This window comes from Sander vitreus, chromosome 4 (assembly GCF_031162955.1).
Source record: "Sander vitreus isolate 19-12246 chromosome 4, sanVit1, whole genome shotgun sequence".
Lineage (NCBI taxonomy): Eukaryota > Metazoa > Chordata > Actinopteri > Perciformes > Percidae > Sander > Sander vitreus.
Genome location: NC_135858.1, coordinates 32,137,546 through 32,209,634, shown reverse-complemented (window position 1 = coordinate 32,209,634; position 72,089 = coordinate 32,137,546). Strand labels below are relative to the sequence as shown.

Sequence of the window (72,089 nt, the reverse complement as noted above, 5' to 3'; positions counted from 1 at the left end):
TAAATACGCAGACGCGTAAGCTTTGTGGGGTTTTAATACCTGATCGATGAGACGCTGGAAGGTGGCAGGGGCTCCACATTATCCAAATGGCATCGCTTCGTAGTGCCACAACCCTCCAGAGGTGGCGAACGCGGTCTTCTCCTTCGATGTCTCGGTCAACGGCACTTGCCAATATCCTTTAGTGAGATCTAGAGTGGTGAAAAAAAAGCATTTCCCAGGCCTTCAATAAGCTCATGTAACGGGCGTGCATTGTCTTTAACAGTTTCATATTAGGCTGGATGCACTTCCATTAACCCTTGTATGTTCTGCGTTGTGTTCTATGTTGTGCTGAGTGAAGGAAGGACCCAGGCCACAACCAGCTGCTGGTTGCTCTTTTAATGAAGGCAGAACGGTGGATTTGTCTGTACAAATCAACAGAAAAACACATAAGGCTCTGTAACATGCAGTCTCCTCCACACAGCACACAGGTCTCAAGCTCCTCCTCTCAGCTAGTCTGGCGCGCACTGCACATACATATATGACTGATAAAACTTTTAGTATTAACAGCAAAAATACTTTTAAATGAAAATGTAAAAATGAATTAAATAAATGATAGAATGCTCAATGTATTTGACAACATGAATTTCTTTTACATGCTTAATACATCCAGTGTAAACACATGTAAACACTATGCCAGATGAAATATAATGAACATTAGGGACATATCTGTACAAATCAACAGAAAAACACATAAGGCTCTGTAACATGCAGTCTCCTCCATACAACACACAGGTCTCAAGCTCCTGTTAGCAGATAAACATACAGAAAACCCTGTAGACTAGCACGTGGAAACATGTCTACTTTAAAGCTTGCTAAAAGTCTGTTTACAAGTTTTATATTCAATTGACACAATAACCGCATGTTCACAACCTAAAAACTAACATTTATACATGCATAAAACAAGGTTTGCATCGTCCAAAAACCGAAATAAATGTTTAAAAATGACGAGCAAAGTAATACATTACCTCCTCTCAGCTAGTCTGGCGCGGACTGAGAGAAGCACCTGAATGAAGGCACAAGGCCTGCGACCTCTTAAAGTGACAGTACAGGTATTAACACCTTGGTCTAAATACAACATTCAGGCATAAATATAGGCAATAAAACACATCTTAAACATATAAAAAATAATATTCATCAGGATTTGGTGACATTTCAACTGTAAAAGTCCATCCATCCATCCATCTTCATCCGCTTATCCGGGGTCGGGTCGCGGGGGTAGCAGCTCCAGCAGGGGACCCCAAACTTCCCTTTCCCAGGCCACATTAACCAGCTCCGACTGGGGGATCCCGAGGCGTTCCCAGGCCAGGTTAGAGATATGATCCCTCCACCTAGTCCTGGGTCTCCCCTGAGGCCTCCTCCCAGCTGGACGTGCCTGGAACACCTCCCTAGGGAGGCGCCCAGGGGGCATCCTTACCAGATGCCCGAACCACCTCAACTGGCTCCTTTCGACGCAAAGGAGCAGCGGCTCTACTCCGAGCTCCTCACGGATAACTGAGCTTCTCACCCTATCTCTAAGGGAGACGCCAGCTACCCTCCTGAGGAAACCCATTTCGGCCGCTTGTACCCTGGATCTTGTTCTTTCGGTCATGACCCAGCCTTCATGACCATAGGTGAGGGTAGGAACAAAAACTGACCGGTAGATTGAGAGCTTTGCCTTCTGGCTCAGCTCTCTTTTCGTCACAACGGTAAAAGTAAAGATATAATTTCAACCCGGTTACACTCATCAACTCTTGGCATGGGGTAAGCATCAAATTCCGAGACTTCATTTACTTTTCTGAAATCATTACAGAAGCGCACTGTTTTATCTGCCTTACTGACCAGAACAATGGGGCTGGACCACGCACTTCCTTACCTCCTCATCGATTATTTTCTTGTGGGTCTATGGCCTTTGGTGTATTACCTTGCCAGGCTGTGTACGGATCTCAGGCTCCAGGCAGGACTGAAAACACATCTCTGTTTCCCTCCACCAGCTCTTTGGCCTGCTGCAGTTGGTGGGGAGCGAGATCAGGGCCGAACTGTACTTCGTCTTGAGGCAATCCTGTGGACACTTTGCGGGGTAAGTGAGCAAACACTTCTCGGTCATTCCACTTTTTCAACAAATTGACATGGTGAATCTGCTCACCTTTTCTTTTTCCTGGTTGCCGGACCTTGTTTGTTGACCTCTCCCACTCGTTCAATCACCGCAAATGAGCCTTGCCAAGTGGCCAGAAATTTGCATTCCATTGTGGGGACGAGGATTAGTACCCGGTATTGAATTCTCGAGGCTGCGTTGTAGGTGACACTCTGCTCTCTTTGGGCTTTTTCCATATGCTCCCTTACCATAGGAAGCACTGCTGCCATCCGGTCCCGCATGGCTCTCACATGTTCAATCACTGTCCTGTGAGGGCAGGGTTGTTCCTCCCAGGTCTCCTTAGCAATATCTAGGAGACCCCTAGGTCTGTGGGAGTAAAGCAGTTTGAACAGGGAAAACCCTGTAGAAGATTGAGGGACTTCTCTTATGGCAAACAACAGATAAGGGATCAATTGGTTTCAGTTCCGTCCGTCCTGATCAATGGCCTTCCTAAGCATGGACTTCAGAGTTTTATTGAATCTCTCCACCAAGCCATCTGTCTGCGGGCAGTACACTGAGGTCCTCACCTGCTTTAACTTCAACAGTGTACACAGGTCCTGCATGACTCTCGACATGAATGGGCTTCCCTTGTCGGTCAGGATTTCCTTCGGCAGGCCCACCCTGCTACTGAAGAGTAGCTCTTTTGCGATCTGCCATGCATTGGCCTTCCATAGAGGAATGGTTTCAGGATATCGTGTGGCATAATCTAAAGACCAGAATATACTGATGTCCACAGGCACTCTTAGGAAGAGGCCCCACAATGTCCATTCCGATTCTCTCAAAGGGGCTCTCAATGATGGGTAGTAGTAGTAGAGGGTTTCTATAACTCTGCTTCGGAGCATGTACCTGACACTCTGGACAACTATGGCAGTAGTTCTCTATATCCTTATATACCCCAGGCCAGAAAAATCTCTCCAAAACTCTCTTTAGTTTTCTCTACTCCAGGTGAGCCCCAAACAAATGTGTGTGTGCCAAATGTAACACAGTGGAGCGATGGAGTTGTGGTACTAGCAGCTGTTCTATCACCTTTTCCCTACGTTTGTTAACCTGATACAACAGCCCCCCCTTCACAGCAATATGGGGATAGGAAGGTGCTACTCTTGACCCTACCAAAGTTCCCTCTACACTCTGTACATTTCTTACAGCATTTAAAAGAGTGGGATCTTGTAACTGTGCAGTTCCGTACTGACCTTTAAGTGGTGGTACGTCGTGGGGCCTCTCCTCTGCCTCCTCTGGCGAGATAGGGAGTGGCTCCAGGTCGTCTGATTCTCCAGCTCCCGAGGGGTCATCACTGGTGTCCCCTGCCAAGGCTTGGATTTCAGCATATGGATACCAGCTCAGGATCTCACTCTTTAACTTATCATAGTCATTGTTAATGCTACCTTCTACATCCTGGAAAGTTTGAAGTGCATCACCTGATAGAAATGGAGCTAGCAGCCCTACCCACTGTGGTTTTGGCCACGCTTCTCGAGTGGCCGTTACTTCAAACGCCTGTAGGTAGGCTTCAACATCATCATTTGTTCCTAGTTCAGGAATGAAATCACCCACCTTGGGTTTGTATTTGGCTGCTTGCACGAGTTCCCGTTCCTTTAATTGGTTTGCCTTGACTTGTTCCTTCAACAACTGAGCATTGGTTTCCTGAGCTGCCGTCTGCGTTTCCACCAACACTTTAAGCAGTTGCTCCATCTTGTAGAGTGCGGTCCCACTTTCAAAATCCAAAAGACGTTCAAAAAGTCAAAAAGAAAAATTCAATCCTTACCCCCTTTGCCTCGGGGTGCCTGCATTCTCCACCATATGTAGTGTCGGGAGGGGCTTTCTCCAAAACACATGGAGTTCTGAGGCTGTGTGGGGGAAAAATCAGCACAAGCACGTGTGTGATCACAGAAGATTGGTCTTTTATTTTCTACAATCCACTGTTCAAGTAACTCAAAAAAAGGTCAGAAAAACATTCAACCCAAACTTTTTCAGCTCCGTCTTAGCCAGGATTGTCTTCCACTAAAATCGTCCATATAAATTCAAAACTCAAAAGTCCAAAGTCCAAAGTACAAAGTCCAGCTTTACAGTCCACAACCTTAACTTTCTTTTGAGCAGAGCTTCCAAGGCTTCCTCCGCGTGTTCCTTTGTTCTCCACACCAAACCACACACTCCTCTCTTCGGTCTCCCTCTGCCTTGATGATTAATCCCAAATACCTGCACTCCTCCCGCTGCATTGTGGGAGATGTAGTGGCTACGAAGGCGGCCATTTTGGGACTTCCATGACCTCCTTCTATGGGAATGTATCGTCCGTCCACGACATGTCCCCTCGGGATGCCACAACATGTTCCACCAAAACAAGTTCCGTCGCGAGGCTATTTTGCAGAGGCACTCTTATTGCGTCCAGTGCTCAGCGCCACCCAAGATGATGTGTGTGTTTGGTTTCAAGAAATGCCGATAAACCAGAGCATGTTTTTCTCTCATCCAGGAATGATGTATGGACTAGCCAGACCCTCCTCCGCAGCGCTGTGGGGGAATGTCTGGCAATGCGAGACTAAAGCAACATCAACTGGACAACCTTGTCTGACTGCCTACTCAAGACACACAGTGTAGCTGTATGAGACCACTGGGAAAAAATAAAGAGAGGTGTAAGACAGTTTCCCTGACCACCGATGAATGGGCCAATCATTGGCCACAGGGGCTTATGTGACAGTGACTGTACCTCAGACTCATGCAGTAGCCTACACTATATGTATGGGTTGAATTATGTTAGTTCGAATTCATTCAAAGTTGGCATTTTGAAAGAGTGACAGGCCTAGTCTCCACACATAACTTCTCAGATGATTTTGTATTATGATGCAGAGAGAACAGCAAAAGCCTAGTTTACTGCAACGGAGCTGCAATGAATCAGACATACTTTATATTTTGAATTCAAGCATATCATTACAGATCCAATATTTAATGTCCCCCCATGTTAGAATTTTGAATTAAAAATGACAGCTAGCACAAATGACTTTTTTTTAGCTCTTTGCTGCTCCCCAGTCAAGAAATATAATCACTACTAATCCTTTGGGGTATGTTATATAAGCTGTTTCTGTGAGTAAGGTGGTTCTTTTTTCAATGTGCATTAGTTCTTAAGGTGTTTCCCCCCCAGAGTTTTACCCACCCATTTGTATTAACTCTGACCCGGTTATGTGTGTTCCTTCCACCCAGTGCATACCAGGACAGACTTCAGCCTGTTATTCTAAAAAGAAAAAATGTGTGTCCCAGCTCAGGGGCTGGATCCTCCAAAGTCCACATTTCTAGACCTAATAGTACAGCCATCCTTTTCCATGATCAATTTTATTTGACCTTTTATGATCAATTATTTAAAGTGTGTTCAGGCTAATTTCATGAACTAGTTACAAAACATAACATGACCACACATTTATCAGGTATTTACATTTGGGTGATCATCAGTCACTAAGAAACAACATGAAATAGACCAGTGAATAACACTACAGGATGTAAATAATGGAAGCTATAAAGTTTGTTATGCTGGCTTTCTGGATATGTTGTTAATCACAGAAAATTATGCGGCTACCAATAACATGGTACACTGCTATTTGTGCTTCACAACTCTGTAAACTTAGCATGTTGTGGTACTATGACTGTCTGAGGGCAATGTCTGCAGTGCTTCCCCTGACCAGCAGAGGGGGCAACCATACAAACAGTATGCCAGTGCTGGAGTAGTCAGGACTACACATAAAGGAGGATTAATGTGTTCGTCAAAACAGCCACATTCAAAAGCTGAAAATCCACAGCAGGTGTGTCAACAGTGCCCATCCTATAGGCTGCCCTCCTCCCACCCTGCCATGTTAGGAGATTCCTTATGAGCAGATCCTGGCCCTTCATAGCACTGCACTGCAGCCTGACCACAGGATGTGCTCTGGGTCAGGTGTCATGAGAACTGGGCTGCTAGTCCAGACCAGACAGGCCTGAGCCCTCGGTGGCCCCCAGCCACCAACCCCTCATGAGAAATGCAAGTATGGGTCTCAGTAGACCACTGACTGAAGATGGATATTTTTAGACACAATGGCCACCGTTCAAAACACATATTCATGTCAGTACACACACACACACACACACACCAGTATTTAGCCTGATGGGAAGATAGAAATATACCTTGTGAACCAAAAGATCAACTCTATTCCACGTGTTGCAACTGGTTGCAAATAGTAAAACTGTAGTGGTGCTAAAGAAGGAGAGAAAGAGTTTCATTAAAAGGGTATCAAACATCCTCAAAGCTGCACTAATCAATATGTCTATCAACAATGGATAAAATGATGTGTGTAATGTGAAAGCGATTGGTCATAGGCCTTGTTGAGACTGCCAGCCCAAATCTGATTCAAACCACATTTGGAGGTGGTTTGAAATGCGATTCCAATTGAATTTCTACAGATCTGTCTCATAGTGCGTTCCATTAAACCTTGTAACTCGGAAGCCGGAGCTGTGTATGACGTCACACAGGTCTGAGTTGAATGCGTTCCATTTACAAGTCGGATTTTTCATTGTGGGGTTAGCTCTAGCCAAGTTAGCCATTGTTAGTGTAGCAGTATGAGTTCGGCTCATAACTACCGGCGCCTTTTGGCCAATCATTACAGCGGGGCCCCGTATCAAAACAGCTAGTAGTCCTCCCGCTGCCTTTCTCGCTCGTTGGTGACGGAAGCGCACTACACTTCCGGGTCGCTCACTCTGTGAGTTGTCTGCTGGACTACAGGTAAGGTGGCGGCTTGGCTGCCTCTGCGCTCATTTTTTACCGTCATTCGCTGCAGTTATTTTACAATGTATCGAACGTTTGTAGATCTTCGGCTGGTGGGTTCATTCCTCCACTCGCCGAGGGAACGCAGTTAATGCGAAACGAGTAACACTATTGCTGTCTGTGTGGTTTGCATGTCCGCAGCTTCCTCCTTCTGGGACAACTCAAACTCTGCTTGAACGGTATGTGGTATGTTCTTCGTTAGTTATTTGGTGCTAATTCAGATTTTCTGTAAACACTAGGAACCGGGCTGGTGCCGCCGAAAATTCATGTTAGCCGCCTAGCATTTCAACCACCGACTGTTGTTTTGCCTACCTGCTGGTCATCTACAGACTCGGTTGTTGCCTGTACTGCGGTTTGCCCTTAAAGTGCACGACCTGAACATTTGTTATCGCAACTGTGGGAGCGTGCTTTTTTTTCTTATGGGCCATTGTTTTAGGTGTACGAATATAGCAGAAGGGGTTACCTCCCCCCCCTCCATTATAATTTAGTTGTTTCTTTTCATTTGCTGTTTTGTTTCCAGTTCTGTTAAAAGTTGCATTTACATTTTGTTTTTCTTTTTATTATTGAGTTTAGTTTTTCTATTATGAGATTTCAGTTTTTGTTTCGTTTTATTTATTTTTGTTCTAATTATAATTTGTATTTTTGATTCGATAAGTGTTTTCTTTCCTTTTTTTTTTTAAATTGATATCGTGTGTTAAGTTTCTGAGTTGGCTCTTTTCATGGTTATCTCTCATATTGAGTTTTCTTTTGGTTGAGTGAACCCCCTCTAATTGTGCGTGTGTTTCCCGTTTTTGCCCCTTTAGTTGCTGAGAGCCGAAGGTGTTGGTGTCCGGGTGGTGGTATCCCCTTCCTGTGTGCTGTGTCTCCCCGTTTTCATTTGCTGTGTTCACTGTTTTTGTTTGCGTGTTCACGGGTGACTTTCCCTCGGATCCCTTACCATCCTCGTTCCCTTCTCCCCTGGTAAGCCTCAGCCCAATTATAATTTCCCCCTGTTTTTGGTATGACTGTTTGTTATAAATTTAATGTTTTTAAATTCATTGATTATATTTAAAATAAATTGTCGTTCTTTTTAAAAGTTGAACCTCGTCTCTGGTACTTCTTTTGAAACTGACCTGTGTCCTTAAATTATACTGATAGCATCAAGTAGTGAGTAAACTAATTCTCTGGGCGAAATTCCCAGGGTGTTTGGTTCTGTCCGCTCTTGTGTCGCCACATTAGCAATACCAGTAGTTAACAATGCATTACATTGTTTTTGTGCATACAGAGTAGCCACAGATAGAAGTTGGACAGGACTGTGTTTGACTGATTTAGTGATACACAAATTTGCCTGAAGTGCTAATAACTGTATGTTACTACAGCTTTTTCACAACAGTTGATGCATGAGGAATCCGTGTTGGATTTTGAACTTGGGGTACTACAAGGTTGTCCGAGTTCCGAGATTGGAATTCCGAGGTCAGGGGGTGGGTTTCTGACTTTGACCTCAGAAAATGAATGTTTTTATTTTTTTATTGCTTCCACCTATATTTTTTGAAAGTGCAGTTAGTAAAGCTAGGGGGGGGTTTATATAGCCGTGTATGTAACTTCAGACATCTTACCTGGACATATTGGTATCTTTGCTCTTTCACCTGTTCACTGTTTCTCTCGACCGGTACAGTGAATAACAGTCATTCTTACTTGGTGTTTCTTTATTTAAAAAAGTGGTGTTCCCAGCAGGAGTTGCGCAAGCCAGAAAATGACATCACCACGTCTCTGTGTCCAGCATAAAAGACTCGGGGCAAATTGTCGCAGCACACGTTCTTCTGAATTTTTGTAACTGCAAAATGCTGCACATACCATTTCAGCATGGTCAGCTAGGAAGAATGGCCGAGCAGGTTTGCTTGTAGAAACCTCTGTATGATTCTTCCTGTGGAGACCACAGGGACAGTCAAATTGCCTTAAATTCGTGGTCAGAGAGCAACACACTGGGAAGGCACTTTGTGAGTGTGGGAAAACATGAGAGACGCTAAAAGAAGCTAAACAGTCTCATGCAAAGGGTGTTCATAAAATCAAGAGGCGGACAGTAACGTTAATAATTACACAAGTACACAAATGCAATGTTTAGCGGTATCTAACACTTGTGAAAGAAAATAAGACATTGTGCAGCATGGTGGCCCAATGGTTAGCACTGTGGTCACAGCAAGAAGGTTCTGGGTTCGAATCCAGGTCGTTCTGGGAATTCATTCATTTCAATTCAGTTCATGTCATTCACAGATACAAAACTGATATCAACCGTCTCATCTAACTCAGGGTAAGACAGCACAACCCAGTCTCACGTCAATTCGTGATAGCATCACGAAAAGAAATCTATTAGATCGTGATACCATCACGATATTGTGAAGATTTACGTGATGGGGTCACGTTTTTTTAAACTAATGTATTTCAATGGGAAGCATCTTTCGTAATCACAGCACAAATCTTTCTGCCAGTCCGGCTGCAGCAGAGAAGCTGGATACAGCTTTGCTTTTGGTATTTTTAGACCAATAACCACTGTTTTAATCAACATTTATTCACCAGATCTTTATTGTTTATATGGATTTCTTTTAATGTTATTTTGGCCAGGAAAGCTGGATTGCTTTATTTTTAAAACTGTAACACTACATCTATCAACACTTATTTAGATGTCATGGTATGCATTTCTTTATTTTAATATTATTTTGGTCTTATTACCGGTGAAATATTACAGTAAAAAGACAACACTACGATATGGGCCGAGCTGGGCGCATTCTAAGCCGATATCCCACAAGGCAATGCAGGCATTCATTTCAGAGAATCGGACAGCGATCAGCGGGTCTTTAACGCCAGTATCGCTTCAATGTACATATATTTAATCAGTGATTCAGCAAAGTTATTCAGCTTTGTTCCAGTAAGTTATGCACCATAATAACGTTTTAAAAAATCAGCTGAAGACTCCGGAAGTGACGTAGTAATTACCGCTCCGCGTCTGTGAAAGATTGCTGCACGTTGTAGCCTACGTTAGAATTTATACAACACAAATATTTTATGCTAAGCACTTTGATTTGCCTTGTCGCAGAAAAATACGAGGCCTATATAAAAAAAAAACTACAGTTCAGTGTTTAGAAATACAGCCTAATGGCTTGTTTGACTAATGTAGTGGGTTTTGACTTGTAGGCTACTGTTGTGAAAAACAAAAAATAAACTATTTAGGCCTACAAAGTTTTGCAGTTGGTGAATGTTAATAGCAAAGACTAAAGGGAAAAAAAACATGAGCATATTTATGTGTGGGACTTAGTTTGATTTAACATCACACTGCATTATTGTTTTAAATAAATGACTTTTTTGAAACAATTTATGTTAGGCCTAACATATTAATAATTATAATCAGAAGATGATCCTCATATCAATAACTGTAATTACAGCCTGTAGCCATCCTAACCTTTGTAGCCTTTGCTGAGACTACCTTTTCAAAATTAAGAAGGGACTAGTTTTAGGAAGCATTTTCAGGAAATTAAAAAGATAAGCAGATTGTTGCCGAGGTTTTTGTTAACAGAGTAAGATAGCTTTGTTTGGGTATGTGCATACACAACATGTGTTTTGGCATTTTTGGCACACTTCTACCTCAGCCTATATACTACACACAGACACAAGTACTTTTGCATATTCTGCTAAAATAGAGACCTGTGGTGCCATGCCAACAATCTCATTAAACCATTTTATAAACTGAGGAAAGGGTCGTGACATGGGTCAGAGGGTATCAGAGGTCATAAATGATGAACCAATTAATTGGCTCTGCTCCTATAGGCACCTTGGTGTTTATATGAACAACACCTGGCTGGAAGGCCCATGTTCAAAGTGTGTTATCATTTAGAGCAGACACGGTGAATCAGAGGGTTTAATGTTATACAAGGCTGCATTACAGAGCATTTTAATATGTCAGCATGGAAATATCTAAACACATCTCATTCAAAGCTTGCTTGTCAGGTGGCTGTCTCTCCAGGCAAGCACAGAGAATATGGTCTGATCCATCTTTATTCTCCATGCCAAGTAGCTTTTATCCTCTGGCAGAAGAAATAGGGTACCACAATGTAAAATGAGCAATAGATTGTGGCTGTGTAATGTGATTCAGTCTGGCTACATATCACTTTATGTTTTTTTATTGTAAGTATATGTCAGCTGTATGATAAAACAATATGTCAAGTGTTATGTGTGAGGCATTTGAATTCAAGGCAGATATCCCTCTGGGGACAATAAAGTATTGCTTGCAAATTGGTCTCCATGATATGTGACAATTAAATTGTTGTCGTAGGATTATATCAAACACATCGTTGGAAAGGTCTCAACCTCAACAGTAACATATGTCAGTCTGAAGAGGATACATTACTCCTGCTTTGAAATATTGACCTCTGAACCTTGAACCCAGTACATGTTTGAAGGCTTGTCATTTAGCAACAGAAGGTGCTACACACATAAGACCAGCTGTTATAGAAACCTCTGGACCTCAGCTGTCGTGTAGATATGGTCACCAAAGTTAACCCACTGTAAGCATTGTCAAAAAATATGGTAATAAACTATTTTCACCTTTTTAACAATTAGATTTTTAAAATCTGATGACACCAGTGTGTTCCCCATCCCAAAAACCAAGGTGTATCCAAAATTCTACACTACCAACTTCTACTTATGAGAAATATACCAATATATTTAAAAACTACAACTCCCACTATAGATGCGGCCCAGAACCTGTTACTAAGCTAGTTTACTTGCAGTTCTTCCAGGTTGGGTGGGTGGACATGTTCGGCTCCTGTGTTTCTGCTGTCTGCCGTGAATGGGCTTCATTCCATGACGGCCGACCAAGAAAACAGTACATGAGACAAATACATGAAACTGTATTTTATTATTTAATTTAAATCCTCAAATACAACGCTATATAATATTTTTAAATGTTATTATGGTGCATAACTCACTGGAACAAAACTGAGCAACGTGTTGTTGCTGGTGACAAAACCACTGATTATATATGTGTACATTGAAGCAATACTGGCGTTAAGACCCGCTGATCGCTGTCTGATTCTCTGAAATTAATGCCAGCATTGCATTGTGGGATATCGGCTTTGAATGCGCCCAGCTTGGTAGCCTACTGTTCTGTCTTTTTTACTGTAATATTTCACCGGTAATAAGACCGAAATAATATTATTAAAATAAAGAAATGCATAACATGATAACATCTAAATAAATGTTGATAGATGTAGTGTTATAGTTTTAAAAATATCAATAAACGTGGGATCACGTGACCAGCCACCGCTATGGTTGCAAGAGACTGAGGCTCCCACACTCACCTCCGTATTTCATTAAATAACCAGGTCTATTACTTTTTCTTCGACGCCAAACCGTTTTGTCGGTTATCACGGTGACTCAGTAAAAAGCCTGCCGGCACAAAAAAGTGTGTCTCGCTGTCACCTAAACTATTTACTCGTTCAGAGAAATTTGTTAGCATGTATGAGCCGGAGCGGTCTGACTGTGTCACATTTGCGGTCCAGCGGCTTCGGGTGCCTGAAGGGTCTCAACGCGAACTACACACTGAACGCAACTCGGACTCGTTAGCCGCCTGCCCGCCCTGGGAGCAATCCACGGAGGGAGAGAGTTTGCCTTCGCTGCAGCCGCGGCGCCGGTTATTTTCTGGCTGGAATTAGGAAGACGCGCCACATGCACGGGTTGCCCCACGCCGTTACCGACAGAGGAACCGGACTTTGCGTTCAGTGCCGGGGCCGTGACTGGACTAACGGTATTTAGGCTACTGTACCGAGTTTGACTGGAGGACGCTGTGTGTAGGTTTTGGAACCAACCTTTGAAGAGACATCTAACCAGACTGTAAGAAATGATGAATGCTGGCTACAGTCTATGCTTTTGTGGACATTTAATCGGGCCTAAAAAAACATGATAAATCCTGAGGACACGGTATGTAAGTTTCGGAGCCAGGCTTTAAATGGACACTTAACCAGACTGAAAATATATGATAATTACTGGCTGGTCAGTTTACAGTCTATGTTTGTTAACATTTAGCTGAATTGAAAGATCACTAGGGATGCCGTCTGTTCAGCTCATAGTCTGCTTATTGCTCCAACTAGATTGGTGTGTTTTACACACAGCTTATTCCAGAAATTTCAGAAAGTTTCTCACATAGCCTACTTCAGAACTTAACAGTTGGTTGAGACCTAGTTCTAAGGTGTTTATAATATTGTTCATGTTTAACATAAGAATTCACTAGACCTGTTTCAATTAACCTGTGACTTAAGACAGGAGGTGCAGTTTTGAGCTGGAGTTTTGCGCAAACTGCGTTTGATATGGTCACTAGGGGTGGGAATCGATTGGCACCTCACGATTTGATTCAATCCGGATTCAGAGGCCAACAATTCGATTCTAAACCGATTATCGATGCATCTCGAAGCAACAATTTTTTATGTACATTTCCATGCATGATTTTTTAAAATATACATATAAATCTGAGTTTGCTATTTAAAGTTTGCTAACCACTTCCTAGACAAAGCAGCTAGACAAAGCTTAGATTTTGACATATACAGTATTTCTCACACACAAGTTTTAATGAAATGTTTTGTCTAGTGAGGTTTTTGTTTTGTAACCATGCTATGCTTAAGCCTTAAACATGCTTGTGAAAGTCACCTTCTCTCACAGTAATCTTCCATGTCAGTCATGTTTAAAGGTGGATATTTGGCTTTTTAGAACATGAAACATGATGTGGTCAGATGTAATGTGATAAAGTAGATGAACAGCCTATATGTGTTTTGCCTAATTATTTTATGTATGTCTTATTAGATCATGTGTATATATATATAAAATAATTATTTTTTCTTCCTTTTGGCCATTTTTGTGTTTTTCTTGCCTAAACTCTAAGTTGTTGTCCATTATCCCATCCTCTTTCAGTCACTCTGTTTTCTGATTTGTGCTTGTCTGGAGACAGTAACTTTTAAATAAAAATCAACACTAAATAAATAAAATAAAAAAAATTATTAACTTATCAGAATCGATAATCAAATTGTTCTAGAGAGAATCGATTATTTTTCCCACCCCTAGTGGTCACGCATCTTACAGATAGGGGAGGGGGTCTGCAGTCTCAGAGGGTTAGGGGATTTATTTTACTTTTTATGTTTTCGCCACACCTTGCTCAGAGCTAACAGTTCACTCTTTGCTACAGATTTGGCAAAATCCGGTAGGGTACTTGAGACACGTATGCATGTAAATTTATGTAAAATTTGTTTTTTAATGTAAAGATGGCTGAACGATGATCAGGGGGCCAATCAGAAGTGCTAAATTCCTGGACTGTTTAAGAAGGAAAAACATAGACGTGGCGCTTATACAGGTGTCATATTTACGTAAAAGAGATGTAAATTGTCTACAAAATAAATACTTTAAGGTTGCTGCCTCATCTAGTGACGACACCAAAACCAAGGACGTCAATGTCACGGAAATGCGCACTCATCGTAGACAAAAGCAGTAAAGACTTATCAGGCAGGATATCTTATACGTACCACGATAAGGAGTAGGAAAATAGCTCCTTAGGCAATAGACAGTTTGGGACAACATTTTCCATTGTTCCAAGAACCCAAATCACCAGCAGATCCACTTCAACATATGTCATAGGACATACTGGACTCCTCAGAAGTGATACGTCTCTAAAGTGATTCCCACTCCCTATTGCACGTTCTGTCAACCTGAACAAACTGGAACTTTCCTGCACATGGTCTGGGAGTGTGTACAGGTGCATGAGTTCTGGAATAAAACAACATCAATAATATCTGATGTGATAGGATGTCAAATTCCTATTGACCCGGTTGTTTTGTTACTTAATGATAACTCTAAATTACACCTGCTTGGGCAGAATAAAGTGTGGCTACCAACCGCAACCAAGAAAATGATAGCTCAACGCTGGCTCCCCCCCCCCCCAACTCACTTTGTATAAAACAGTGGTTGGTGTCTTTTCTAGACATAGTTATGCTTGAGCTCTCTACAGCAAAGATTAACAAAGCCAAATCATCAACTATAGATCTATGGAAAAACGCAGCAGCACAAGTATCAGACCTAATGACCTCAGCATCACAAGAATTAGAGGAGAGTGACTAGGCAAGGTGTGATTTCTGTTTTTGCTTATTTGTTTGTTTTTGTTTTTTGTTTTGAGGGTGGGGGGTGGTAGAGGGTTTTTGTTCTTGTTCAATTGTGTTTATCTGTTTTGTATGTTCAAAAATATAAAAAATAATAAAAAATTGATCTTTAAAAAAAATCAAAAAATATCAATAAACAATAAAGCAATCCAGCTTCCCTGGCCGAAATAGACCGAAATAATAACATTAAAAGAAATAGATATAAACCATGATAAGATCTGGTGAATAAATGTTGATTAAAACAGCGGTTACTGGTCTAAAAATACCAATAACAGCAAAGCTGTATCCAGCTTCTCTGCTGCAGCCGGACTGGCAGAAAGATTTGTGCTGTGATCACGAAAGATGCTTCCCATTGAAATACATTAGTTTAAAAAACGTGACCCCATCACGTAAATCTTCACAATATCGTGATGGTATCACAATCTAATAGATTTCTTTTTGTGATGCTATCACGAACTGACGTGAGACTGGGTTGTGCTGTCTTACCCTGAGTTAGATGAGACGGTTGATATCAGTTTTGTATAGCAGCAAGAAAACAAACCACAAAGCATTACTAGTCTATATCCATGACATTCCACATGGCCGGGATTGCTCTGGTGCCGCCAGAAATTCCGCCGGATGTCCCTCATTTCCATCACCTTCCGCTTTCTTTGTGTTGGAATTTTAAACTCTGATCGATTTATGAGGACTACGGTTAACTGCTCCTCAGATCTCTGCAGGGTAAATCCAGACAGCTAGCTAGACTATCTGTCCAATCTGAGTTTTCTGTTGCACGACTAAAACAACTTTTGAACGTACACATGTTCCACCAAAACAAGTTCCTTCCAGAGGCTATTTTGCAGCGGCAACGTGAATCCGTCTGGAGCTTAGTGACGATTGTGATTGGTTTAAAGAAATACCAATAAACCAGAACACGTTTTTCTTCCATCCCTGAATGCTGTGGAGAAAGGACTGGCAATGCGAGACTACTAGATTAGTAACCGTAATGTAATAACTGAATTTGAATTCATAGTTCCTGTTATCCAATCTGTCTGGCCACACCGGGCGCAGAATAAAACACCTAGGTTCATGGTGGTTTTGGCTGTCTTGACTTCTCACAGCGATACACGCAATTAGGCACACGGAGAGAGAGACAGACGGACGGACAGAGAGAGTGACACACACCCACACACACACACACACACACAGAGCTTTCACTGTAAGATGTAACAACTTTGTCAGTGTTGTGTTTACAGCATAGACTGTATATTATTAATGGACAGAACATGTGTGACGTCACCCATTGGTTTGTGGAGATCTGCTATGAGTCGTTGAGTTTGCCGTTATGGGCGCAGCCATCCTGTTTGCAGATGTGACAATTTTAGACGAGAGGGAAGAGTGAGGGAGGAGCCATAGACGGTTGGGCGGTATCTGACTGTGACGTTAGCTGAGAGTCTTTTTATTTTTTTATTTTTTTAGAGTTGGCAAGCAGCTTACACGCTTCCTTACGTTACACACGTTCACTGGCAAATCTGGATGCGACTGCTGCTGAAAGCTAACATACATAATTCGAGGTAAGATTTAGCTTCGCTAGGTTTTAAATATATCTTTGTTCCATAGTTATATTACATATAAGAGGAGTCACATTGTAAAGTAAATCTGAAGTTACCATGTAAATTGTCTGTAACGTTAGCTAGTCACTTATGGTAAAACATAACAACGTTAAGTTTCTGCAAATCGAAGTTTATGTTTTCCTAATTTAAACGTAGTGTCAGCGAAATGCAAAACGGGTATTGTCAATGCTTATCATTATCTAACGTTAACTATTAGCAAATGTATAACCAAGTTTCTTAGAACGTTTGATTAACTGTTACATTATGCACCGATAATGTCTTGCTACGGTTTGCGCCATCAGTCTATGGTTGGCGCATTTAGCCTTTACATGCTTTTAACAGCTAATGTTAGCAGAAATAAGCTCATTTAACTAAGTTAAAGTTACACTAAAGAACAATAGACTGTTGTTGATTCATCTGTATTCTCCTAGATAATTGATGAAGTACAGTTACATGCTAGTGTGCATATATATTTAACTATGAGGGGCTCAAATTTAAATTGATGATTCTTTCTCTTTCTTTCAGAAATAGGAGTGCGGAGAGCCACGATGGCATGTGCACCCACCCAATGCCTCAGAAGTAAGTAATAGAAGTTCATCTTCTCTGGCATCACCCAGAGATGCAGGTGGAGGGCTGTTGCCAATCCGGGGAAGATCGACAAGGCTCGCAGGTTTTGTTTTCTTTTTCCACTGTGCATTACAGACAACCAACAGACTGTCACACAATGCTCACTTTAATGGTTAAGGCAGCTTTTATTTCTTTACCCGGGCATTTGGACTTGACTGAACAGAGTGCTGCACAAGTGCTTTAAGCTTTATATGTTAAGCTATATTTTGATATTGTGGTTTGCAATGTCAACCATTTCTACTGTAACAATGTGGCACTAGTGATTCAACTACCTCTTTTTATTATGCAGACATGTCTTGTGACAGTTAAGTTTGCCTTTACCTTGACCCACAGCAGTGTTTTATGTGTGGAATTTACACTGGATTGTAAAAGGTGAACTACATTATTTAATTCATCAATTTAACATAATCTTAAAAATATTGCCAGTGTTGTTTGTGGTTTATGTAGTTTTTGAAGTTAATGCCCATTTCAATGTGAAATAAAGGTATTTCTAAAGCTACATTTGTTGTTTTTCTGAAGTAAGGGACTGTTTATTTATTTCAGGGGCCACCGGAGGAGTTTTGGGACCTTTAGTCAAAATAAACTTGACCCTCCCTTCACCAGCAATACATTTTGGATGACCCTCCAAAATAATATGGAAAAAAGGGATGACCCTCCCCAACAACTTATTGATGCCTTCTGTACTGGTTTGTGCTTGGCAAAGACATACAGATAGCCGTTGTTTTTTTTAGAGCCATGACATATGTGACTAAACCCCTGCATTCTCATCTTACGCATCACAGTCCTCTGTTATGATGTGGTGGCCATTTCAGTAGATTTACTCACTAACTTTGTTGTGGAAACACAATAAGCATGGAAACTAAATGCTTCCTGCATTACTGCATTACTTAAAATACAAAGTTACTCATCTAGTAAACTAGTATTGACATGAAATAAAACAATGAAACATTGAGACCATTTAGTAAAGCACTAGGTAATTCAACACTGGTTGCTATGGACTCGTCACTAGGCTTCCTCAGTCATTAGGCTCATTCGAGATGAACTGCGCCTCGCCTGTAAAGTGGACGAGAGCAGGCGGCAGCAGCCGGGCGGTGACAAAAATCAAGGGTCAATGTCAAGGGTCAGGGTACTAAAGTATAATCCGTTTTTCTTTTTAAACCAAAAACGAAAAAACGGGTCGATGTTTTGTTTTTGGTTTCAAACCAAAAACGGAAAAACAAAACTATGAGCTCCATTTTCTCGTTTTTCCAATGTCCATAGAAATTAAAAATTAACTGGAAAACTGCTCGTTTTTCAAATGTTGTTTTTTTGTTATTCATGTTTCCGTTTTAAACCCAAGAGCGAGAATACGGGCTCATTTTTATAATGTGCATAATCATTGAAAATCTGATGGAACACAGGTCTCGTTTATAATGTTATTTTGGTCACTTCAGTAAAGTTAGACAGAAATTGGCAGATTCACAAGATTCACGGGTTTGCGGTTCAATAAATCTTAGATGAAACGTGTTACTTACACAAAGGCAGCTCTATCTATCCGTAGTAAGGTAGACAACAAGCTACAACGGTCAGGGTACTAAAGTATAATCCGTTTTTCGTTTTAAACCAAAAACGAAAAAACGGGTCGATGTTTCATTTTTTGTTTCAAACCAAAAACGGAAAAACAAAATTATGAGCTCCGTTTTCTCGTTTTTCCAATGTCCATACAAATTAAAAATTAACTGGAAAACTGCTCGTTTTTCAAATGTTGTTTTTTTGTTTATTCATGTTTACGTTTTAACCCAAGAGCGAGAATACGGGCTCATTTTTATAATGTGCATAATCATTGAAAATCTGATGGAACACAGGTCTCGTTTATAATGTTATTTTGGTCTTACGTGTTAAGTCAAAAGTTGACTAAAACCAATGCACTCTGGACAGGAAGTAACATTGATGTGTCAAAATAAAAGTATGAGAGCTGTAATAACTGCCAGAAGAACAATGTACTTTAGCTTTTGCCTGTAGCTTGTCAGAATAAGCTACAGTTAATTATTTAGGGTTATATAAAGTATTTAATTGAGCAACATTCATTAATAGCCACAAAGGGAGTAAGAATGGATATTGTTTTAAAATAGAAAAAGGATTATAATAATTTTTAAATCACATTTTAAATAAAATCTGCATTCCCCTAGCATTATGTGTGGCATTATTGATTACTTTTACTCTAATCTACACCAGCCAGTAAAAAAAGGCAAAAAATATAAGGGCTAAATTGCTCTGCAGAATATTGTATGTGACATGGTTGACCACATTAGCTGCCAATGAAAATGTCAATGTGATGAAGAACATACATTAACAAGTTAAAGTGTACTGGAGCCTCTCTCATTCTGATCTGGTCTCCTCAGGCCCTGCAGACTGGACCAGAGTTCATGGTGAGCATGGTAGACCTCCTCACTGCTGGGCCTGTGCCTGGATCACCCAGCTCGTTAGATGTTCACTGCTCACACTAAGCCCTCGAAATAGTAGTTGGCCAATATTGGATAATAAAATATAATACATGATATGGTATGGTGTGGTTGAATTACAATAAGGAATGGTCAATGATAAGCACTGTGGCCTCACAGCAAGAAGCTACTGGGTTGGAACCCTGGTAAGCAATATAAATATTTACTGCCATTGTATTGTTGGAGTAGCAGCAGATGGCACAGAATCATGCAAATGTTTGAAGGTCCCATGACATGGTGCTCTTTGGATGCTTTTATATAGACCTTAGTGGTCCCCTAATACTGTATCTGAAGTCTCTTTTATATAGGTCTTAGTGGTCCCCTAATACTGTATCTGAAGTCTCTTTTATATAGGTCTTAGTGGTCCCCTAATACTGTATCTGAAGTCTCTTTCCCAAAATTCAGCCTTGGTACAGAATTACAGCCACTAGAGCCAGTCCCACAATGAGCTTTCCTTAGTATGTGCCATTTCTGTAGCTATTGAGGAGGAGAGGGGGGGGGGGGGCAAGGTGGAGGGTGGGCGTGTGGCCTTGACCAACTGCTACTTTGCTCGTTTGAAAGCCATGATGTCTCTCTCTCATGGGTGGGCCAAATTCTCTGGGCGGGCAAAGCAGAGAAAGGGGAGGTAATCTTGCTCCTTATGAGCTCATAAGGAGCAAGATTCCAGATCGGCCCATCTGAGCTTTCATTTTCTAAAAGGCAGAGCAGGATACCCAGGGCTCGGTTTACACCTATCGCAATTTCTAGCCACTGGGGGACCATAGGCAGGCTGGGGGAACATATATTAATGTTAAAAAACCTCATAAAGTGAAATTTTCATGCCATGGGACCTTTAATGTTACAAGCAAGATTCTCTCTCTCTCTCTCTCTCTCTCTCTCTCTCTCTCTCTCTCTCTCTCTCTCTCTCAGAACATATACTTTCACAAAGGCTGGTGCATGTTTATCATATATTGTATGGTGCTGTGAACTCAAGTGGCAAATCTGAATCAGCAAAGTGGCCTACTGTAATATTCTAGCAGTAAACCACAAGTGTGGTCCAGTCTGCAGGGCCTGAGGAGACCAGGATGAGAGAAGCAACATGGCAGCTTCCTCGCTAATATGATGAGAGGTTTGCAATGTGGCCCAGTTGTATCTGCAAGAGTTCTTCATCACACTCAAAATTAATGGCATTTAAGTTGGTCAACCATGTCACATGAATATTCTGCAGAGTTGCAATAAAAAGAAGCCTTTTCATTTAAGTGGTCAAGTGGTTTAGCCCTTGTGTTGTCTTATAAATTGGGTCATTATAAATGTTATTGGCATAACAAAATTGACCATTTCATAAAGCATGAAGTAATTTATCACTCAATTCTTGGTTACCCCTTTTATCCAACTTCATTCCACTCATTAGTTTTACACTTATTTTTTGCATTCATGGTCAACATACCTCAATTACATGAATTATACCTAATTTCTAAGTAAAATGAGGTTATATACGATTAGTTGTTTTGGATTATAACAGACTGGTATATTCAATTCAATTTTATTTATAGTATCAAATCATAACAGGAGTTATCTCAGGACACTTTACAGATAGAGTAGGTCTAGACCACATTATAATTTACAAAGACCCAACAATTCCAATGATTCCCCCCAAGAGCATGCATAAATGCGACAGTGGTGAGGAAAAACTCCCTTTTAGGAAGAAACCTCGGACAGAGGTGTGTGTGTCTTACTTCTGTCTTTCTTGTCTGTATGTGTGTGTTTATGTGTGTGTGTGTGTGTGTGTGTGTGTGTGTGTGTGTGTGTGTGTGTGCATGCACATACTTGTAAATATGCATGTGCATCCTGTGTGTTTATCTTCTGTGAAGCTCAATAGTGCCCTATTGCACTACCGGGTCAAAATTCGGGAAGACCATAACTGCTATAAAATTGAATAAAACACCCAAAATTTTATGAAAGTTGTGAATATTAATTTACTTGCGAAGAGCATGGAAGGGAACAATGCATGTTATTTTTGGTTAATTTGGTTGAAAGAGTGTTAGATGCCTTTTTACTGGCTGGTGTAAGATTAGAGTAACTAGTCAATAACTGCCACACAGGCTAATAATAGATGAATGTAGATTTCATGTGATTTTAAAAATTATTATTAAATAATTAAATACTTTATATAACCCTAAATAGCTAACTTTAGCCTAATTTGACAAGCTACAGGCAAACAATGTTTTCATAAAGTGCTTCGTTCTTCTGGCAGTTATTACAGCTCTCATACTTTTATTTTGACACGTTAATGTTACTTCCTGTCCAGAGCGCATTGGTTTTAGTCAACTTTTGACTTAACACGTAAGACCAAAATAACATTATAAACGAGACCTGTGTTCCATCAGATTTTCAATGATTATGCACATTATAAAAATGAGCCCGTATTCTCGCTCCTGGGTTCAAACGGAAACATGAATAACAAAAAAACAACAGTAAAAAAACGAGTTTTCCAGTTAATTTTTAATTTGTATGGACATTGGAAAAACGAGAAAACGGAGCTCAGTTTTGTTTTTCCGTTTTTGGTTTCAAACCAAAAAACTAAACATCGACCAGTTTTTTCATTTTTGGTTTAAAACGAAAAACGGATTATACTTTACTACCCTGACCGTCAAGTCGGACAGTTTCCAGCCGATTCCAGCAGCCTTCAGGCTGAACAGGAAGTGACAAACACTGTGGTCCGATTAGCTTGTACACAGTCTCCAGTTGTTTTTATGACAGAGTAGCTCTCAAAATGCTCTACATGTGATCTGTTGATTGTAATTAACAACACACTGTAGATGATCCATAATCTGAACAGATTTAGTCTCTCAGACTTCTAAATGTAACTATCAGCCACACAACATGTGTTCTGTACAGAATAAGCCTTTAAATCAGACAAATAGCGGTTAAAATCCCTCCAAATCAAAATCAATAAAAAGTTTATATAAAACGTCATGTTGAGTCGATTCTGAACCAATCAGCTGTTAGATCAGCTGAGAGGCCGGCGTTTTCCAGCATGCTCCGAGTCTGCCTGGGTCTTGCAGTCGGTGGAGAGCAACTGCGGCGCCTGGCTCTTAAAACTGCGGCCGCCTCGAGCTTGTGAGGTTATCGTTGCCCACGTGTGCATGACGTCAGAGGAATTCGGGATCAATCCCACGGTCTCTAAAGCTACAGTTCAAATTGTCTGACTGACTACATAGGGAGGGACCCATCTGCTAGCGATAGGGGCCGAGACTGAGAGAACTACATGGAGCTACATGGATAAATATGCACCAAACAAGCCACTTTGAAATGTTGCTGTTCTCATGAATACAAAAGTTGGGTGACCCTCCCCTAGACTAAAAAGAAATTTGATGACCCTCCCCTCAACAAAGAATAAAAAGACATGACCCTCCCCTATTTTCCTCCGGTGGTCCATTCCATAAATACCAAACAGTCCCTAACTATTGGAACATACAGTATTGTAGTCATACAAGAAGACATTGTCGTAATTTGATTTGTAACTGATTAAAGTCTATTTTGGCTTTAATCAAATGATTTCTTAAATGTTTTCATACTTGAATGTTGACAAAGAAGGATCAGCAAAATGTAGTTTGTGCTTTTCTTGTCTCTTTATGTACTTGTCAATTTTAAATCACCATGAAAACACTTTATTAATTTATAGGCATTTTGAAAGTGTAGGTAACAACTTATTCAATGTAATGATTAAATCAAATGTACCTGATGTTTACTGCACTGACATTTTTAAAGTAAGAAAACTAAAAACCATACAAGGACCTGCAATGTCAATATCTAATTCTAACAGTTTAATCCTAAATACATAAAATATATAAATTATATGCCTAATACATACTTCTAAAGTGGTAACTGTTAGGTTTGAATGGTGAACAGAACCCAAATGCAGACAGAACGCAGAGCCAGGAGTTAACAGTTATTATTAACAGGGTTTATTTAAAGTACTCAAGTATCGAGTCCAGGTTTCCGAGGGGGAAAAGCACGTCCAGGTTTCCAGGATGGAGAACGGGTCTGGTGGTTTCTGGGAAGGAGCGGGTCCGTCAGAGGAACACAGTAGGCCGGCTAGTGGTGGGGCCCAGGGAAGGTGGTTGTCTGGTCCGGTGGTGGGCAGGAGTGAAGCAGAAGCAGGAGTCAGGTTCCAATGACAGCTGAGCCCCAAGAGAAAGGGTAAGGACAGGCAAATACACAAATGACTCAACAGATAGCAAGGTTGATCACGAGCAAGACTAACTGTGGTCGTCTTGACTATGATCTGATGCAGAGTGGAGGAATGACCTGGTATATGAAGCAGAGGTTGACTGTGGTAGATGAGATGCAGTTGGAACCCTGACTCCTGCACACCAGACTCCACTCCTGTAATTAGGACAGACAGAGAGAGGAGAGACAGAGAAGCTACCTAGGAGCAGCAGGCTTACAGTAACACAAGAGGACACATATATTACAGGACTCACATTTTGCGTGTGGGTGCACTTCTGGTGGACCAGTTCTAGCTATTAAAGACCCTTTTTATGTGAAATTACAAAACAATACTTTCACCTGTGAAGATGGTGACTGCTAGAGTAGAGCCAGCATTTTATTCCAGTTTAATATTTATAAAATTGTTTTAATCCACACAACTACTTAATGTTACTACTATCACCTATCAAACTACAGCAGAAACTAAGTCAAACACAATAAATTGAACCTCTAAATACCAAGGACTGCTAAAGTGCTAAAAGTTGGTTTGTCCTATCAGCAGAAGAAGCTGAAACAAAAATGATTTTCTGGCATCGTTATAATCCAAAACACATTTGAGAACTTTGGATGTGGTCAGTGCAATCTGTTTTCCACAACCAGATGAATGGCACCAAATACGCTGCTCTATACACCAGGCTCTGGTCATTCAGGCTCTGGTCTTTCAGTTTTCAGTGTGGATACCTTTGTAATTACAGTAAAAGACAAACATGTAGTTAAGGCATGGTAGATCACAATGAATTATATTAATATATGAGCTTGTACATGAATGTATGCTTCAATTGAGGACATGCAGTATTAAATAAACATACTCCTACATGTCAAATGTATCTTAGACAATGTGTATTGTACGCAACACTTTCTTAGTGATATGTACATTTTGGTAATAAACAGCATTTGTAAATATAGATAGTAAAATGTATGTGACTCATCTTAAAACAGACTAATGTGCTGACAGAAGATCTTCAAATAGATTAGCAGACACAACTACAGTAAGTGGAAGAAAGTCATCAGTGTAACAGCATCAACAACAGTGGTTAATAACTCCTGCAACAGCATGCTTGTTAGGTACATTAACAGTCTGAAATAATGTATTTAGAATGTTTTGACATAGTGACGCTCCAATATTTAACCTGGTGCTTTATACAATACATTTGGCTGCAGAACTGAAGATTTTTCAAGATGTAACTTTACAATAATCTATATTTTTTTTTCATGTGCGACAATTTATTGCAAAAAATTGATATTCTGGCCCACTGCCCCGCCCGGAGACCTACGTCTCCGAGTCGACGCGCTCCCCCCGCGGCTTTGTCCGAGGGTGAGGGTGACGGTGATGCTGTGTGGGTGCCGCCGCGGCAGGGATGATAGGGTATGTGCCTGTCCTTCGGACGCCTGCGGGTAACGCTGCCCAACTCTCGGGCGGGGTACATATATTTCAGTATATTCAAGTAAAAGCAGTCTCCGCTTGTTCTTTTCTATTTCTATTATTATTATTCTATTATTTCTATTTTCTATTTCTAAATCAGACGTGGTCCCAAAATGATTCTAATCCCGTGCGAATAGGGTTTATATGAATTTGCACTATAACGTTAGCTATATCAGGCTTTGATTTTAAGCTAACATTATCATTACATGCGCATCGATTAGCAATAACACCACAAAAACAGATCACTGGCGAGACCATTGTGCATACCCACTGTATACGACTGTAACGTTAAATATACAGTATATTTTAATCTGTTTATACGGTCTGCATAACGTTATTAGTTAGCCCGCTAGCTTGGTTAGCAATGTGCAATCTAGATAGCTAATTTATATTAATTGGGATGCTAACGTTGGCTAACGAAAAACAGTATTAAAACAAAATGTAACGTTACTTACCGGAAAAACTGAACTGCCAACTCCTTTGAGTGTCTTGTCGTACAACCTAACGCTGAACAAGACATTATTAGGTGACCAAAGTGTCACAGTCACTACGACGAAAGCGTAGTCAACCCCCAAAATGAAGTTTACGTGCCCATGGATAAACTTTGCTAAACCTCTGTCATGATTGACAGGCCGCGAACTGTCAATCACATCATAGCCACGCCCTAAAACACCCCCTGCTTTATCGCCGATTTTAAAATCAACGAGACCATAATTAAAAAATTCTGTTCATTCTGTATTTTAGAAGACTTAAAACTAGCGATTGAGACTATAAACTCTTCATGAAACCGTTTACTGAGGTAACAAATCAAGTGAGAAGTGGGTCATTTCGCCATAGACTTCTATAGAAACCGACCTCCTTTTTGCAACCGCACGTGTCGCCCCCTGCTGGAATTCAGATAGAATGCAGGTTTAAGGCACTTCCGCATTTGCAGCACTTTGCCGAACCAAGCCCCCAGGAAGAGCGCCATGTCTAAAAGCCACCATGGGCTTAGCGGGTAACGGTGGTACTGCACTCCATGGCCCAGAAAGACTTTTCACATAGACTTTGCATGGCGAAAGAAACGTCTATAGTTCAGCGGATAATTTGTTTCGGGGTATATCAACTTATCAGCCCGAACAAGTAAAGGGTCCTTGTTTAAAACGTCACGTTTTTAACATTTTTAACATTCACTAGAAGCGAATCCAGAATTATTAAATTAGGCATGATGAACGCGCATAATGGGCGCGAGCAGAGCCGCGGGACTGCGCCCTCCCGCGTCGCCTGCACTGCGCATGCTTATATGACTGTTTTGGGTCCTGTAGCTGTAATAATCTAATGGATGTAACTCCAGCAGCTAATGGCTGTAATTCACCATGTGTTCTATTAATACATCCATGGTATTATCTTATGATATATCCGAGGGATGTATGGATGTATGTATGAATGCTGTAAAGCCTGTGACGTGGATGTAACGTCATTAGCGTTTCCCAAAACTGCCAGGGCTATCGGCTAGTAGCTAACATCAGCGGTAGCTAGCATGGAAGAACGGTAACATTGTACATAGAGAACATTACAGACATAGTGATTACATCGCCTTGGTTTTCTCAAAACATACATTGTTTATTGTGATAAGCATTACTAATTAATACATGGCAAAGTGAAATATTGTAATGAACATTGTCGTTGATGTCAATGACTGGCTATATACAATATGTATTTGAATTTTTATGAGACGGAGTTCATTTCACAAATTTGGGAAATTATTATTTTTTTAAATAGCATCGTACAGTCCCTTGAGGCTACAATCCATACTAGATTGTAGCCTCAACGGGATTGCATTTTACGATAAAAACTTGTAAATATCCAGGGCAGCCCTCTTTGTGTAAGGATATGTCTCCACCTATTTATGTAAATGTTTTAATTTTTATATATATATATATATATATATATATATATATACTATATATATATATATATATATAATATTTATATATTTATTTGTTAATCATTCTGTTCACTCACATTCTGTGTTCTTCCTCTTCCTCTTGCCTTTATTTCTCCCTGCCTTTTCCTCTCTTCCCTCCACTCATCAAATTGTTGCTAGTGCGCATATCCATTGTGAGCCAACCAGCGTTATGGGCCAACAATGCGGAAGAGCTGAGCTCCATGTTTGCTTTATGCGCTTTTGAGCACTCTCATTGGAATGTACGGGGCTTCCCGCTGAACACTGTATCCAGTTCTCTTAATACATCCATGTGCCGAACCGCATGCTCTGTCCACTAATAATATACAGTCTATGGTTTACAGCTGTTTCTGCTGCCCACAAGAGACCAAAAAGAAAAAAAATATATAAATGCAGCTCTAAAAAGCAATTTCTGTTTAATATAATAATTAGTGCTGTCAATTAATCGCGAGATTAACGTTCTTTTTGGCCTAGCAAACTTTGTAGTTTTTTTCACATGCTGTTGCAACAACTAGTAACGTTAGAAAAACTACAACACCACACCGGATCTAGCTAGACCGGAAACAAAACAACAGACACACTTGTTTGGGCTTGCGACTCAGCCTCACCTCACCAGCCTCGTGGTGCATTCAAAGTTATTGTAAAATACCCCTTTCCCATCCAGTGGTTGTTTTCGCCATTGTTTTATATTTTGGAACATACAGAACAAACAAATACAATTTAAACAAGGTGCTCGTTTTTTAAATAATGTTTATATATATATATATATATATATATATATATATATCAATATATACATCTTTCGGTTCAGGCACCATTTTAAAAGTATCGTTGTATCATGTTGATAAGAGCATTAAAATGAGAAAAAATAATGGGACAAAAAGAAATCAAGGGACATTTACAATAGAGAAAAATATGCGATTAATTGCGAGTTAACTACGACATTAATTTCATTAATCGCAATTAAATATTTTAATCGTTTGACAGCACTAATAATAATTTAATGTAGATACATACATACATTACATTACTTACATTACAAACAATTAGTCAATTAGCCTATTGGATTAGTCTATTGCCAGAAATGTATTCCACAACTCGTCATTATTTAAGTCATTTAGCATTTAGCCTTCACTTTTGTCAGATACACTGTTTTTCTTTGATTTATGTTGCTGCAGATTGAATATCTTTGGACTGTTGTTCAGGCAAAACACCCAATTTGAAAACTTCACCATGGGCTCTGGGAAGTGAGCTTTCTTTGCTATATTCAGACATTGTAAAGACTAAACAATATAAAAGATAATGGACAGATTAATCAACAATGAAAAAAATGTCTGCCCCTAGGGGTCTTCATAGGGGTCTCTCAATCAAAACACAGACGACGTTGGAAAGTTGCTTGGGAATATGGGAGTTGTTTTCTTCATTGTTAAAATACAATCATTGCTGATGAAAATGTGTCTGTACAAGCTTTCTGTTATTGCTGTTAGCGCTGGGTTTGTGCTGGCTGGGTTTGGGTTGCTGTAGTCACTAGCTGGAGCCTAGCTATGGCTGTGTCCCCAGGGCTGCTGTCTGCTCTCATCCCAAATAAAGTCTCTGTTAACTGTCTGTTAACCGTGTTCAAAACAATCATACTAAAAATAATTTGCTAGTGTGTTGAATGTTGTACTAACCTTATAACATTACCATACAGTTTAGCGGCCAAGTATTAGCAGTCACCTAACGTAGCACACTCTAGTAAGCTGGATCGATATTGAAATATCATATCAATAAATTAGGTCTCAAATCTATAACTGTGTTGCAAAGTAGCATGTATAAATGAAAAAATGATGCTATGTGGCAGAAAAATGCTGTATTACTGTTACTGAGTATATTTCTTTGACATTGTATGATTTACAATAACCCGCTAATGTATCATCTGGTGTTTCTGGGTGTTTCCCGTGTTTTTGCCGGAAGTCAGAGCAACTAGAGGAGTAATGGTATGATGCCATAGACAGACGACCAAATGACACACTCCGTAACTTTGATGAAAATTACTGATTTCTCTTGGTGAAACATTGAGGAAAACATTTGGGTACACATCTAAACAAAATATATAACATAGGTATAGTCATTTTTTAGACATTTCAATGCAGAAATATTTCATAATATATCTTTAAATAAACACAGAGCATTCCTTCTGTAGGAGGACAGAATGACAAATGTGGCTCATTTGACCCCTTAATGCCCTATGGCCAGACTCTAAAAAGGATATAGCCATAAAAACAAGCAATCATGTTCTACTGTACATGTCGGCAAACATAAAACCTCCACCACAGACAAAGGAGCAGAGCACCACTGCAGGTCAACACTGCTTGCCAATCAACACAGAGGATATGACTGTCGTGTCCAGAGCAGGGAGAATGACCTCAAGGCCAAAATGAATGAGTCTTTTTATAGCCTCCTTTATCAGACTTCAAGCCACGTCTGTTACATCATGTCAGACAAGCTTTTATAGCCAACTTGTAGATTTCTCTGGTGCGATAAACTCTGTTGACCTGTGGAGGCCTTGGTTTAGAAGTCCCAGGTGACTCTGGAGGAAGGCTACAGACGTGAGCCGGAGGAACACCAAGCCCAGCCTGGTGGACATTAAAGGCAGCGGTGGGCTTCTCCAAAAGAATCATTGCGTGTGAGTCAACTTCCTGTATCGCAGGGGTTGACTTAATGTTCTGCCTGTTTAGGGCCCTTCGGGGATCCCATGGGAGATGATGACACACTAGTACATCAGCCCCGGGATCAAGAAACACCTGTGTCTTTTAGATATCAGCCCCATAAAGTAGCCTCAGGGTGTTTATTTTAACTCTGGTGTTACCTATAGCAGCTCAAAGTGTAATACAAGAAACATCAACCCATAAAACATTTCACAGTTAGAACTCGGGACCAATGTCTCGCAGTGATGTCATTTCATATGAAAAGACAACTTGGCATCTTCAAGTGAAGAATTTGTCAAGTTGAGTCTTCAAAATGAGGCGTGAGTGGCGGATGTGGCTGAGAACATTTGTTGAACTTTGAATGAAACACCGCCCCACCTGTCTTGGTGGCTCAGACTGTTCAGAGCTGTGAAAGACAATCAGCGTCTTCAGGAGGTGAAGGAGCAGGGGAGAAGGTGGAGAACGGTGATGGGATGGGAGGAGGATGGCAGATGAGGGCAGAGTCTTATCTTGAGGTCACAAGGGTAAAATGAAAGCAGATACTGTTGCTACCATACTGGGGGTTACAGTAGCTTTGCTCCCCATGAGAAGCACCAACTCACTTACCACAGAAGACGTAGCACTGATGAATGTATCATTAATCATCCTCTGGGTTAACTGAGAGTCTAAACGGCTACAACACTTGGCCCTTTCTTCTGTAAAGGTATAGTTCAACATTTTGGAAAACAGTTTTTTGCTTTCTGTCTGAGAGTTAGATGAGAAGATGGATAGGGCAAGCAGCTGTATAGCTTAGCTTAGCATAAAAAATGGCAGCAATTGGAAACCGCTAGCCTGGCTCTGTCCAAAGTTAAAAATGTCACCTCTCAATTTTATGAACTAACATGTTACATCTTCATTTCATCAGTACACAAACATGCTAGAACTACTTCTTGGAGAACAGCGGTTTGGGAAGCAATTTTTCTCTCTGGGGCTTATGCTCACAGTGAGGTGTACAATGCTATAACATGTGCTCGCTGTCTGGGACTATAGCCAGAAATGCTGCACTGCAAACATGTCCTGGGTTTATGGATAAACAATTGTTTGTCAGAAAATAGTAACAGCACGTAACTACGATCAGACACGTCTGCCTGATTTCTTGTTTTTTGTCTCATCTGACATATTTTTAGAAGTTTTTAACAGTTTAAGCCACACACAATGCATGAAGGGAACTAATGTAATAAAAGGAGTTTACTGCACCATATTTCAACTTATTATTTCAGGTCATAATTTCAATTTAGAGGAACTCATGATCACAAGTTCTGAAATTAATATGGTCTGAACAAATATGAATGACTGAAGTTTTTATTATTGTGTCATGCATACAAGTATACCTAACCCACATGGACTTATTCATATCAGCCAGATCTAGAATGCTGCATACACATCTTCAAAGAATGCTAAAGAAAGTTCAAAACAAAGAAAAACATTTTGAATAATCTTTGAGAATTTCAAACCTAAAAGCTAAAAGGAGGAAGCATTTGAAGTAGAGTGAGACCTCCTTCTGCACCTCTCCGTCTGCCCTCTCCATCCAGCCCCTCCCATCAGCTGAATACAGGCATGCAGCGACTTCATACAATAACCTGTAAAATACTATATGTAATACTAATGAATACTATAAGATACTAATCATTAATTTCTTTCAGATGCTGTTATATAGCGGCAATTCTATGCAATGACTGTCCTGTTTTCTTTGTAAAGCCTTTTGAGATGACATACTGTGAATCAAGGCTCACGTTAGCTACAGAACTACATGAACTTGAATTAGCCGTAGCTGTGGTTAGCAGGGTTAGCAGGAGGAACTACTTAATTTGGCTCATTGGGATGGCAGCAGTAGGTGGTGCCTCGGCTTCGGCCTCTGGTCCTAGGCTAATGCTGCCATCCGAACGAGAAGACATCGGAGGCTCTGTTAGAGGAAACCTAAACATGACAACCAAGCCGGTGTTTGTGCTAGCTAACCCCAGTTGGTCTATATCAACGACGTTCCACTTCCGGGATTGTTCAGGTGCCGCCGGAAATTCAGCTGAATGTCCCTCTTTTTACCTTCCGCTTTCTTTGTGTTGGCATTTCTAAACTCCGGTGGATTTATGAGGACTATGGTTAACTGCTCCTCAGATCTCTGCAGGGTAAATCCAGACAGCTAGCTAGACTATCTGTCCAATCTGAGTTTTATGTTGCACGGCTAAAACAATTTTTGAACGTACACATGTTCCACCAAAACAAGTTCCTTCCCGAGGCTATTTTGCAGCGACACAGTGGCTCTGTCCGGGGCTTAGTGCCGCCCAAGACGATTGTTATTGTTTTAAAGAAATGCCAATAAACCAGAGCCGATTTTTCTCCCATCCCAGAATGCTGTGTGGACTAGCCAGACCTGCCTCCGCAGTGCTGTGGAGGAATGTCTGGCAATATGAGACTAAACCCCAGCAGACCAGCTCTCCCAACTGTTTTCACAGCAAATGTCCACTGCCTAGGCAATAAATTGGACTACTTTTTTACAGTTTTGTTCACCTATGTAACTTTCCAGTACTGCACTGTGTATGGATGACTATAAAGTCTCTCTTATAGTTTAGCACTGAATTAGAAGCAGCCCTATGCCTTTGGCCAAGGTTAGCAGAAATTTCACTGAAGGGACGTTGACATGCATCTGCATTTGCATAACAGCCAATAGGAACGCTTTCTCTCTCTGAAAAGACCTGTGATTGGCCAAAGTCTCCCGTCACGGGCTAGATTTTCTAAAGTCTGAAAACAGTGCCAAGAGGAAGTGCAGAAGTCTAGTTTTATCTCAGACCATTACAATATGCTGAAATGTTATGAAATTTTGACCAACAATGCCAAAATTAACATTAATTATGCATGCACTGTACAATACTGGAGAAATCAGAATGATTGCTATATTACATCTTGCCCTCGTTTCCAGGCTTTTGAGACAAACTGAAACTGGAACACAAAATTGAACAGTTATCCCCTTTTTCATTCTCAGTACACCAGAATACTTTTTTTGCGATTATACAGTATATACATGTCGAGTATAGTGTTAACTAGTGTCACATGCAGCAGGGTTTGTGTTTCCTGTAACGTCTGTTTCTGAGCATCAGAGAGAAGCGCAGACATATCAGTGGCACCAGATTTTCGTCTGTATGCAAACGTCAATATGGAATGGATTAATCTGCGTTAATTTTTTTAACGCGTTATTTTTTCTCAGATTAATTAATCAAAATTAACGCGTTATTTTGACAGCCCTAGTATAAACTATTAAAAGTGTCTCTTCTCTCCTGTCAGTCTCTGCTATGCTCCATGTAATAAAGCACCAACACACACACAAACACACACACACACACACACACACACACACACACATCACAGATAAATCATAAAAGCAGCAGGCTGCAGCTGGCTGGCTGTTAGGAGGAGGCTCTTTTCTCTTCAGTGCAGCTGTCGATGAGTCAAGTTATCTGACCACAATGTTTCCCAGCAGACAGCTAACACTGACGGGCCAAAAGCTCATCGTCTCCTCACTCCATACTGTGCAGTGGGGATATTGCAGAGGGGAGTAGGCTATACTGCCTGATGTCGGAAAACCTGCACTTTGGGTCTTTACTTTGTCTGGTATCTGAATTTTTTTAGGAAACTTTTGTTTTTCTCTTGTACTTTTCTATATGTAGTAGTGAAAATTAAATACCACTTTGCTTGTATTGGTCTTTTATTAAAATGTAGATCAACTTGTGTGTGACATGATGGTTGACAAGGTGTAAAACCTGCAAATTAATAATGCCAAAATGTGCTTGCTTTTCTTTTTTAAGGAACTAGTTGTGAAATGGCCGTTCTGTTGGTACTTAGTGCACAAAAATGGCAGCAAATAGTGCATGGTGATTTTTAAAAAACATGTTGAGGGTCTTGAAGATATTACATTACACCAACACTGCTCCATTAGTTTCACTATTGATTTATTGGTATCATGGCAGAGTCCAACACATTTACAGTGGAGAAAAGAAAGACTCAATGGACCTAAAAAACACTGCACATCATCAGTGCAAAGAATGTAAACACTGAACTGTTTCGCCTGTTCCTTTAAGGGAGATTAAAACCAATTTCAAAATCTACAAGCTATTTTGGTTATTTGGTAATGGCTATTTGGTTCTTTCCAAGTGGACTGCGAGGCAGTAATTTGGTGGGCGATTTTAAAGGATTACAGCATCCACAGATGTGGGAAGTTATTTATTGCTGTTGGGGTGTAAATACCATTTCAAACAATATATAAAAAAGTGTAGATTGGAAATAGTTACCAACTTTATTTGATAGGACAGCTTAGACATGAAAGGAGGGGGAATTAAATTCTGCAAGGGCTGCTGATTGGAATCAAACCCACGACCACTGTGGCGAGGACTGAGCTTCTGTACATGGGCACACGCTCTACCAGGTGAGCTACCCAGGAAGCTAGTTACTCTCTTTGTCTGGTTGCTGTAAAACTAAACACTGAGCTAAAAGTGGTTAAATATCTTCATAGAGCTGGGCTGGGTGTTAATTATAGGTCACTACATCTGTCACTTTTCACATTATCATTGTTGACATAAAAAATTGTGATTACTGCAGCTTTAAACCATCACTGTCTAAACAATTTGATGACATGGGGAATAATAACTGTTAATTCCTAAAACAGGTGGTCTTCCCATGTAACCAGCCTAAAGTAATGACACTACTGGGGCTTTTAGACTCTTTCTTTGGACATGTTGAGATTGCCACAATACTCTTATTGCTAGGACTTTTCCGCCCTGGCGAGAACGATATTCCTTTTATTAGAAAGATTATGACTAACAGCACAAATATTATTTGTTGACAGGTTCATCACATAATATTGGTATTAGCTTAAAAAAACAATCAGTGAAACCTTATACTATGGTAAGAAGTTCTCATTGAGTACCATTCTCACATTTTCCCTGACACACATCCCACCCAACACACACTTCATTAGTACTTTAATCACCTCAACAGGCATTTAATGGCATTCCTTTAAGTTGATGCAGGGGGTTGGGGGGGTTAAAGTATTTACGGTTCTAAACTTTGAAGCGTGGTGGTGTTGGGGGAGAGAAAGTGCAATGGGGTCGTGTTGTTGGCTGGCCACGTGTGGTAAAACACCATGGTGTCCTGCTTTATGAGTGGAACCAGGTTCCACACAGGTCGCCGTTGTTGGTGCAGCTGAGCTGGGGGCTGAGAGGTTTTGTTTTTAAAAACAGACCCTTTCATGACACTCTGTCCCTTTTTCAGCAGTCGGTCCCTCCCGCCCTCCAACAGCACCAGTCAATCTGGAAGCCATTTGCTTGGTTTCCACAGAGAAAGTTCAAGCTTGATCACCTCTAGCATCTGCTGAGTGTTTATTTACCCACAGCAATTAACCCATTAGACAAACTGAAACACGGCAACTGTAGAGCCACGGATCACTGTGGCACTCTGAGGACAGGAGCCAGCACTGGGGCCAACTGTGTTCCATTGTCTTGAAATACACATTGTTGATGTGCATGCATCTTTTTAAATGCTTAGTATTTTAACGTGTCCTTTTCAAGATAATGCAGTACTTGTAGTCTAAAAACTTGTTTTCTCATTTGATAAATGATGTATCTTCAATAAAAAAAATTAGGGCTGTCAAACGATTAATTTTTTAAAATTGCGATTAATCACTGAATTTCTATAGTTAATCGCGATTAATCACATATTTTATCACATGATTAAAATGCTATTATTTTGCATTTCAGAACAGTTTTTAAGTACATATTAACAATCGAAAGCAATTTTTACCAGTGTATCTTGATTGGGAATCAAATGAATGCAAAGAAAGTTACTTTATGAACTTGATTTTAAGATTTGTAATTATTTGTTTACTGTAAACAAAAGAAAAATGTGTGAATCTGTCATTATTGCACAATTCCTCCAAGTACCTAACTAAAAAACTAAAAATCCCTATCCTTAGAGTCAATATAGTGTTTAGTAACTCCTAAATAATGTTGATTACTCACTGACGTCCAGTGATCACCAGTTAATGAAACAGCGTTTGCAGCACTTTGCAGCTGTTCCAGTTGGGCTGCTTTCTCCGTGTTGTACAGGCTGTGTATCCGTGAAAACTACTGTCCCCCTCGAAGACAGGTCAGAACATGCCAACCGTAGTACGTCTTTAAGACCCGAGTCCTCTACGATGCTGACAGGTCTGCAGTTAGTTGCCACCCGTTTCGTAAGAGCTGTAGTAATTTTTTGGGATTTGGTTTCATCCATAGGTCGGCAAGTAGCACTCTCCAAAATAATGCTTTGCCTGAGTGGGTAGCATGCTAGCGGGTAGCATCACGTTAACTGTACTACTATGCTTAGCTCCGTAGGTGGTAGCTCAAGCTTGACGTGCTTCAGTGATATTTTAATTCGGCTTTACACAATGTGCATATGGTTTTCGACTTGTCTACGAGCCGTCCGGGAGTTTTGGAAAATAAAAAGCGCCATTCAGGATTTCATTGCTGCTGTCTTTCTCCATCATGCCTGCAGCAGCAGGATGTGTTACGAGGAAGTGGCAGCTTGATAATAAGTAACGGTGCTGCAAAGGTCAAAATAGTAGCCTGTTAGGCACGACGCAAAGCCGAGTGAAGTGTAAAATAAATGAATAAATGCCGGCATGCGATTAAAAAAAATGAATGAGTCGGCCCTTAATCGCATTGCGATTAACGCGTTAACGCTGACAGCCCTAAAAAAAATCCATGAAAGGTTTTGAAATATATTGCCATGTGAACCCCCTATTATACTCCTGAAATCAGACTGCAAAAGCATGCCACATTCAAATTCACATTCTCAACTTCACAACTCTCTAACTGTTGCCTGAAAATGGATAAAAAAAGGGTGGAGAGACTGGTGTATCTGAAACAGATTTTGAAAGGAAATTTTAAGAGGAAATTCTGACCTGCATAAAATGTCTGCAAGGTACAAGGCCATAAGTCACAAAAGCCTTATGACATCTCAAGCCATATGCCCATTAACACTTCCAGGTCTATTTGTTTATTTCAGGAAACTTCTGGGGACACAGAGGAGCGATGAAAAGCATCTTACAAAAGATATTCCCTCAGTGGGTGTTTGGATGATGGTAATGGAGAGCCCTACGGACATCTCTCAGTGTGCAGACTCTAGCATACGATTTACAGCTATTGGTGGAAGACGTATTCAATTTCAAATTCATTTTAGTTATATGTCAAATCATAACAGGAGTTATCGCAGGACACTTTACAGATAAAGTAAGTCTAGAACACACTATAATTTACAAAGACCCAACAATTCCCCCCAAGAGCAAGCATTTTGTGCGGCCGTGACGAGGAACAACTTCCTTTAAACAGGCAGAAACCTTGGACAGACCCAGACTCTTGGTAGGCGGCCATCTGCCGCTGCCAGTTGGGACACAGAGACACTGATACAGATATACAGATATGAAGAAATATGATTCATAATAATTATAGCAGAATTATATAAGATCCTTTACTTCAGTAAAAGCAGCAATAATCCTGCATTCAAAGTGTTTCTATGTAAAAGTACAAAAAGTTAACTAAAACTTACCTACTACCAATACTTACTAACCACAACTAGTACTTACTACTACTATTAACTACTTAACTATTTTATTTGCTGTTGGGCAGTTTAATCTAGAAAATAGCATTAGTGAATCAGATGCCTCTAGCTAAATCTAACGCAGTGACTGTCTACATTGTTTCTATTTGCTGTAGGGAGAGTAGTATGCCTCTTTATGATACAAACATTTACATACCCACAAGCGCATGACACACACACACACACACACACTGATGGCAGAGCTGCCATCCAATGTGCCACCTGCTCATAAAGAGATAAACATTCACACATACAGCAATTCGGGGTTTAGTGTCTTGCCCAAGGGCACTTCGATATGTAGACTCCAGGGGCCAGGGATCGAACCACTGACCTTCTGATTAGTGGATGATGGAAGGTCTACTTCCTGAGCCACAGTACATGTTCTCAGTTATGTTGCACTATTTTTCCACAGCATTTTTATTGTCATCAAACCATTCAGTGAACCATTGAGCTTTGTGTGCATGTGAAGGTCACCAAACTATGGTTCCAAAGTGAATGTGTGTCATTTTGTCCCTGAAGTTCCAGTTTTTACAAATGGATCTCCACTCATAAAAACGAATGGCTCATTTTGTTGAAGCTGTTCACATCTCGCCATACTCAACAGATGCCTGTGACTTTTAGGACCAAAACATTTGGGAGGATGGTAGCCCCGCATGTGCCCCACCCCTCCTCATGCAGCTGAGGGGCTACTTTAGTTGCTATAAAGACCCTCCCTGACACGATGACTATCACACTGGACCATCCTATGGGCAAGTGTCAAAACTAACTGGGGACTCCTGCTGTCTAAACCTCCGAGTTACAGCTAAGTTTACGCACGGCTCTTGTCTGCATGCTGCTGTTTTCTACTTGAAAATAAGGGATTGGCTTTCCCCTGGGAAACACTTGCCTACATATGATGGCTTTCACTATGCTAAGGCCGGTGTCGACGCATCCCTTCTCTTACCCCGCTGACCTGACCTTGATGTCGGACGACGAAGAGGGGAACCGCAGCGAGAGCGACGGCAGTACCGACCAGGGCTACGGCTGCTGCGGGATTCCGCGGGACAGTTATAGGCGGGAGTCCGGCGTCGTGGTGCCGCATCGGAACACCGCTAACGCCAGGGAGAGACACCGGACCCAGAACGTCAACACGGCCTTCACGGCGCTGCGGACACTCATCCCTACGGAACCGGTGGACAGAAAACTCTCCAAAATCGAGACGCTGCGCCTGGCGTCCAGCTATATCTCTCACTTAGCCAACGTTCTTGTGGTCGGGGACGGGAGGGAGGACGGACAGCCTTGCCTCAGTGCTGTCTACAAGGAGGTGAAGGGGGGTAGAGAATGCAAACAGCCTCGGAATATCTGCACATTCTGCCTCAGCAACCAACGGAAAGGGGTAAAATATTCAGTAAATATGCCCTTTGCTCTCAGAAAAACACTAGGCTATTTTTAAATGTCTTTCTCATTGGCAAGCGTAACACACAGCCCCGTTTATACTTTTATTATACGTCCGCCCGCCTGTTATTCCTGCATTATCGTTCCTGCAAAATACGCTGTGAGGGGTCCAAGTGTGTGTTGCCGATTGCAAAATGTAGGGTTGGATTATTTAAATAAAACGTGAGCTACTTGATTGATCATTTGTGTGCCGAATGTCCAAGAAAACCATAATATTTCTGAAAAGGTATTCATTCATGGATTACAGTGTGTGTATCTTTGTGGAAAGACAAGGGACCAAAAAAAAAGAATGTAGTTCTCCTGGACAGGTTGGCAGCAGTAGCCAGTTAGTGCTGTCATATAGGCCTATTGTCATTATTCTGTCACAACCAGAATGAATGTGTATATGGTAGGCTATTTTATTCCAGCATTTATTGTTACATTTAATCCGATTTAAGGGTTCCAATTGTAATAATCTGTAACTGTACAATCTCAGTAAAATGGACGGGTCCATTGTTAAAATCTCCATGTTGGGATTTTGTTTGTTTATTGGTGCCTATCCAGTGCATGATATCCTTTAAAGGAAAACAAATGGATTTTAATGGATATTATTATGCTCTTAGGAAAGTACATCAAAACATCTGAACTTAGAAATTGTGTTTAGGTCAAAAATATTTCCTGTAGATACGTGACAGTAATTTCCCTCTTTGTTCACAGGTGAAAGACAAACGAGACTGTGTGAAAATGCATGGAAGCAGTGCGAGACAAATAAGTCGGCGATGAAACTGTCTGAGTAGGATTGGATCGACTTTTCAGAGCAGACTTTGGAGGAAACCTCCACCAACCATTCCTAGAGTCTGGAAGCATCTCAGTCTTTGAGGACTACTCTGAAGTTTTGGTTTGGCTCATTAGTCACTTTACCCTGTATGAGAGGAGGATTGGCACCAAAACCTGAAGATACAGTCACTCGTTCCAGGACACTAACTAATGTCATAGTAAAAAAAATTAACTTCTGACTTTCAAATTAGAGCATACAGCTGCTATATGTTCTTTTCATTTGAATGACAAACATGTTCAGGGAATTGTTCACAAGGGGCAAAATATGTTCAAATTTAAAAAAGAAATGAGTTACATCGGACAAGTTTGTTTATTTGTACTTTACAGCGGTTTGAAATCTACCGACAATAGAATATATACAACATTACCCGCTCTGTATTACTAAAAGGTTTATTATCAGAGAGCAGCATTGATAATACTAAGCTCCTATTATTTCTTAAAAGGCACAATCCATAATCCAAAAGGATATCCTTTTAGGCTACTTTTAGATGAACTTGAAGTTCTCCAATATATGAACTGACAACAAATGATAACCACATCTGTGTTATCAAAGTTGTGTGATGCTGGTTAAGGTTTATTTATATACATAAATAAATAAATAACGTCTTCTGTTATCTGTAGGTCAAATTACCAAAGCATTAGCAGACTGCTGGACAAATGGATCAATCAGAGTTACAGCGATGCTGTTGGTGCCTCTCCCTTTAGCTGTATTGGGTAAGGTATGAGACAAACTCATACAAGTTTGCATCGTTCTTTAAGATGAAACTAAAAAGATTTTGGGAAGCTTGGTTCACAAACAGACTTGTAGCTTACAGCAGACCATTTTCAGGAATGAAATGTAAGAGGACAGACCTGTACATCCACTTGAGCTGGTGTTGTGAAGTTGTGTGCAACAGGACACATTTGTGGGACACTATTTTGTTTGCTTTTTCATTACATGTTGTAATCTACTTTGAAATAAAATTTATTTTTACATAGATGTAGCTCTCTTCTATGCCTTCACAATGGCTTCACAACCTTAACAATCATTTAAGTATTTTCATTAATAATGCACACAAAATCTTCTTGTTGAGTATTTTGAAATATTGTCCAGTAACAAAGCTGTTCAAAATATCAAATGTGAATTGATCACATATATGTTCCCCGTCGCGTTAAGAGTTGAATTTGAAAAAAACATAATTCCTCTACTTTTTAAATGACCTCAAGTGATGTGTAGTCATGCAGATAGTTTGCATACTCACATTGCACACAGTTTAAACACATATTTCAGTGGAAATATTTTCGAAAGAAGAAATCATCCCAATGAAAAGTGTTGGCAGCGTGTTCTGTAGACTATAGCCACAGGTGGAAGCAGAAATCTCAGAGCCAGATATATCAAACCACTGAGAAATAAAACCAAAACTATCTGCATGGCTAGACATTACAGTTGGTAAGTGTTTAATGTAATGTGTGTTAGAGACCCGTTAACACTGCAAGCTTAGTTTGTAGATCAGGGAAGTTACAAAATGTAGGCTTTGCAGCTGTACCACCTTCAGATATCTATGTTCCTGATATCTGTAAAGGTTATAAAACGCATGCAGAGTTCATGTACATTTAGGACAGCCGGAGCCAAAGAACAAACCACTTTACCATTACTAGCATCTTCTGCCTGTAACTGCTCAGAGGAGGAAGCCTATACGGGGAATTCCAATGAAGGTTTACCCTCTCTGTCTGAGGAATCTCAACAGAGGAAGTAATCAATCTCTTCCTCAGCGGGCTCTCTCTGAAATCGTTGTATCCCAACAGTATCTGACCACAGAGAGCCATGTCAGGGTGGTAGGTGCACTGTGCCAGTTAGGAAGGCATGAATCAGAGTCAACTCTGGGAAAAGGTAAAGGCAAAACAGGAAAGACACAAATTAGTGTTGTTGGATCTATTGTGGTGACTGATGATTACTCATGGGGACCATCAGGGTGTGTAGCACATTACTGGAGCCATGCCAACAAGATCAACCAGAGGAAGAAGCAGTTTAAACCTTGGACGTAGGAAAACCAGAGTAAGTGTTTGATAAACACATATTCTGTTTTTTCTGAATCATCTAAAACTGACGTAGTTAATTTTCTCTTTTTTAATGAATAACACCATTCAAAGTTTTGGACATTTAGAACCAGTATCCAGTAAAAACAAAATCTGAGGGCTGATCTTTGGCATGACTCTGTTCTGGTAGTAAATCTTCCAGGTTATGATCCACATGTGGTGTTGATCAGTCACAGCTAATATCGCCTAGCACCCTGTGTCCTGACAAACACAGCTGTTGATGAATTAATGTTATAGAATCAGTGTACACACAGAAAGATAGAAATCCAGTTTTTTTTAATTGGATGTAGCAAAACCAACACAAAGTGCTCAGAGGACTTAAAGAAGTAATTAAAGGATTGATTTGAAAAATGTGCACTGCATTACCTCGCAACAATCACATAATGTTGCAAAAATAAAAGTAGACAGGATGTCCACTGTGATGGATTGCCTCATTCAAGCACGTTTTAAGTCTCTACGACTGATATTCCTAGTGAATTAACTGAAAAATGTAAAACAAAAAATCTTCTCGTCTAACTCTCAGTAAGAAAACGAATAAGTGCATTTATTGTAATGTATGGTAAATGGGCGAAACATTTTTGATCCCAAACAGGGTTTTGCTTACAGTAAAGGTTTAGTGATTACTGTGTTTTGAATTTCTACCACTGCAACATGTGCAGCTGATGTATCCATACATTTCTATGAGCTATATAGAAAAGCGTCATGTGTATGCCTCTGTATTTCTGCTATAACCATTCCTTACATAAGCACTTAAAAGTTACTAATTATGACAGTGTGTGGTGCAACAGCCAAGTTACAACCATGAGATTTATTGCAGTTTTTAAAGATTTGACAACACAGTTATGACTAAACTGAATCCTTTAAATCACTCCTGAAGTGATGTTTGGCGGTACACCCCTCTGGTAGAAAGTTATTGCACTTGCAGTCCTCTGGGGCAGCACAACTAACTGCACACTTGCATGAAGTATCCCAACCCTCCAGTTTCTCTCCACCTGTCAGTGGTAAAGCCTAATTAGAAGCTGCTGTGTGAGCTTATCCTGCAACTCAGAGGCTCTGGTGGAGCCCCGCTCAATGGCTCCCAGGGGCCCCCCAGGCAGGAAGATGTCATAGAAGAACAGGAAGGAAATGGCCTGAGTGCTTGACCCTGCCGAGGCCCTCCCTGTGGGTCCTGGGTTCTGGGTCAGTTCCAGCTTTGACATCAATCAGCTGATGCCTATTTTAATTCCTGGGTGGGAAAGCATGGCTGAATGAAACTCTAAGTCAGTCACATTAAACATAACATAAAACAATTCAAAATCATATGTAGATAAAGTATAAGTAAATACTTGTAGGATAAATAATAACTAGTATATAATACAATCTGTGGATGTAGGACATTTTGAAAAACATACATGCAGATTGTATTGCACTGGGTTCTGACCATAGAAAAGAAACATGTTTACATGACTGAAAAAGCTGAATCACAAGGCATAAGTACCTACATAAGAGACTATGGTGCAGAGTGTCTTTGACAAAAATATGCTTTTTAACTGTTAAAAGCCCTTCTAGGGACAGATGTTGCGAATTAGCCATGGCTATAAACACTGTGATACAGGCATCGGATTGTTCTTTGTGTAATAATCTATGTTTTTTGTATCTGTCCCTATTCAAATGAACAGAAATAAAATAAAAATAAATATGCTTAAAAAATAGTGCTGTCCAAAGAAGCAAAACTAGGATACTAAAGGCAGAGATAATACAGAGGTGGAACATTTCATATATTTTGTATATTATTGGAATCCTTTATATACACAAGAGATACAAAGGAAAGTATGGAGCAACTCTACTCTGACAGGTGTGGTTTCTTATTAAAGTTAGTGGTATCCCTGTAAAGGACAGTATAAAGTTCCATTTGAACATAAATTAATATGTCAAAGTCATCAGCGGCGCTTTCCCGATCTTCAGCCCCATCTGGTAAGAATTAGTGGAGGATACCATGGGGCAAATAGGAAGGGCTAAGATTGTGATACAGTTCCCCTCTGCCTAAACAGACCCTTATGGTACTGTAGCTCAACTGTTTGACAGGACAGACATCTTCCGCCCCCTCACTGCCTCTTGTTCAACCCTATAGTTCCCAAGCCAGCCGGCCTGTCAGAGTAATTGCCATCGGACACGCACTGCGGGCCCTTTCATGAGACAGCGGCCTTGGATAAGCCACTTCCAATTTTTATGATTGTTTTCCATTGATGGGTGGAGTGGGAGCAACCCAGTCCTCTGCAGCAGCCAAACAGGCACTAACTGGGCCAGACACAGTAGTGTCTGTGTGTGTGTACTAGTACATCGAGTTTGACAGATAAGACTATTTAAAGGACGATATACAAACTATATCTTCTTAGGTTATGGTGCACTTGCACTTATTTTTAACAGGTTTGCTTGTGCGTGTGTGTGTGTGTGTGTGTGTGTGTGTGTGTGTGTGTGTGTGTGTGTGGGGGGGGCTTAGAGACTTGACTGTTTGAATGTGTTGGACAGAGGAGTGGTCAGCATGTAGTCTTACAGGCAGTCTTAACATGCCTCGTTGGTAAATTAGCTGTAAGAAAAGTAAAAAAAATATGAACCTCAATTTCGGAAACAGCAACAGGGAGCAGAGCAGCAGGTACTTCTGACAGATCCGATGTGCAGCAAGGTATGCTCGGTTAACAATTCTCTCGAGTTAAAATGAAGGGATCAACATGTTACACCTGAATATGCTGTTGGGCTACTACCATTTTTATTTATGCTAGTAGGCTAGACTGGGCACAAAGGTTTTGTAAAATGAAAATTCCACATCTCCTTGCTGAACGAGAGGGGAGAAATTTGTGCAGCCTAGGCAAAACTCAGTAACCTAAACAAAAAAGAACCAAAAATAAATAAAAAAAGTCTATGGAAACCGTGGCGGGTGCAGCGAGCATTATTAAGCTATATAAATTAAATAACCTGCCACTTGTTATTGAATCAACATCACCAAGGCAACAAAACATAGATGTATAAACACTATATACTCCATAGCAGCTACAGTCACAAACACACACATATTACAGCAAAAAACAGACTGCACACCACGCATGCAACACTACATTGCATTCTGTGAGTCTCATACATTATCATCAATTCGGATTCTGATATCTTCATCGCCACGAGGTGTCGATATCTTTCATTATTCTGGCGTCTTAAAATGATAAATTTGTCCAGTACACGTGTAGCTTTCAGGCCATTCATCTCAGTGTGCTCAGGTCTGACCCATGAGGAAAAGGGTGGCCAAGTGCATTGCTGTCTGCCCCAGTGTCTTTTTTTGATATTACCCTGTGGCGCAAAAGTCAGAAATATTTCAATTCTGCACATAGTGGCTGTAAATACTAAATAATAACCAAGTTTGGGACTTTGGAGAGGCAGCGAATGATTGGACCTGTATGTGTGATACTTTTGATACTTTAATCTCATGGTAAAAACAACTCAAGCCACATGTAGTCTGGTTGTGTGAGGCTACATGAATGGCTTTTAAATAAACCCTAAACCAACCCAAACACATTACTAGAAAAGTGCATTCAGTAGAGTGCAGATCTCTGCCAGGTTTGTCTCCATCTCCCCTCCTATACAAAGAGTTACATCTCAATTCAACTCAACAGAACTCAATTGTCCCTCCCAGCTCCCTTATAGTCAAGACAGCAGCGAAGATAACAAAAACAGGGAATCATTATTAGTGGACCATAACATATCAGGTATGGAATTAACCTGCAAATGCTCCAGTTCAATCTGAGACCAAACCTTTCTATGGATATCATTTTTTGAGCCACGACAAACGCCAAAATGTGGCCTGCAACAGACAAAGTAAGGCTTGTTTTTAGCCTTTTGGTACTGCAGGAGTCAGCAGTCAATGACAGTATTAAACTGTCATTTTTTTTAACAATTGTGAATAATTGAAATAAAAAAAAATAAAACTTTACAAGAAGAATTAACATTTCATTACAAGTTGTGGTCAGAAAGGAACCTTCATTACTGTATATGAGGTGGGCAACCCTGCCTGCTGTTGTCCAGTCGGACCAATATCACTGACATATCGGTCAGCAGAGCAGATGAATGTGTGGGCGAGTGTTCTGTATTGGTTGACACACTCTCCTCTCAGCAGCGGACACTCTTGGGGCTAGTGTATCCCTCCCAACATGCAGTGGGAGGAAGCGGTGGAATGACCTGAAACATTAGTACAGACAATATCTGCCCACCAGGGCAGGGCTCTGATTGCTCTTTGCTTTCCTTCTGCTCCTGCACTCTACCTCCGTCTCTGGGCGGTGGTCCTTGATGCAGAGGTGAAAGGTGACTAATCTGAGGCGTGATTTCTCCCCCTGTCAAAATAATACTACAATATGTCTGTACAGACTGCTCTGAAGGGAGAAAGAGGCAGACTTCCGCAGCCTGATGTCCATCATAGCCCCAAAAGCTTTCTTGGGACTTGAGTTCTCCTTATTTTATCTTTGCTCAGTGAAATACTTTATTTCTGAAAAAGAATTGTTCCTGATTTTTTCTTTTCAGATTTTTCATTTGAACCCCTTTTTATCTAGCCTGGATGCCAGCCAAACTTAGCCCCGCCCACAACATTTGAGGTCGGGAAGTTCGGTCTGGACTTGATCCATTGTGGAGCTTGAACCAGAGCTCTTCGGCCCAATCAAATTGTCAGGGCAGGCTTTATACAATGATGGACAGATGATCGACAGTAACGTAATCAACCACGTCACCAAAGAGCACTTGGGTTGAATTCGTTTACAACAAAGATGGCTGCCATCGCGTCTGTTATAGAAGATATCGACAACACATTAATTTTAAAAGAGGAACAGAGAACCGCAATCACGTATGTATAAACATTGCCACACCCGTCCGCACGACACGGAAACGGCCGCCTCTGCCTTTGCTCTGTCGAAGCCTGCCTTTGATTTGCAGCTTCTGTGATGTCTATCTCCATTGCTCTGATTCTCCTCCAATTGAGTGCAGAGGCATTTTCTTTCCTGGTTCGGTTGAAACATGCCCCATAATCACAGCCCAATGGAGCAGTATCAGACTGATATTCTGACTAAAAAGGTAACTACATCTCCATCCTGGTTTTTCCACCAAATAATTAAACCGCACTGTGCACTTCCCTTCAACCCTAGATTTTGCTGCAGAATAATCACAGGTAGCCTGTTTTTGGCAGAGATTAATAGGAGATCCAATAAAACAGGCAAAACAATATATATTAAGTTGTGACATTGCATGGGAAAATCTCTAATAAGTATAAGGAAGCCTGTGAATCTGCATTTTAACAACAAATGAAGAAAGATCATGGGGCTGATACAGTAAATGCAATTGTTCACTGTTCGGGAACCTCCTGTAACTGGGAGATGGATGGGAGGAAGAATATACCTCTAAAAACTTTGAACCAGTTTCAACACCCACAGCAATTGTTTAGAGGATATCCTCAATCAAGGCCCCAAAGAGCACAATGATAGTCTCGCTGACAGAAACCTGCTGCCCCCAACAACCTCCTCGACCTGCCTTCTGTGTGGTAGAGAAGAATGCATGTGCCGGCACCCGCTCCAAGCACAACACCACAGTGACATGTGAACTTTGTTTCTCATTGAACAATGCCAAAAGGAGTCTCCTGCCATTTTAAACATGTCACTCACCTGATAATGGCTTAGTGGTCACTGGCATTAAAGTGAGATACAATTTGCCATGGTTCAGGCTATGACTGTATTCATACACATGGTCAGATTAACCTGTCAGTTGTCCAGATTAGTCTGTTTACCAAGAGGGTTAAGGGCAAAGATTTGTTGATGGGCCCTTATGTACCCTGTCCTTTCCAGGTTCCCATCCAGTACAGTGCACACAGCAGACAACACAGGGCATTTTTTTGCTCAGACACCCAGAAACTAACTGGTGCACCTGGTTGGTATCTGAAATAGATTTTCTTTGTGTCAATTAACGGGATTACTTTTAATAACTTTATTTAGGAATATGCACCATGTGAGCATAAACTAAAGTAATTCCAGTCTCAGACTATATAGATTATATACTTTATATTATTCTATATACTTTTACAAAAAATACAAATGTACTTCTTAAAAGAACGAAAAACAAGAACATAACTAGAAGAGCCCTCAAAGAGCACAGACCTATGCCATGGCCAATAGTCCAATAGTTTTTGGGGCTTTATTTGATAGAAAAGTAGAAGACGGAAAAGGGGAGGGGGGAGAGAGAAAGAGAGGGGACAACTTTGAGCAAAGGGCCAAACTAGTACTCAAACCTGGGCCACTGCGGTAAGGACTGAGCCTTTGTACATAGGGCATATGCTCAATCGGGTGAGCTACCAGGGCACCCCTGAACCATTATTAAACTAATGTTGTGACCACTATTAAACCTATTGCATAATGCCCTTTTGAAAGGTGATTATCAATCACACAAACTGAAACTCACCATCTAAGGCTACATTTACACAGCTACGTTTTGGTTTTTAAGCGGCGTTTTGAGCCACAATGATCCCTGTGCATATGAGAGTTTTAGCTACAGTAGAAGAAATATTCTCAATTTAAACTAACACGCCCAAACCGCATATTTCATGACCATTCACATATACTGGGCACGCGAGCCAGTGTAAACAGGAAGGAGCATGTATACTCCGCCCGGTTGGTGTTGCCATGGTAGTAGCTTTTAACTTTTTACTGTTACTGAAAGGTTAGTGTTACGAGAGTAGTGTAAGTTAGAGTGAGAAAGGCAGGTGCGTTGAGTGAGTGAAGTGAGAGCTTGTATGGTCAAACAAGGAAGGAGAGCGAGCGGTAAGTGAGAGTAGCTTAAAGGAGAACTCCGGCCGATTTTTACCTGAATCTTGATTGCTAGATGTCTCCGAGTACTGTCGATAGGAAAAAAAACGACCAAAATGGGTGCTAGCAAACTGGAGTTGCTGCAGCTAATGGCCAGCGCTCCCAGTTAGCTAAAATGCCAGTTGTGGGGGCATGTTCTAAAGAGTGCTTCTTAACAGACACAAAATGCAATTAAAATTTCTGTGCAACATGAACAGGGCCCTTACGTGACAACAAGATGCGTTTTCAACTCAGACATTGTGAAGGCACAAAGGTACTCTTTAGAACATGCCCCCACAACTGGCATTTTAGCTAACTGGGAGCTCTGGCCATTAGCTGCAGCAACTCCAGTTTGCTAACACCGATTGTGGTCGGTTTTTTTCCTATCGACAGTTCTCCTTTAGGAAAAAGCGAGAGGAAAAAGAGATAGCAAAGACAATGTAAAGTGAAGAGTGAACAATAAAATACTGCCGCTTCCTGACCACGATCTGGGAGCAACATTTAACCCTACCTCACAATAAGACTGACTGACATGCATCGTTTCCAATGGTCTCTGTTTGTGGCTGTTGAGACTACAATACAACCACGGAAACCAAATTCAAACCAAAATGGGGACAGAAGTGTTTTCAAATTTCTCCGGTTTAGGGGCTCTGAAACGCCAGAGCAGTGTGAATGTGAGGTGTAAATGTAGCAAAAGATATTTATTTTAAAACCAAAACATAGCAGTGTAAATGTAGCCGAAACGTCGTTGCTGAGTGTCTGTCTGTGGCATCCCGGGTCACAGCTGCAAGTATAACAGAAACAGCCAAAATTCACAATGCTACCTATAAATATGTAGCCCCACCTAGTGGAAAGGTCACACCACAAAACTTATTACATTACTTTTTAATAGTTGTGTTCGAATAATTATTTAATAAATAATTTGTGTATTCGGATCTGCTCCAAAATGTAATGGCGTCTTCCTTGGCCCATGCAACATCCATCCACCCAAGTAGTCGCTAATCAGTTATGTGACTTTTTACGTAGGAATAGTCTATTTGAGGACTTTCAGTCAGGATTTAGAAAGCATCATAGCACAGAGACGGCACTGGTGAAAATTACTAACGACCTTCTAATTGCTGCTGACAAAGGACTTGTCTCCATACTTGTCTTATTAGATCTTAGTGCTGCATTCGACACTATTGACCATACCATCCTTTTACAGAGACTGGAACATTTAGTTGGCCTTACAGGAATCGTACTAAGCTGGTTTAAGTCCTGTTTCTCTGATCGAGCTCAATTTGTTAATATCAACGATAAATCCTCCAAGTACGCTAAAGTCAGCCATGGCGTTCCTCAAGGCTCGGTGCTTGGACCAATTTTATTCTCCTTGTATATGCTTCCTCTAGGCAATATTATTAGGAAACACTCAATTAACTTTCACTGTTATGCGGATGACACCCAATTATACTTATCAATCAAGCCAGACGAAACCAGTCAGTTAGCCAAACTTCAAGTATGCATTAGAGATATCAAATCATGGATGACCTACAATTTCCTGATGTTAAACTCAAACAAAACTGAAGTTATTGTGCTGGGCCCTAAACACCTCTGAACATCTTTATCCCAAGATATAATTAATCTAGATGGCATTGCTATGGCCTCCAGCACTACTGTCAGAAATCTAGGAGTTATTTTTGATCAGGATATATCCTTTAACGCCCACTTAAAACAAACCTCTAGAACAGCCTTTTTTCACCTTCGTAACATTGCCAAAATTAAGAACATCCTGTCTCAAAACGATGCTGAAAAACTAGTCCATGCATTTGTTACTTCCAGGCTGGACTATTGTAACTCCCTATTATCAGGATGCCCAAATAAAACTCTCAGGACTCTCCAGCTGATCCAGAATGCTGCAGTGCGTGTTCTGACAAGAACTAAGAGGGGAGATCATATTTCTCCTGTGTTGGCTTCTCTGCATTGGCTTCCTGTAAAATCCAGGATTGAATTTAAAATACTTCTCCTGACCTACAAAGCTCTAAATGGTCAAGCACCATCATATCTTGAAGAGCTCATAGTACCTTATTGTCCCACTAGAACACTGCGCTCCCAGAATGCAGAGTTACTTGTTGTTCCTAGAGTCTCTAAAAGTTGAATGGGAGCCAGAGCATTTAGCTATCAGGCTCCTCTCCTGTGGAACCAGCTCCCAGTCTGGGTTCGGGAGGCAGACACCGTCACCACCTTTAAGAGTAAACTTAAAACTCTCCTCTTAGATAAAGCTTATAGTTAGGGAGTGAGGAGTTGCAGCGTTCACCTAGACCAGTGAGGGAAGGTGTGTAGCCACAGTCATGACGCACCGCCTCCCTATCTCGGCTTCCCTTCATAGAAAGCTTACTATATTTAGGGTATGAGGAGTCGCAGCGTTAGCCTAGACCGGCGGGGGTGGGTGTGTAGCCACAGTCATGGCGCACCCCCACCCTATCTCTGCTTCTCCCCATAGAAAGCTTACATATACTTAGGGAGTAATGAGTCGCAGCGTTAGCCTAGACCGGCGGGGGAAGGTGTGTAGCCACAATCACGGAACACAGCCTCCCTATCTCCCCTTCTCTGCAGCTCTTAGTTATGCGGTTATAGTTTTAGACTACAGGGGTACCTCCGTGGACACACTGAGCTTTTCTCTCCTCTCTCTTTCCATCTGTGTGTATTCGTGTCACAGAAATGCCTGTTACTAACAAAGCTCCGGGGAGCTTATTGCCCGGAGTCCTTATGTTCTTTTTCCGCCCAGCATCGTCATCTTGGATCATGATGGCACCTACATCATGGTGGCAGCTGTCGCCGTGGTCATGCCCTACGCCCTGCTGTACCCTATTACACCCTGCTACGCACTGCAATGCCCGGCTTCGACTTGCTATGTCCAGCCAACGCCCTGCCACACCCTGTTACGCCCTGCTGTGCTCTACGACACCATGAGCTATTATAACTATTACAATATCTTTATTGTGACTATTATTGCCATTGTTCATCATACCAACAACCGGCACCGTCAGACACCGCCTACCAAGAGCCTGGGTCTGTCCGAGGTTTCTTCCTAAAAGGGAGTTTTTCCTTGCCACTGTCGCACTTACGCATTCATGCTTGCTCTTGGGGGAATCACTGGAATTGTTGGGTCCTTGTAAATTATAGAGTGTGGTCTAGACCGACTCTATCTGTAAAGTGTCCTGAGATAATTCCTGTTATGATTTGACACTATAAATAAAATTGAATTGAATTGAATCCACCAGTTTCATAAAAAATTCAGGCCAGTACTTTTTCTGTAATTCTGCTGACAGACAAACCAACAAACAGACAGACCGAGCCGAAAACATAACCTTCTTAGCGGAGGTATGTATGGTGAAGTAAGAAATCTAGTGAAGAACCTGAGTGGGACTGTATATAATAAAACATTAGAGATGCCTCGATCACGTTTTTAGGATACAGATTGTCGATCATCAATGAGCAATATCTGTCGATAAAGGGCCGATACCGGTCATTTTTGTGTTGTTTTGTTTAGTTGTAGCAGCTGATATACTGTAGCTGTATTATAGTATTGGCCAGTTTGCCTGTTTGTAGTTCGACGTCAAGAAACGCGCCGGAAAACGGGTGTTAACGTTTCCTAATTAGTGCACAAAACTGCAAACTGCTGAAACGTTACCGTTCTTATTATACATCCATGTGCTATAGTCCCTTGATATCTTCGCTACTAAACTTAAGGCCCTGACACACCAACCCGATTATCGGCTGTCGGACAGTCTGGCAAGGTCAGTGACTCGAGTCTGTTCGGTGTGTCTGTTCGGAGGAGAACTTGGCCTTCATTTGGGCCGATTTGACATGTTGAATCGGTAGGCAGGCAGTCGGACTCAATGGCCAATCTGATTGGTAGAGCACTAACCCGGAAATGATGAGCGGGATGAGCGTGACTAACGCCTCTCAAAATCGGACAAAAATCTTTTAAACTGACCTTTGTCGATCTGAAATGAAGACAAATTCAGCAACAGCATGGCCTATTTCTTGCTTAAAATGTTTTCAGAAACACGTTTTGGTGAACTATCTTCGTCAAATATGAGATCATATACCGAACGAGCTGCCATTATGCTCGGTTGTAAAATCCGGGAGCAGCCAGACCCACGTGACGCATTCGTCCAATCAGATGCCGGTTTTCATTTTTTGGGCGACAATACAGATTAGCGCCGCCTGCTGTTATGGAGACGTATTATGTCTCGCACACGCGCAGAACGTACGTTCAAGTTGGCGTCGCTTCGGTGTGTTCTGAGGCACTTTTTTGACCAACTCGGGGAGGCAGTCCGACTGCCTTTCTGCCGACGGTCGGCCGTCGGGTTGGTGTGTCAGAGCCTTTAAACTCTCCTCTGCTCCGACCGCCTGCTCTGCAGTCACCGTCACTCTCTCACTCGCTCCTCAGACGGGGAGTGACTGGGTTGTGGCTAGAAGGGATACAGCTACGGCGTTAAGCAGAGAAAAAGTGAGTGCCATGCAGTGACGACAGTTAAGAATAGGCACCAGAATGACTATTTATCGTTGCTTGTGTTACTATCTGCTCGCCATGCACCTTAGCTACATATAGGTCGACTGATAGGCCTATCTATATGTGACCCGACATCACATACAGGTTTATGAACAATATTTTTTCCATTAATCTAGGCTACCTCCATCTGTCCATTTTCTGCAGGTGTGGTCTGACAAGGATGCTCCATCTTTCCTAACCCGTCCCTCCCTGCCCTCTAACGTGATTTCTGTTTTAATTTAATTTAATTTAGTTTATGGCTTTTCAATTAACCGCTTTGTTCACCTGTCTACCATATGAGGTACAGAGGGGATACACAAAATATCAGGCCGTTTTTTCACCTGATATTTTGTGTATCCCCTCCCCTAACATGCAAAGGGTCTATTCTACAACCATGTCTATTATTTTCGGTGTTTTTCAGGTCACAGTGAACAACCTAAGATAATATGGAGATGTCTGCTCTTTTCTGGGAAAAGTTACAGAGGGGATACACAAAATATCTGAGTGCACGCGCACTAGGGGATACAAATCCTGGCAGGGATAAGAACCTTGGCACGACACCGGTACTCTTAATTCAGCAGTTGCATGATATGGTCATGTGTCTTGGATATATATATATATATATATATATATATATATATATATATATATATATATATATATATATATATATATACTAGAGATGCACCGATTACAATTTTCTAGGCTGATTCCGATTTCCGATTGAGTTTGACCTGCCGATACCGATTTTAGCCGATTCCAATTTCATGTTTTCTAACCACTTTACAGCACACACACAAATATTTATTCTCTATCCTTTCTTTAATAGAACATTTTACATTTTGCATAGAACATAGAAAATATTTTGAACAGATAATCGATTGCTATAAAATAGAACTATATAAATTACTCCTGAAATTCACATACATCTAAAGTGCAATGTTATGGAAGAACCATTTCCTTCTTTTCACATCCAACAAAAAAAATTTGATATATTTAGCAAACTAAACTTCTGTGTGAAAACAGGGAAAACAAGTAATGGCAATAAAATAATATATAAATAACAAATAAATATAAATATAGCCTTGCAATATAAAGATATTTCTCATAACACACACACACACAGGCCTATTGCAGTCACTTGTACATCAATGGCAAGTTTTTCTTCGCAAACAGAAGCATTTCTTTGTCACCAGATAGTCTGTTTCTTCTCTCATCTGCCACATGTCCAGCCAGGCTAAACAAGCGCTCACTGTTTGAACGTCAACAGTAATGTTACCTGAAAACAGTGTGTAGTTCCTTTTTTAGCAAGTTTGCTTTATTTGTCATTGTGCATAAATATGAACAATGCCATTGCTGTCAACGGACTCATCTACTAACGTTAGCTACCAACGGTTACCTCAGAACAATCCAGCAAATAGACAGTACCAGGGTGCTGTTACCTGAAACAGATGATTTGACGTCACCGTTCATTTTACACACAGTTTAACAACAAAACAAAACGCTGAGGGAAGATTACTACGTTTTTAATGTTGGTTTTGAGCAGTATGCATCCCCACTAACCTGGAAAGCGTTTTAAACAGTAACGTTAATACAGCGTGTTGGAGGAATACAGCGTCAGAGGCAGAGGGACCGTAGCGTTAGCTCATGTTAGCTTCTTGTCTCATCTGGGGTCTGATAAACAGTAAATTTATCAAATTCAGTGTGCCCAAAGCTATTTCCCCATAAACTGTAGCTGTCATATTTCACGGGACCGGGTGAGTGCGGTTTTCATGTTCCAGTTGTTCAGCCTCAGAGGGGAGAGAGCGCGGCTGACAGTTCGCCTGAGATCAGTAGAGCAGATGGCTCTGCAGAGCCGTGTATAATTATGACTTAATGACATTTCATAAACAACGGTGCACCGCTCCTACATGCATATAGCGGAAACCCTGCATGTGCACGTGTGATGCTGATGTTGCGCAATGTTAATCATGTGGTGCCCGAGCGCATTTAACCAGCATAAAATCGGCATATGCCAGACTGACCGGCCGGTTGCCGGTCATGGCCAATCACGTGAAAATCGGCCAATTCCAGTCACCAGCCGGTCAATCGGTGCATCTCTAATCTATACGCATGTCTTGGTAATATATCACTTAAAATGTGTTTTTGTATGCATTTCATTACATACATTCAGGGCTTGACATTAACTTTTTTGCTCACCAGCCACTCTGGCTACAGTGAAATATTTGGCTGTGATAAGGTTATGTGTAAACCTCCTTTTGTATAAAAACAATATGCAACCGATTAAGACACATACATTAAAAGAGTAGCTTCCTATTGTATGGATGTAAAAGATTAAGTGAAAGTGGTTTGGAGCGTGTGCGCGTGTCACTCAAGCAGTCACGCGCCCTTGGTGATGAGAAGCAAAGCGCACAGAGCAAAAGTCTGTTGTCCTGCTGCGCACGCTCTCTACTTTTTTTTTTTTTTTACAATGCTCTTGTCAAAATGTGTTTCTGCCACAAAAGCAACTGTTGCCTCGGCTTCACCCGGCACATAAAGTCACAGCCGCTGGTCTGATGTGAAAGATTTGGTGAGCGCTGGGGCGGACGGATCATGCCATGGGCTGCGCACTGGATCACAGCTGTGCTCCTGTATCGGTCGGTGGCACAGCGGCACAGTAGTATACTCCAGCAGTCAGAGTTACAATAAGTTTATCCACTACAATTATCCATGTTAGCTAGGACAATATCTGCTGTGTTTTCTCTGCGATAACCTGCTATGCGTGGGCGGCCTATAGCTCACCTGGTAAAGCGCGCCCAATGCTCAGTCCTTGCCAGTGGCCCTGGTTCGAATCTGACCCGGGCCCTTTGCGTGCATAATTCCCCCCCTCTCTCCCCCGTTTCTTGTCTCTCTTCAGCTGTTCTAAATAAAGGAAAAACCCTAAAAAATATTGTTCAAAAACAATAAAAGCTGCTACGCAGTTACGTAGGTGTTAAGGGGTGCGTACCTACTCACCACAGGAGGTGGCGGTAAATAGTAATGGTACTCATGTGGACAAAAATCAGAAGTGCCAGTGCTCAGTAACGGTAACGGTTCTAGCCCATTTACGGCACTGTGTAATATCAGTCTCACACACTTTGTAGAATTTCCACACAGCTGACATGTTTTAGCAGCAGCTCTTAGAGGGCTAACATTATGTCTATACTCATTGAATCTGGAGTTACAATACATAACTATTGTTTTATTTGCAGCAGCGTGCACGTGCCTGAGCAACCACGTGCAGCTCCTGAGACAGCCACGGGAGGACTTCACTACACATGAACAGTCAATCAGGCACAGGCATGTTGCTCTCTGCGGAGAGTGTTTAACTACAGTATATGTGTGTAGTAGTCATTCGACGGCTAGAAGAGATTAATACCATATGCCCGATCACGTTTTTTTAAATATCGACCTATCGATCAATTGGGGCATCTCTATAAAACATCATTATGTTAAAGTAAGTCTATAAACCAATGTCTTAAGAAATAATTTCAAAGGTGCCAAGGATTTTAAACCTTGAGCTCATAAGGCTAAGAACTCTAAGAACCCTGATTGGCAAAGCCTGATCACCTCTTACTAATATTATCCCTGTATGTTCCTGTGTTGTAAGTATATTATGATTTTTAGTATAGTGTTGTGAATGCATGTTTCCACTATTCTTTGAAGGGGGTTGCTAAGCAGACTTAAATACAGTGTGCATGGTTTTTAAATGTTGGGGCGCCCCCTTTTGGACATAGTAAGACATGTTTTCCCTGATTGATTTCTTAAAATTATTTCTTAAAACTTAGGCAAAATAATGATTTTTCTTTTTTTATAAAACAATGTATATCAATGTTATTTCTCTGTTTCTTTTTATTGATTTGTTAAACTATTATAACCTTTCAGAAACTGCCAGTATAAAGACATATAAGACATTTATATAAAGATATATAAATAGCTATGTTCGCACCCATTAATGATGCAGCCATCCCTTTTGCCAGGCAGTAACAAGGTGTATGATTTAGAAGGCCTTTTTCTAAGATTTTGCGCTTTAATTAAAGGTCCTTTAGAAGCACCAACTAATCCACTTTTCATCAAACTAAAAACACTACAATTCAGAGATATTGTTGACTTTAAAACTGCACAAATTATGTACAAAGTAAATAGTCAACAGCTATCGAACAGTATTATGGGCTGAAATATGTGCCACCAGAAACTGAATTTGAATCATTTATATTTGAATTTGAATTGATAAACTTGGATAATTGCATTGAAAAACTGAATTTGAATCACATAATATGAAATTGTATTGTTTAATTTGAATCATTGCATTGAAAATCTGAATCTGAATAGTATAATTTGAAATTGAATTTATTCGTTTGGAACTGAAGTCCAATCAAATTTGATCTTTACTGAAAATTCAACTCTCTATATAGCTTCACATTCAGTTCTCACAATTCAGGTTCAGTTCACCAAATTCAATTTCAAGTTACTGTCATAGACAGTACATAAACTGGACCAACAGATCCTGTTGCTCTGGACGGAGACCAGTGAAGGATATTAGAAGCACTTTTCCGGTGATGGCTGAGCGTTACTGCGCAGCCTCCAACTGAGCTCAAAGACATAGGCGTGACGTGAGCAACCTGTCTGAAAGTTGTAAGCCTTCTGGTAGCTGTGCCAAGAGAAATCTCAATCATTCCCAATCTTACAGAGATGGAGAGCGTAGGTATATGTAAGGAGATAACATAGGCACAGGCTAATTATTGCTAACTAAAATGCTAGTTAACATTAGTAATTAAACTTAAACAGCGAATTAAAGTCGAAACTGCCTGCAAGCTTCTCCTGTACTGTACGGTAATTCCTCTACCATGCGACAGTAAGTCCCAGCTGTGCCAAGAGAAATCTCAATCATTCCGAATATTGCAGAGACGGAGAGCTTAGGTATATGTAAGGAGATAACATGGACACAGGCTAATTATTGCTAACTAAAATGCTAGTTAACATTAGTAATTAAACTTAAACAGCTAATGTAAGTCGAAACTGCCTGCGAGCTTCTCCTGTACTGTACAGTAATTCCTCTACCATGCGACAGTAAGTCCTGTGGTTATGACACAATTGTTAGCCTATTTTTACAAAAACGTCTGCTACGGAGCCATAGCATGAGATACAAGGTAATGGAGCCGTTTATACATGTTGTGTTTCTTTAGAAATAAATAATGGACAAAAAAAGTCTTTAAACGCTTCAGATGTAAAGTTATTCGCTGTCAAAGTGACGTCAAAATGAATGGCAGTCAATGGGATGCTAACGGGGGGTGAGTGCTTGTTAGCATCAAAATGGCGCCATAAGAGGTACGTGTAACGGTACAATGGCGGACTCAAATGCACGACTCAGATAGGTAATCACAGGTAAGTCTTTTATTGTTCAAAGAACAATGCAAGCGAAGGTACAAAAAGTGGCAGGCAAAACTCGTGGTCAAAAAACAAAGCAATAGTCAGAAAAACACTGGGAATACAAACACAAGGAATAACGCTGTAGAGAGTGATTTACATTCAACTACAATCTGGCACAGGTAAGTGGGAATGGTGAGTATTTAAGCATGGGGATTGGGGAAGCTGAAAACAAACAGGTGAAACACATTAGGGGCGGGGACGGTAATCACACAGGCGGGAAAGCAGACAAAGGGAGGAAGGCAAGAGACCTGAAATGAGAGTAGGTGAATATTTCAAAAATAAAACAGGAAATGCAAATAAACAAACAAAGCACAGAATAAAAGCAGGAGCTGAACCTGACAGTACACGTTGTGAGGAGAAGCTTACCCCCTTGGTCATGATCTCCCGTCTCATGCCCTGCCGCCCCAGAGCTTCTACTTTTCAAAGTAAAAGCTTGTGTATGGAATAAAATACTTGAAAAAAATATCTGTCTATAAGATAAATGCTATATCATGCTAATGAATAAAATACTTAAAAATATATTTGGTGTTTTTTTAACTAAAGGCAATAAGTAAAAAGTAATGGCAATCATATACAAACATACAAATGATCTGTCTATAAGATAAATGCAGACTATCATGCTGATGAATAAAATATTTAAAAATATATGTCTATAGACCACATATGTCAAACTCAAGCCCCTCGCACATTCTGATCCGGCCCGCATATCAATTTAGGTTCACAATACATTTTGGCCCACCTAGTTGTGCGCCAAACCAAAAACATGGGAAACTGTTTTTCAACTTGCAATTACACGATACTCAAAGCAGAATTTGGCAAATTTGCCGACTTTGAGACTCAGAAATTCCCACAGAACCAGAGAGTTTGCATATTCAGGCTGTGAAAGAGCTTGTTGTGAGTCAGCTGTGTGGTAGCCTACTTAGAAAATGTAATCGTTTTGCTTGATTTGCTAAATTCTAGGATGGCTTTGGAACTTTTTTGCTCACTTTTTCAGTGGAATGCAGCCATCATTAATGATTTTGAATGCACGTGTTGCTTTTCCTGCTATGACATGTCAACATGTCTGCCGTGAAAAAGGTCTATTTGAAGTGCAGCAGTTAAACTCGGCTCTGACTGCACACGTGCTCCCGTGGCCAGGGGATACAAATCCTGGCGGGGATAAGTACCTTGGCACGACAGCGGGAAAACATTTGGCCTCATTTGCCACAATCGTTTCCAAAGAACGGGGTCGCCCCGCCATTTTTTCGCATGTAAATAATGCACATTTACAACAAAATGACTTTTTGAGCGGCAAACATGTCACGCGCACATTAATTACTAATTTTGGACACTAAACTGCATGTATACCGACAACAGCATAGCACAAAGCTGATGGAGGGAACTAACCTTCATGTTGAATGGCATTCTTTACATGCACCTCCATGTGCTGCAAAACCTTTTGCCTACACCGGGGCTTGTATATTGAAGTGGGGCAAAGGGGACAATGATGGTCGGTACAGCACACCGTGTTAGGCTCTCGTTTTTGACCCAGAACTCAGAGACAGGCAACACGGACACAGAGGAGCAGTTAAAGTGTTTATTAGACACACTAGAATAATGCAGAGAGGAATAGTACAGGTTTGAGTTGCTCCAGGTCAGGACTGAAGCTGGAGTTGGGCAGACTGGAGTGTGGCAAGGCAGAACTGAGACTTGACGTAGGGTGGCGGTAAGACTCCAGTCTTGACTCACCCAGGTGATCAGTTCGGGGAGGCGATGAGAGCTGAGTGATGAGGCGAGTGGCGATGAGAGCTGAGTGGCGAGGCAAGCAGCGATGAGAGCTGAGTGGCGAGGCAAGCAGTGATGAGAGCTGAGTGATGAGGCAAGCGGCGATGAGAGCTGAGTGGCGAGGTGAGCAAGCAGCAGGCAAGCAGGTCACAGCAGGGGAGCAGCAGGTAGGTAGCAGGTTCAGAAACGGGATCTGAACAGAGGAGACAAACGTTAACTAAAGCACAATGAAGTAACCAACACAGAGCAAGATTGCAGGAAAACTAGGAGCGGAATCTCTAGTTGTATATACTGAGCCAAGTTACCACTGGTATGATTGTAACGAACTGGCGCTGAAGAGGTGAACAGCCTGGATTGATAAACTGCTGGGTTGATTAGTGCAGAGCAGGAGAGAGTGGCCACGCCCCTTGACCTAGATCCTCTTGAGACTGCCTCTCGCCACAGCAGGTGATGACAAACACAGATAACAAACACAGGGGAAAAGGGAAGAGGAAAACAGGCAGGACAGGGAAAACAGAACTGACCCATAACACACATCGTGCATCATGTCACCTCCGGTGTGTCATTAACATTAGTAATTAAACTTAAACAGCTAATGTAAGTCAAAACAGCCTGCGAGCTTCTCCTGTACTATACGGTAATTCCTCTACTATACATGGATTTCTCTGCAATGTCATCACTGCTTGCGCACGCAACCGGGGTGCAGAAAGAAGACGTGTTTTGTGTAGCTAGTAGTAGTAGCTGCATAGCGCAAGTCAAAATGCCAAGGAGTTGTTGCGTGGTTAATTGTACAAACAGAGCCAGTGATGGGTGCCTGATGTTAGAGGCCTGATGTTAGAGGCTTACCCAAGGGGCTAATCTTCTCCTCACAACACGTAGATCCTATGGCGCCATTTTGATGCTAACAAGCACTCACCCCCCGTTAGCATCCCATTGACTGCCATTCATTTTGACGTCACTTTGACAGCGAATAACTTTACATCTGAAGCGTTTAAAGACTCTATTTGTCCATTGTTTATTTCTAAAGAAACACAACAATGTATAAAAGGCTCCATTACCTTGTATCTCACGTTATGGATCCATAGTAGACGTTTTTGTAAAAATAGGCTAACGATTGTGTCATTACCACGGGACTTACTGTCGCATGGTAGAGGAATTACTGTATAGTACAGGAGAAGCTCGCAGGTAGCTTACATTAACTGTTTAAGTTTAATTACTAATGTTAACTAGCATTTTAGTTAGCAATAATTAGCCTGTGTCCATGTTATCTCCTTACATATACCTGCTCTTCGTCTCTGCAATATTCGGAATGATTGAGATTTCTCTTGGCACAGCTACCAGAAGACTTACAACTTTCAGACAGGTTGCTCACGTCACATTTATGTCGTCTCTCTCAGTTGGAGGCTGCGCAGTACCGCTCGGCGCTCACCGGAAAAGTGCTTCTAATAGCCTTCACTGGTCTCTGTCCAGAGCAACGGGATCTGTTGGTCCATTCTATATACAGTCTATGGTTACTGTGACAGACATCCAGGTAGTTGGAGGATGAAGGAAGAACAATCGAGCGCAGATCGATAGATAGAGTTCAGTGGCGCAGGATCATCAGCACTAAAGATGCCAGACTATTGTGACTGCTTATGGATGTTCGAACGAAAGAAATGAAGAAAAAAAAAAACAGCAAGGGATAACAACATGAGTCTGCGGCTGCAGGATCTGGAGCTCACTGCCCGCTTCCTGGGAGCCAAAACCGGCACCATGCTGCTGGAGGCCCAGGCCGTACTGCTGGGCCCGCTGGAGGGAAGGTAAGCCCGGAAGAACCAGAACCAGGACTGAGCGGACTGTCACAGCCTGCTGAAGTTTAAATCACAGGTTTCCTAAAGGGAGTCTGGTGGGACTCGGACTGTGGACGACGAAACATGACTTTAAGTCTCGTTAAATAAATAAATACATGCAGAAATAAATGAATAAACAGTGGAGGAGTCAGCCTGGACATTTCAGTCTGTTTAAACTTTACTTTGAAGCAGAAACTCTTAGTTCAGAAGGGTGAAGTTTCCGTTTGGACTCAGATCTGTGAACTGATTATAATAAATATTCTTTGTATTAACACATTAATTAGTCTCTTTGTTTTGTTTGTTACTGCACATTATTATAAAGCTACACTTTTAAATCACAAACAAAACTAACTTAAATATTTATATAAATGTTCTAAGGAAGGAGACAACGATCAGATTAGAGTTGATAAAAATAGACTCAAATAATAATGTACTATTTTGTGTTTTAATGTGGAAACATCTTGTATAAACTCAGGGGACTGGCTCTTACATCACATTGTATTGCAGGCTTGCTGATGTACAAAGTAAACCAATACCATTCAAATGTTTAAATTAATTAACATGTATTTTCAAACATGGATAGTCACACCATTGTAGCCATTTTGCATGCAGTAGGCTAGGCTAGTTCATTTTAAGTTTACTTAAGTGGAAGAATGTGACTAATAAACCCAGGCCTACTAGCACTAGGCATTATATTTTGAACATGAAGTAGATTATATTAATATCAAAAGCTTACATTTTCTCTGGACTCCATACATGTCTGACCTTTGGAACAAACCAAAAAAACTAGAAAATGAGATTTTGATGATTTATGGTGATTTTATTTCTGTTAGGCCTTTGCCTACATTGACATCAGTGTCAATGTAGAGGAGTGGCTTCCCCGCAGCAAGATGGCAGCTCTATTGACACATTCGTTTCAATGAACAGCAGTAGCCAAGGTGACATCTAGTCAGTATATATATCTATGAGTCTCTGGGTCAAGACGAGGTAAGCACTTCCCACTCGTTTCATGGCAGGTACTGTACTTCAAAATGTAGGTGCTGATTGGCCGAAGAGGAGTCCTGTGTATCTTCGCCACTGAACTCTATCGATCTGCACTCGATTGCTCTTCCTTCATCCTCCAACTATCCGGATGTCTGTCACAGTAACTTGAAATTGAATTTGGTGAACTGAATCTGAATTGTGAGAACTGAATGTGAAGATATATAGAGTTGAATTTTCAGTGAGGATCAAATTTGATTGGACTTCACTTCCAAATGAATTAATTCAATTTCAAATTATACTATTCAGATTTTCAATGCAATGATTCAAATTAAACAATACAATTTCAAATTATGTGATTCAAATTCAGTTTTTCAATGCAATTATTCAAGTTTAGCAATTCAAATTCAAATATAAATTAAAGCTGCAAGCAGCATTGGATGGGCCCTCACGTCTCTGCGCGCGTCAGGGTTAGTGGCGGACGCTGCTCCTTGCGAGCGTGCATTTGCACTCAGACACTGCAAATCGCCACCAATGAAAAGGGAACTCCCTGCTGAGTTCAATGACACCTCACACAAGACTCTACCTTAAACGGTTCAAATGTTAAGAAATGGGGCGTGGCCTGAGTAAGTGGGCGTGGTTAAAGTATAGGGGACGACTCAGTATCACATGTAGACCACACATTATAAGTTTCATGTAAATCGGATGATGTTTGTCATATAAGGCTGATTTTCCTGTTGCCAGCGTGCTATGACCAAAAGTCAATATTGGCCTATATATGTCCTCAGGCCTGGGCTCTTGTTGATTGTGGGAAATTTCAAGCAGACATGACAATGTAGACTGTAGTTACAGCCACTTTCTCGTTCATCGCTAAACACTCAAAATGGCCACCACGCCACGCCCACACCTTTTAACGAAAGGTTTTTCTTTCAATAACTTTTCATCTTTAAGGTGTTGAGATGGTACAGACCAAATTTGAAGTCCATCGGATGAAATCTCTAGGAGGAGTTCGTTAAAGTATAGCACCTTGACTTAGGTCTACTTCCTGCTGCCACTATCGGCCTGCAGATGTCGTCAGGGTTGGACTCTAATGAATCCTGAAAAGTTTCGAGCCAATTGGACAACTCAAGTTACACCCACTTCCTGTTTCGATGGCGAAACGCACAAAATGGCCGACCCTGCCACGGCCATGCCCTATGACGAAAAGTTTTTCTTTTAATAACTTTTCATCTTTAACGTCTTAAGATGGCACGACCAAATTTGAAGTTGTGAAGAAATCTCTAAGAGGAGTTCGTTAAAGTACGACATGTGGAAATGGCCAAAATCGCACTAATTTCGAACTTTCAATTCAAAATGGCGGCCTTCCTGTTGGGTTTAGGGTATGGCTCCAATGACCTTTTTTGTAAGGCTTGACATGCTACATATGTGTACCAAGTTTCATTAGTCTACATTAAAAGTACTGCAGGGGCTACATTTTTTAAGTTTTGTAGGGGGCGCTAGTGAGCCATTTTTGTGCGCCTAGTGCCGAAACCCTTAAAATACATACATTTTCACCAGACTTGATGCGACCGCCAATTTTGGTGAGTTTTTGAGTATGTTAAGCCCCTCAAAAGGGCGATTAATTTGCCGGATAAAGAATAATAATAATTCGCCTTTGGCCGAGGCACTCGGGCCCTAATGATTCAAATTCAGTTTCTGGTGGCACATATTTCAGCCCATACAGTATCCAAGGGTTGTTTCAAATGAGAGAGAGCAAACATCACTTAAGAGGAACTTTTGTATTTCAAAGGAAACTTATAAGAACAAATGTTTAAGATCACTGCATCACAACCAAAGGAGTTAATTTACGGAACAGCTGCAGTGAAGAGATGAAATCATGTACAACAATGAGCAATTTTAAGAGACTATTTAAAATGAATATATTTAATAGTTATGAAAAGGACTCGAAGTGTTAGTATTGTATACTGACTGTATGGTTCCTGGGCTGATAAGTCTAGTTTGGATGGGTTATTATTCGGTTTGATATAGATAGACAGAAACGAAGAAGATAGATGGGGGAAAAAAAGTGTAAATGTGTGTGTATGCATGTATGTATGCATCTGTGTCTATGTCTATGCATGTGTTAATGTGAGTGTAGGTAGGTAGATATGTGTATGTAAATATGTATAAATGAGTGAAGCATCAAATAGTTTTTTGTATTTAACTAAAGGATAAAAATAGAAAAAGGGAAACTTGTTTTTCAACTGCTTTGTTATTGCTGTTTTGAAATTAATAAACAAACCTAAAAGGAAAAAGGGGGTAGGACCAGAAATGTTTTTTTCATGAACTTCTTCCTACTCCTTTTTGAACACGAGAATTTCTTATTTGAATCACTTGTGCTGAGATGTACATGTCCTTATTTATCTGTTATTTTATTTTTTTTTATATATATGTATATATATACACATATATAAATAAATATATATATATGTATATATTTTTACATGTTCAAACTAACTAATTACACCACATTAAACAGAGCATTAAATAACCTCAGAAATATAAATATGTCGTGTTATTTTCCTCATTATTTTAAAATAATAAAACATTTACTCCACGTATCACTGACAGTATAATATAGTTGCTATGGAGTTAGCGGCAGCTAGTAGTAATCCTACCAATAGTACATAAACTAGCTATAACACATGGCTTTGACTTTGGCTTTGATATTTAATTTGCTTCAACACATATATAAATATTGAATGGTTTATTGACACACTTTCTACAGTACTGCAAAGAAACATAGCCGCCTTAATGAGGTTAACTTACCCTCGACCAGCAGACACTATCGATTCTGCCATAGTTCGTTTAGTCAGCAGTGATACTAGCAGAAGTGGTCGCTATGGCAATGCGCATACTTGAATCTGGGGGGGGGGCTGAGCTTGTGAAGGGGGTTTGTATAGACCTCAACAACAGCCAACTCCGGAAGTAAGAATACAATACAATTTCTCCATTGACAATTGTTTTTGTCTTGTTTTGATATAAATGTCTTTTATTCGCGATGTCTTGGATAAGTAGGTTATTACCCACAATCCTAAGCGTAACAGCAACATCTCTGATTTGTCCAACTCGTTGTTACCATAGAAACGTTTACCGTATCCGCAATCCGCGAACGGCTAGAGTGAGCTTCTGCCATTGAAGTCTATGATGGTTTATGTACACGGTCTTAGTTGTACCTTTGCCTTTTTTGCCGTTTTCAAAATGTTTTTTTGCGCCGAATCAAATGTTTTATGGTCACCATTCATCTCGTAGCTGGTTAGCTTTGTTCCAGACTTAAAACTCTTTATATAAGCAATTTTCGAAACGTCAATGAAACAATTGAATGGGGAAAAACACTTCCGGAACCAGAGCCGTTAATAAAGTGGGCAGTCACTGTTGAGCTCTATTTGTTTGGCAGTTGAGCTCAAATATCAACAGTCTTTGCGCAGCATTGCTTACTCCACATTTAAAGCCTAAATCTAGTTAAAATGTAATGAAATACAGATAGACAATCTGTGTTAATTGACCTATGGGTCACAACTTGCCAATCGTATCACCACACAGAAAAAAGCATACATCTATAAATCCGGGAACCTCTGTATGTGTGTGTGTGTGTGTCTGTTGTCTTGAAATATCTCATGAACCGTTTATCCAATCTACTTCAGACTTGGTTTCCTGGGTACCCAATGAACTTGGGGTTTGGAATTTGGTGATTGGTCTGGCAATGCAAGACTGACGGGGCAAAGAGAGCAGTCTTCCTCAGATTCACCTTGGGTCCGTTTTTTTAAGTGTGTTGCTAACTTATAACACTAATAACATTACCGTCGGCAAAATACCCCCACGAATCAAATTCACATTCAACATTTAACCGTCAAGCCACTAAGCCTGTTTGGAAATGAATAGGCCTACCTCTGCTGAAGTGTTAAATTCGGCAATGAGATGAGGCAAATGTCTGATTACTCCACATTTTAATTGTAATATTTTTAGAGTAAAATCTAATTTTGCAACGTTCTCTGTCAGGTAACTGTAGTAGTACAGTGTTTTCCTCTGAAGTAGGAGTACACAGTAAGTCAATGGTAGGCTACACAGTGTGGCTGCATATTAATTGCTTTGAGGTCCTTCTGTAAGTAATTTTGGGCAACAATGGTTCTGGAAAAAGCTACAAGCTGCTGCTCCTAGTTAGCTTCTCTGTCTCTCCTCTCTCCCTCCCTCTGTCTGTCCTAATTGCAGGAGAGGAGTCTGGTGTGCGGGGAGTCAGGGTTCTAGCTGCCTCTCATCTACCACAATCAACCTCTGCTTCATATACCTGGTCAGATCATAGTCAAGATGACCACAGTTAGTCTCGCTCCTGACAAACCTTGCTATCTGTTTAGTCATTTGTATGTTTGCCTGTCCTGATCCTTTCTCTTGTGCCTCAGCTGCCATTGGAACCTGACTCCTGCTACTGCTTCACTCCTGCCATCCACCAGACCAGACAACCACCACTGGACCCCACCACTAGCCAGCCTACTGTCTTCCTCTGACGGACCTGCTTCTTCCCAGAAACCACCGGACCTGTTCTCCACCCTGGAAACCTGGACTTGCTTTTCCCCCTCCGAAACATGGACTCGATACTTGAGTACTTTAAATAAACCCTGTTAATTCACACTCCTTGCTCTGCGTTCTGTCTGCATTTGGGTTCTGTTCACCATTCAAACAAGCAGCAATACCACAGGCAAGCAATCGGCCTGTTCCAAACAGGCACATTTTGAATGGGCACTGTGCTAGTACTAATGGATGAGAGGCTCATGCTCCTTGGCTGAGCTATAACCGTAGCTAACCAATACTCCTAGCTCACCTGAGCTAGCTAACGCTACAGTTCAGCACACACTACAAGCCTCTCGTCCATTAGTATGCTTCCTTCTGCGTGGTGATACGGTTGATAGGTGTAGTTTGGTAGAAAGAAAGTTCCTACATGCGACTACTCACAACACCATTAAAGCTAGTTGTTTTTTACTTTTAATAAAACACTACTTTTTGTCATATTTGCTCAAAGTGTCACTATATAATGACAGTACTACATGAATCAGATCATCTGTGAAAAACAAATCCCATTCCTCTGCCTTCTCCTGGTGCTTCTAATGGCATAAGGAAAACAATCAATCAGAGCCTAATGCAGTGTCTATGACTGAATAAAATGCAATAATCACATAAAAATAAATCAGAGACCTGAAGGAGTTAGATGTGTTGCAATGATTTATCCTGTTGATATTGTACAACAGGATAAATATGGACCATATTATTTTTGTTTTGTTTTTTTGCACTTAACTTTTAAACAGATTCCATAGGTGTATCAATGACCTTGTCACACAATCAAAAAAATGCTTTTGATAGGGATTTAATCATTGATCCGGTTGATATTGATTTGATTAGTGATGAATGTACTTGGAATGTGTTATCCAATAATGACCCAGCTATCAAATGCCTTAATGTGATGAACCAAAATGTAATTGATAACTGCAAGTATTTCCTTGATGATGAAAAAAAAAAAAAAACTGCAATCAAATTCATAATCATAGTCTATCTTTTTTGCATATAAATGCACGTAGTCTCTCAAAAAAATTTGACCATCTTGCTTTGACTATTTCCAACCTCAATTATCCCTTTTCTGTTATTGGTATTACTGAATCGTGGTTACATAAAGATAGCTCTGACTATTATATTTTGAGTAATTATAAAAAATATTCATAGATGCAGAAGAACTAAACTAGGAGGTGGTGTTTCTTTGTATGTGACTAACAACTGGGAGTTCAAAGAAAGACCTGACATTGAAAATTGCTTTGGGCTGTCTGGAGAAACAGTATTTATTGAGATAAGGGGACAGACCAGCACAACTGTGTACTCAAGCATCACACTGATGGAAGAGCTGAACACCTTCTTTGAACGCTATGAGATCCCACCCCAACAGTCTGCAGTCACACCACCTCAGCCCCAACCAGCCCCTAGATCCCAACCACTGACTGTGCAGGCACAGGATGTGAAAGTAATGCTCAGTAGGGTGAACCCCAGGAAAGCAGCAGGACCCGACAGTGTTCTTGGGAAAGTACTCAGGGCCTGTGCTGACCAGCTTTCACAGGTCTTCACCAACATTTTCAACCTCTCCCTGACACAGGCTACCATCCCAGCCTGTCTAAAGTCAGCCACCATCATCCCTGTACCCAAAAAATCCAATACGGACAGCCTTAATGACTACCGCCCAGTGGCACTAACACCCATCATCACCAAGTGCCTGGAACGGCTGGTCTTGGGTCACATCAAAGACTGCCTTCCTCCCTTCTTCGACCCCCACCAATTAGCTTATAGAGCAAATTGATCGACTGAGGACGCCATAGCCATCACCCTACACACCGCGCTGAGCCACCTAGCGCACAGAGAGCGCTATGTCAGGATGCTCTTCATCAACTACAGCTCAGCCTTCAACACAATCATCCCCGACATCCTGGTCAGCAAACTGTCTGATCTAGGACTCCACCCACTCACCTGCTCCTGGATCAAGGACTTTCTCTCTAACAGACCCCAGACAGTAAAACTCGGACCTAACCTCTCTTCCACCCAGTCTTTGAGCACGGGCTCCCCACAAGGGTGTGTGCTGAGCCCACTGCTCTACACCCTCTACACCGCCGACTGCAGACCCGTCCACACCAGCATACTGAAGTTTGCTGACGACACAACGGTGGTGGGGCTGATCTCTGAGGGAGACGAGTCAGCCTACAGAGACGAGGTCCTGAAATTGTCAATAACCAATAACCAGTACTTTTAGTGTGTATAGTTGTCTATTTTTGTGTATATATCTCTTTCAAATTCTGTGTGTATATACATTTTGTATATTTCTTTCTAATTTGTTATTGTTATACTATTTATTTCTTGTCTTTTAGATTTAGATTGATAATACTGGGGACTCTGGTTATGTTTGATTTGATACAACATTAATATTTAGTGTTAAAATGGCATATATTGTTAAGCTCAATGGACAGCATAGAATTTGTGCATTAAGTTTACATTTAAGTAGTTGTTGAATTCACCAATTGTAAAAATATCTACTCAGTTGTTTAATGTGTATTTGACACAGTTACTTTCTTGTTCAACAAAATGAACATTGTGGTCACTTAACACATCAAAAACACAATAATTACAACATGAGTTGCAGTTATGCTAGGAATTTTGGATTATATTTTTAATTGTAATCCATCCTTTCAGGACTTGTTCAGGAATCATAGTGTCGGGTTACAGCAAGTCCATGAACAGTATGACATGTAAAGAGTTATGAATTCAAACTTATTTTTCACTTGTATTGTTAAAAAAAACAAAGCAGTAAATATACTGAAAATTGATGCCGGGAATCACTGGTCGCTTACTACAATATCAAAATATTTTGCCCACGGTAAAAGCATCAGTGCACAAATGACAGAGCTTAATGGTTTATATTATACACATTGTGTTTAACCATAAAAGAAAAGATACCCCTATAAAAAGTAAAATGTTTCTCAAAATGCAGTTATTTAGTTTTTATTTATTTAATTAAAAATAGCTTTCAAAGTTTTACAGATAGCTGAGTTATACTGAGTGTCCAAAAAACAGTCAGCATTTTTACCATACACACACACATACAGTATATATGAACACATCATTCAGGCATAAACTGACATAAGGTGCAACTGCCAGAAAGGAAAAAAAGGAATACAGTAACTCTGGCTCAGAAATACAACACTATCACAATATTGGTGCCACTGTATCAATAAAATAACTCAACGTCAAATCATGTTATAAAACCATTTGAATCAATTGTCCTACCTCATAGGTTTTTTTTTTTTTCATATAACTTTTTTCACAATAAAAGCTCAGTCCCAGACATCCGGGACGTGATGTCAGGCTTTCCCCCTCACCTTCTGCTCAGGTTGAGATGATAAGAATGATGGCCAGAAAAGGTGCGTGTGCATATGAGGAGGTATTTTCTGTGATTTTTAAAAAAAATATTTTTATCAATTATCAATTTTATTGAAAAATAATGTGATTAGCATTAAGAACAACCTGCATAAAAACATAATCTAAATTAATCTACAAACCTTTGTGCAAGTAACTTATCAACTACCAAAACGTAATACAATATACATGTTCATGTCATTTATTAGGCATACTTTGCAACATAATGTCAAGAAATATCCCTATATAATGAACCTGTACCTGCTACAGTGCGTGGTCACCTAAACGTTAGGCCTACCTGTTGTTTGGTTTGCCTCGGCTAAAAAGAGAACAGGGAGTCTGATTTTAATAAACATTCAGCTAACGTGATTGTTTTGTTGAGTCATAGGCAGTGTATTTATACAGCAAATTTGACATTGTTAATGAAATATCCTATCATTTTTGACCTTTTTAAAAAAAAGTTTTTTCTTCCCTTCTCAGTTACATTTAACCAAATTTAAACAACGTTTAGCCTAACTTACAAAGGGTATGCAGGCAACATCAATCCATGCACCAACAGAGCACGTTCTTCAAAAGATGGCGCCCCATAAAATTAAGCAGGGCATAAGGTCAACCTCACATTCTTTA

At 40.7% G+C, this 72,089-nt stretch overlaps 1 protein-coding gene across 1 annotated transcript; it reads left to right on the top strand.

The window, feature by feature from the left end:
- The first annotated feature begins 37,953 nt into the window (after positions 1-37,953).
- On the top strand, positions 37,954-40,949 carry LOC144516345 (transcription factor 15-like). Its single transcript, XM_078247571.1, has 2 exons — positions 37,954-39,133; positions 39,889-40,949. Exons 1-2 carry the CDS (start codon positions 38,651-38,653, stop codon positions 39,952-39,954), a joined length of 549 nt encoding a protein of 182 aa, XP_078103697.1. The 5' UTR covers positions 37,954-38,650; the 3' UTR covers positions 39,955-40,949.
- Positions 40,950-72,089: the final 31,140 nt, after the last annotated feature.

Coding starts and splice junctions, on each gene's coding strand:
- LOC144516345 (XM_078247571.1), top strand. CDS start 38,651: ATGATGGCTTTCACTATGCTAAGGCCGGTGTCGACGCATCCCTTCTCT. Junction 39,134..39,888: donor TCAGCAACCAACGGAAAGGG/GTAAAATATTCA, acceptor CTTTGTTCACAG/GTGAAAGACAAACGAGACTG.